This window comes from Bidens hawaiensis, unplaced genomic scaffold (assembly GCF_021521415.1).
Source record: "Bidens hawaiensis isolate Kalapana, Puna unplaced genomic scaffold, B.hawaiensis_p1.1 tig00001265_1, whole genome shotgun sequence".
Lineage (NCBI taxonomy): Eukaryota > Viridiplantae > Streptophyta > Magnoliopsida > Asterales > Asteraceae > Bidens > Bidens hawaiensis.
The window spans coordinates 415,872-487,960 of record NW_027491071.1 but is presented as its reverse complement, the minus strand read 5'-3'; the positions used below and the strand labels follow the sequence as shown (position 1 = coordinate 487,960).

At 35.7% G+C, this 72,089-nt stretch overlaps 1 pseudogene across 1 annotated transcript; it reads left to right on the top strand.

Moving 5' to 3' along the window:
* The first annotated feature begins 38,632 nt into the window (after positions 1 to 38,632).
* Positions 38,633 to 67,949, top strand: LOC143569723 (ATP-dependent DNA helicase Q-like 4A; annotated as a pseudogene). Its single transcript, XR_013141786.1, has 27 exons — positions 38,633 to 38,740; positions 38,859 to 38,959; positions 56,319 to 56,387; positions 56,640 to 56,835; positions 57,191 to 57,248; positions 57,554 to 57,958; positions 58,370 to 58,532; positions 58,616 to 58,739; positions 59,652 to 60,045; positions 60,958 to 61,089; positions 61,189 to 61,275; positions 61,351 to 61,478; positions 61,687 to 61,807; positions 61,905 to 62,056; positions 62,465 to 62,600; positions 62,829 to 62,952; positions 63,847 to 63,917; positions 64,000 to 64,068; positions 64,721 to 64,846; positions 64,932 to 65,090; positions 65,667 to 65,747; positions 65,825 to 65,986; positions 66,068 to 66,123; positions 66,561 to 66,696; positions 66,809 to 66,906; positions 67,180 to 67,257; positions 67,374 to 67,949. The product of XR_013141786.1 is annotated as an ATP-dependent DNA helicase Q-like 4A (transcript).
* Positions 67,950 to 72,089: the final 4,140 nt, after the last annotated feature.

The window sequence follows — 72,089 nt, the reverse complement described above, 5'->3', positions numbered from 1 at the left end:
AGGTTGTTAATGATGTGATTGGTAATGATGATGTTGTTGATGATGTAATCGTTGATGATGATGTTGGTGAAATTGAGATTGTATAATGATGATGTTGTTAATGATGTAATCATTGATGATGATGTTGATGAAATTGAGATTGTTGAGTTTGTTAATGATGTGATTGATAATGATGATGTTGTTAATGATGTAATCGTTGATGATGATGTTGTTGTTAATGTGGAAACCATGACTGATGTTGACATTGATAAAACATTTATGTTAGATGAAAATACTGAAGAAACTGATATCTCTAATCAAATTGTTGTTCTATCTGATAAGACTGAGGAGCTTAATGCTGATTATGATGAAGTTAGTTCCCAGTTGGTAAAAGAAAAGGATGTGATAGATAAGGAGTTGGAGGAGTTATTTAAGGAGATAGATGAGGTGCCACCTACTGTAATCAGAGAGGTTGGACCATCTAGGCTTCTGGATGAGGAGGAAGAAAGGAGAAGAGAGAAAGTTAAAGCGATTGATGAGCATGAAATTCAACTTCAGATGCTTAAAAGAAAGATAGATGAGTCAATTGACCAACTTTTGTTTATTGATGAATCTGCTGAGAAAGGAAAGAAATTACATGATAAAATTGTGAATGAATGGTTTCAAAGATACATTCTACATCACATGCTCACTGAGAAAGAGATAGAAGAGTAGATGATAATTATGGAACAAGTTGAGCTGAAGAAGAAACTAAGTGAAGAAAAGGGGGAGGTAGAACAAGAAGTCATAGATGACTCTTGAAACTACAATAGGCTGAGGATGTTGATAATGCACTAGCCATAGTGGTTTATAAGTTTCAAACATAAAATGTTCAAGAAAATGTACCAACTGCTGAACTCTCTACTGAAAACATTGACAAGCAGTTGGTCATAAATTACGATGCCAAGAGGATTCAAGATGAAATGGTAAGGAAATAAAATGACAAGGCAATTGAAGACCTATTACATGAAATTAAATTAGCTGAAAGAGAATGGCCAGTAAACCTTGTAAAGTTTGTAAGGAAAAGGAAAAGGTTAAGAAGTAACATACCAGAAGAACTTATTCCCAAACAGAATAAGAGAGCTGTGAATGAAAAAGGGCAGGGGGATAAGGAAAAGAATACGGAAAACCCAATAGAAGAATCCATTGATGCTATCCCTCTGCAAACTGTCAAACCATAAGAAAATGAGTAGAATGTGAATATGGAATACAATGAACCACAAATAGGGGCATTGGAGGACATTTCTGACTTGTAGGATGATAAGGAAGGGGAGGAGTTGAAAGAAAAAGAGGATGAACTAGCTTCACCTAAAATTCATTTGTCTGATGTACACGTTGAGATTATTAAAGCAAGGTTAGAGGATTTGAAAGACAAAACCCCAGAGTCATCAGTCTGATGGGTCATGGGTTTAGATTTGGATAAATTGATGAATTATTTGAAAAAGACCTTGACTTTTTGTTTGAAAAGAAGAGGGATGAAGTTAGAAAGAAGAGAGAGCAAAAGAAAATACCACTGAGTCAATATTTAAACTAAAGAAGGAATTAAACTAAAGAACAACTAAGACACATGAGCTATGAAGACATAGAGGATTTGAGCAAAGCTCTTAAAGCCCAAGAAGAAGAAGAAGAAGAAGAAGAAGAATAAGAAGAAGAGAGGAAGAGAATTGAGAACTGAGAAGAGGGCAAAAGATGAACTAAAAAGGAAAGATAGTGTTTCAGAAGGTTTGGAGGCAAGTGTGGATTTCTGCTTGAACATGGTTATGATTTTGAAATAGTTGACTCAATGAGCAAGAAAGAAGTAGAAGAAAAATCCAGAAGATTGTCACAGAAAATCATAGATGAAGGAAAATTTGCTGCTGAAGATATGAAACTAAGAAGATTAAAAGAAATGAAACAAAAAGAAGAGGAGGAAAGGGAGAAAAAGATTAAGGTTGATAGAGCCAGAGCCAGAATTGTTGAGAAGAAAAAGGCCACCCTATCCAAAGATAAGGAAAAACTACTTGAAAGACTGATGGATGCCAGGGGTGTGCTAGGTGATTTGAACAAGATGACTGATACACAAAAGAAAGATTTATATGATTCAGAGCTAGCCAAATACAGGATGGAGTTGAAAGACCATTACAAACATGAAGAACCAACTCAAACTCCTTCCTTAATTACTGAAGTGAAGAAAGAACCGGCTGAATATGAATTGAAAAACTCAGCTGAAGCCATGGGAAGACAAAGAAAAGGTTGATACTCTTAGGCAAGTCATGTTGAAGAAAGGAATGCCACCAGGGGTGTTTGACAATCTGGGACAGTCTCAATTGAAGGAGTTTTTTGATAAAGAAAAGGTATAGTTTGATCAAGTGGAAGATGAGCATAAAAGAATCATGTCTTTACAATCAGGACTCAAAAGGCAGGCTGGTAGAAGACCAAGATCTCCAACTGAAGTATAAATGGACAGAGAGACTATGGAGATGATAAAAATCTTGTCCAAGGAAGGTGTCAACTACCTTTAACTGATTATGATGAAGAAGGATGAGATTGTGAAGATTTTTTATTCTAACAGACATCTAAGAAGGCCTCAACCCCAAAGGCATTATACTTCAAGGGCTTATACATCTTGAGCTCCCATCTCTACCATTAGGTCCAGCCGTCAAAGAGAACAAAGACCACCATCTAATGTGTATCTGCCAAAGAATTTGTACTTTGATTCTAGGACCAAGACACTGAAGGTGATCATGAATAGTGGTGAAATTAAAATGATTATATTCATGGATAACTTTAGGGAGTTTAACAAAGAACAACTGGAAGTGTTAGCAAGTCTGCACTTGTATGATTATCAACAAAGGGAAAGATTTGTTGGTCAGTAGAGAAATGATCTATCTAAGTATTTGAAAGAGCAAGCAAGAAAGGGATTTCCTCTGTTGAATAAGAAGAAAAAACTTGAGTACACTGAAGCTGAAAGGATCAAGAGGCAAAGGAGAATAAGTGACATAAAAATGACTAAACTCTCTTATGGGAAATCCAAGAAGGTCACCAATCCTTATGCTACAATGAAGGAGTGTATAAGCATGAGAAGACAGATGAGAAGGCCCAACTCAGAAGTACAAAGAAATGAAAGAATCTCTCAGATACATTTTGAAAAGAAGAAAAACTCTTTTATCTTGAGAACTCTAAGGGTGTGGCTCTGGGCATATTTGAAGAAGATTTTGACTTGGAATATCTCCACATCGATGACCGTTATGACATAATGAGATGGAACATTCCAGCTCAACATCCATTCCAAAGGGAGATTTCTATTTTCCAGCAGAAAGTTGCTGCTGTCATGCTTGATCGAAGGACTGAAGGAGAAGGAAGCTCAAGAAGATGATTATTTTTTTAATGTATTTTTGAGGTGTAATGTCCTCATAATAGAATTTGAATATGTAATATTTCTTTTAAGTAATGTAATTTATTACTTTTGAGAATTTGATGTGTATTTTTAGACAAGTGTATGTAATTTATAGGTGTTTTGGTGCATCTGAGTTTGTTCCAGTCTAGGGGAGATTGTTAGGATCAAGAATTGATCAAGAAAGATTGGAATCTTCTCAACCTCCTCAAAGAAAATTGATAAGTATGGAATACGAGCAAACTAGGCACTTCGAGCAAGCCTAGAACTTAGTCAAGCAAGGTATCTTACATCGAGCAAGGTTATCTTCTGGAATTCTTCCAAGTGTTTAGTTCGAGCAAACTACACTTTATCAAGCAAGGTTGTTCTTTAGTCGAGCAAGATGTGTTTCAGAGCAAACCCTTGACTTAACCAAGCTTAAACCAAGTAATTTGGTGGGTCGAGCAAGGTTTCAATAAGAGTGATCTCAAGCACACTTGTAGGAAGTTGATGAAATTATACTAAGGAATTCTACGAGCAAGGTTCAACCTCGAGCAAGCTATAGTGCCACCAGCACACTTAGTTTACTAGAATAAGTTATCAACAAAAGGTTGAAGAGATCAATAAGAACAAGTTTGCTCGTAGGATATTATCGATCAAAGTTTGATATTATCAAGAAGATTGAAGTCTGTTTGAAGGAAAATATTCTAAGTAACGCTTGCTCGGAGAAATGTTCCAGCACACTTATGGATTACAAGGTCTGCTCGACAAAGAAAAAAGCTTACTCGAAGACCTTTTACACTTGTAATATTTTGAATACGTTTGAATATGTTATGTAACAATCATTAGGGTTTCTAGAAGGTGTCATGTGTGCATTTTTAAGGAAAGTTTAGGTCACATATATGTAAGGAGTAACACATAGCGAAGAATAAGGTGATTTGACGGTTGGTTAAACTTTATTAGCAAACAGAATATCCTTGTACGGAAAGTAGCATCCACCTGGCATTCCACCTAGAAACCCTAGAGATTATCCTTTTAATTTGCATTAATATCAATGGAAATATTTTGAGTATCTTGTGTGTTTTGTTATCTTTGTGTTCTTTGAGCAACAACCTAAATACTATTGATTCCGTATTTTGTATTCATTGGGTTTTCACATAAGCATATTCATAACCATCTTGTCAACATTTAGTTGTTGGTTACGAGGTTGATAGTGATAAATCGATCCTGAGAAGCTTGTTCATTTCAGTAATCAAATGATTAAACCTAGTTAACATCTCTTCTACAGTTTCACCCTTTAACAAACAAAAGTTTCTGAATTGAAACTTTAACATGACCTTTTTTGCTCTCTTGTGTATTACCCATGTTTCTCATCTTGATGTGTTGCTCAAAGTAGAATATGCTTTAGTTTCAATTTCTAAGGCCTTTTTCTCTTCCTGAGTATAAGCAGAAAAAGTCTTTGGTTTAGAACCAGTAGTTGCATCACCAAGCATTGGAGAGGTATCAACATCATCAAGACATCTCAAACAATCAGGATGTACGGATCCTAAATGTGCTAGGAATCTTGGTTCCCACTTAGCAAAGTCACTGAATTTCATGAGTCGGGGACATTTGGAATGTGAATCGATTTCAGCGTCTAAGTGAAGCATCTGTTGCGTCATCATATTTTGAGATGCCAACGCGTAAAAGTTAGCTATGTCAAAAATATAGGTTAAATGATCAACAAAACCAGTTTAGGTTAAAAATGTCCAAGTGTAACGAATGATGAACAGTAAAACGAATGAGGTTATAAGGGTATGGTAACGAATAAGAACATCTTTGGTAACAAATGGTATAACGAATCACTGTAGCAAATGACACCACTATAGTATCGAATAGCTATAACGAATGATGATTCAGTTATAAAGAATCGGCACACAAGTGATCAAACAAATAGCATAACGACTGGCTTGACGAATAAGGTAACGAATAGGGTAGCGAATCACTCTGTCACGAATGATGTTTCTGTAACGAATAAGTTTATCACGAATGGGATTTTTATGAAGAATGGGCTACAGTATACGAATGAGTATTTGTAAAAACTTGCCATGAGTCAATAAATGGTTATGGTTTGGTAATGAATGGCAGTTACAGTATAACGAATGGATCATTATATGTAACGAATGGAATCTTCATATCTTCAAACACAATTTCTGTATCTTTAACTTTCAGATCTAGACTTGAATCCAAACAATAATTATCAATTACTCGTCCGTATCACCACCAATTTTAACACTTAATAGCTTAAACAATTCGTACAATCCTCGCAAACAAACCCTGATTCGTCCGAACTTCCAATTCTAAACCAAACTTTTCCAAAATCAATCCAAACCACAAACAGACACCTCTACTCCGTAAACTACCAAATCAAACTCAATTCCATCAATTCACCAATAATAACACAATTCAACTAACACGAACCTTGTAAATCAGATTATGAACTTGATTATAATCGTAAATCTCAATAATCGATCACTTAACAATAACTGAATCAATATCAATAAACACATTTTCAGATCACAACCTATTACAATTACTCAATTAATTCTCATTAATTCATCTTAATTAACATCTAAATCACCTTAACAATCGAACGCTAAGCTCTGATACCACTTGAGAGAGCTTAATCAATATATACGAATCAATATCAATTCATACTATTATACGGATCTAGGTCTTGATATGTTAAAGGTGAATCTAAATAGCGAACAAAGTGTGTGTGTGTGTGTGTGTGTTGAGAGGGAAATTCGACAGAGTAACGACACTCGGGAATAATTATAAACACACTTGTTAAATTATGATTCAGGATATAGCTATATATAGAATACGAAGTCCATTCGTTATACAAGTCATAATGAATGGGACTCATTCGTCTTCAATCCCTACATTAACTTAACACCATAGCGAATGACTCATTCGCTATACCTCATTCATTAACATTCCATAACGAATGGTACAATATTATTAACGATTAGGCTCATTCGTTAAACATCCTTAAGGAATGGCCATTAAGCATAATGTAGAGTTCATTCGTTAAACATCCAAACGAATGAACATATATACATAACGTATGGACTGGTGAAATTACCAAAATGCCATTTTACATTAATAAGATAAATTACAATATATACAAAGACCAAAACCGAAAAAACAATGCACTAACAGAAACCTTACAGTGGTATCAAATCCTTGGTTGCAACATACAAGTCGGTACTGGTCGTTTAACCGGAATTAGAATACAAACTTTAACTGGTTTTAAAGTTTCTGATCTAATTGATTTTTAGGGCAACTTAATTTTTTGGTCAAAGTTTTATTTGTTTTTTCTTTTACCAAAAGCTTGCCCTATTTGTTGTGTGAGTGTTTTATAATATGTAAATCTTGCCCGAATGTGTTTTATGGTTATTTGTGATGATTTGGTTTTGATTTTTTGGTTTTGTCCATATTGATAGTTCAAAGTTAAAATAGTTAGGGTTCTTCCTTTATTGTATTTATTTTTGTAAAAAATTGTACTTTATTTATAAATATTGTAATAAAAGAAGACCCTAAGACAATGACCAATGAAACTAAACATGAATCACGAAGTCAGTGGTAGTTGCTTGAGACGAAGATTGGATGCACTCAATTCCATCCTTGTGGTTGTTTGTTTGTTGTGACCCCATTACCCGTTCGGTCTTGTTAATAGGCTCTAGCAAGATGGAAAAATAATTGGTCATATAGATTCACATATTTTTCTTGCTTTTGTGGTTTCTTGTATTTTGTAATCGTTATATCATAACCAACCGCACACCAACATATATTTAAAAAAGGAGTTTTAAAATATTATAACAATCATATTAAATCAAGTTCTAAAAAGGAGTTTTACAACTTAACAAATTTTGTTTTAAAAACAAAGAATAACCAATTATATTTTTGCGAATTAAAATAAATTTGATTTTCAAAACTTATAACTTAATAGATTCTATTAACTTAAAATTGGTTATAAATATCACGGCAAACTTAGTTTTAATAGGTTATTAAAACCAAGTGTCCTAAGAAATGAAAGGTTTCATTATTTTGTCCTTATTAAATATAGTAAAATTGGATTTTGCTCTATTCGGTAAATATGTGACATTCGTGACAAAACGAGGTACACCTTGTTCACTACGTAGCGAGTAAACGATAAATCGGTTAATTTGTAGCGATTAAACAAGTAACCAAACAACACTGGTTATAACCTGTATATATACTGAGGGGTCATATGTGAGTGATATATATATATATATATAATAGTGGCTAACATGTTTATATTAAGACCACAGTACGTATAAAATCATTTAAACGGAAAAGGTTTCGTTTAACTATACGCTATGAACTTAAACGCGATCGTTAATACCAAAACAAGCATTGCATCATCAGTAAAGCCGAAAACGACTTATGGAACACTTATATAAGATGTTTTAAGCAATTTGTGAAAATATATTGGATTTTTACATCGAGTCAGTACGTTTTTCTTATTTTACCAAAATTAACTGAAAAACACTCATTTTCGCGCTATTTCTCGCACCCGAATTATTTTTCACGCGTAAACCAAACTTGAACTGAACTTGAAACCAATATCAGGCTTTCGTCACACAAAACGAGGCATGTGGGCCAAAAAGAGAGGCCCATTGGGCCCCCCTTTGGTACGGCCACAACTAGGGGGTCCCACCCCCCCTAGTATATCCTTGTTGTTTCTTGATTGTTCTCAAACCATTTCACACCTATTTTCATACTAGCTTCTGGCCAGACCTTGTTCCTCATATTCCTACAAAAACCTTAAGGTAAAACTTAAATTTTATGAACTTTTAATCATGTTCTAATCAAGTTATAATCCTATAAACATGTCTTGATTAGTGATAATCATGTTTAACCATACAAAACCTTTAAAAATCACCTAAAATCATGTTTTGATCTTAAACATGATTACAAACCAGGAACATATGGATTTTTGATTGAAAACACATATTAGAACGTTGATATAACATTTTTACGGTTTAAAAGTTCGGTTTGAAACCATAACCGAAACCCTAAATGACAAGGCTTGATGATTTATGCTTGGTCTTGTGTTAAATGATTTGTAGATACTTGTGATAGCTAACCAAGGACCCGAAAACTTGAACAAAAAGCTTAACTGATCAAAAACTGACAAGGTATTACCGGTTTACACGTTTAGGGGCTGTTTAGTATTAGGTTGTGACGTTCTTGTTTTCAGTTTCTAAAAATTTGCAAGAACATTAGGTATAATATAATTGAGTCCCTGTTCAAATTTGATAATATTTCGATAAAAGGAGAATATTTGACGAATTTATTACCGTTTATTGGTGTTTTATTATGAAAAATAGCTAAACTTATTGAAAAACTATGAAATTTGGGTTAGAACTCATAAATGTGATTTTAAGATCACTGATAACATTTGGCATCATTTGAAGATGTTTAAGTACAGTTTGTTCATTTGCGTTTTAATTGGATTTTAACAGCCGAAAATGCGCAAAAAGGTGTTTTGGCAAATAAATTAGGTTCTAGAAATTTTACAGGGGTTATTTTATGGTATTTTTATCACTCAGAAAAATTATCGGATTTTCACTTAAAATGATTTTTATAAATAAATAGCTAAATGTAAAAATTATGAAAATACTTTTATAAAATTTTTGTTTGTACAAAAATTTTCATAATTTATATATAATTACATAAATGGTTATGATAATTTAAAGATTTAGATTATATATGTTTTGACAAAACCGGAAGCATTATGTTTAACGAACTGACTGGTTTGTCAAAAAGTCAAAAGTGGTCAAATATCATAATGTTGAATGATTTTGATAAAAACAAACTTTTTTCAAGATTTCCGGACAGTTCGGGTGGATTGTACATGTTTTGTATAATCAAACTCGTATGAAAACGGAAACGAACCCTGCGACCAATCCATATACCGAAATCTTAAATTTCTTTCATAAATCAAATCATTTTATCAAACAATATGTTTAATTATGTTTGTGTGATCTTACCTATTTCCGAAATGCATAAACGATCAACTTGGCCAGGCATGGAAAATGGTGAAACTGAACCAAATATGGTCTGGAACATTTCATAACGTACAACGTTACAATCTAAGACTAATGACATGTTCTGGGCGTAACAGCCATACCCAGACTAGATATACAGCCCGATTTAATTTAAAGAATGTACTAGTGTTAACCATACTATACCGATTGTAGGATACGAGCTATTATACATACTACACGTGTAACCGATCAATACCACAATAAGGTGAGTTTCACGACCCCACTTTCTAAACTGTTTTACGAACTTTTGGGGTGGAAAGCATGTTTACACATACTTATGTACTTGAAAACTTGTTATGATGTGAATTATCTAAGTACTAACACTTGAAAGTCCCCACAAACACAAGTGATTAACTTCGTGTCCGTGACGTGTGGATAGTACTATACGTTTGACAAACCCAACTGACAGGGTCGGTGGGGTACGCCGGAACATGTTAACCCAGTTGCACATTGTCATTTAAATTTGTTACATTTTGCTATGTGATTTTAGACATAGTACCTGTTTGGGGCAAAGTGGCTGTTAAATGCCAACGGGAGTGCATGTAACACCCCGGCTTAAGCGAAAACGCCCGAGTGTGATGTACAGATTGCCCAAAACACATGTGACACTATTAAGTGACAATATTATCATTAATTCATTCAAATCTCAAGTACACAAGTTGTTCAAATAAACAATTACAAAGGAAAAAAATAAAACGAACATCAACTTTGTTTATTATTTAAGTAACCTAAATTCTAGTGTCTTCATCCATGTCATCCTCTAATAATGGTACCTGTAAATATTTATAAAATAATGTCAACTAATTTAATAGTTGGCGAGTTCACACAGTTTGATATAAATACATAAAAACCATACAATTCCGTGAGACAAGTGTAATAATCGCGCAAGTAAGTTCCTTTCCAGTTGGGGTTGTGCACCAACGTACTCGGATAATGAGGCCCTTTTCCACTCATAATAACATGATCCTGAGTGCAAAGGGGGGCGTATGATCATACTTATTGAGGCTACCATGTGCAAGTAAATTCGAGCAAGTATCAAGTAAACACACAAGTCCATGTAATGAATTGTAGTTTGTAAATGAAATAGTAATTACTTGAGTGTATAAGATACATATGCTACCCCCAAAAATAATAAAAGAGTAAAAAGGGGGTGTGAGAAAATCACCTTTGAAATTGAGAAGTAACTTGGAATGATAAGCGAAGATGCGTTAAAGGAACCGAAGCGGTCGAACCTCACAAACTATATATAAAAGAAAGAAAGTACAAATGTAAACGCTAACTAGCGGGATTATAGAAATTCAATTGATATAGTTTTATGTTAGAGATTACGAATTAACTTGGTATATTTTAAGTTATTTTATAATATAATATAATATCTATTTTACTCTTTAACAAGTTTTAACGAGATAAATATTAAGTTTGAATATTATGATGTTTACGGAATTTCGGTGTTAACAGTATATTTTATATTTGGATGAAACAAATATGTCAGAGAAATATAAAGTTTACAACAAGAATACATATATAAATTTAATTTACGGGTTTTGACGAGCGTTGTCGGGTTTCGGAAGGTTGCTTTTTGAATGAAAAGCTAATAAAATAATTTATAACAACTTCTATTTGATTTATAAAAATTTATAAAAATATATTTAGCTTATTATAATAATAAAAATGGTTTAAAAAGAAACACAAAAATAACATGCAGTGACCTAGGTTCGAACCCGGGTCTCCATGACCACAACACACAACCTTAACCACTAGACCAACTCTAATACTTGTTTTATTACTAAAAATATATATATAAAAACAATTTTAAAACTTCATCTTCTACACTAATAAACCCTAGGATTCAAATTGCTTAATCCGCTCCATGTTTGTTAATTTAAAGTTAGGGGTTTTGATTTGTGGCTTAAAATGATTGAAAACTATATATTATTTACCTCGATTGGCGTCGGAAAAACGGTGAACGGAGCTCGCCGGAGTTCAGACTAACACTAGCCGATAAAAGATTTTAAAGAGTTTAAGAGAGAGGATTGAAGGTTGGTGCAAGTTTAAATGATGTTTAGGGTCCTATTTATAATATCAGTTGGAGCGTAGGACGAGTAATTGGTCGTTTAATGATTTTGAATAATATCCGGCAGTTATACGATTAATCCGGCAATTATTGGTTGTTATTACGTGTTATTATTCTTGATTAGTGATTATAATTAGCGGAGAAACATATTGATATAATTTTCTTGGTCAAAGAACGAGATTTACGGCCTAATTCAGGTCGCTGGAATACTTTTCGCCGGATTCCGGCCGGAGCCGGTAAAGCGTGAGGATGGGGAAAGGGATGGCTGGGTTGGGATTATTATTATTATTATAATATTATATTTTACATAATGGCCCCTAGACTTTATAAATATTTATAGATTAAATTAAAACTTTATTTACACAATGAACCTTGAACTTTCATATGTTATATATTCTAAATAAACTTTTGTATCTTAGGATTATTTGTATATTTTACCCGCATAGTTTGGATAATGATTATTTTATTAACTTTAAATCCTGGAGTTTCGTTATGTGAACCGAATGAATATAAAAATGAACGAATAATAACTATAAATCGTCGTAATTGATATTAAATGATAAACGAAAAATAAGAATACATTGAAACGACACAACGGGTCGGTTTAATGAAACAAATACGAATACGAATAAAAATCAACAATGTCACAGTGCATGGGCAGGGGTGGCCATGTGTTTTTAGCTCGTTTCGGTTTCACTTGTGGCTTAGTATCAAAACATCATACACATACATACATACTTTGAACTTTACGAACACATATACTGGTTTTTGTTCATACTCATGACACTTGAAACTCACCAACTAGACGTAGTTGACCCATTTTAACATGCTTTTCAGGTGAGCCGAAGTTGGAATGATTTGCTTACGTGCTCGGTGTTAATAATGAAATTGAATCGTTGTAGATAGATACAAGTATATAATAAAGAATAAGCAGCCCCGAGAACCAGTTATGTGTTTTTCGCCTAGTTTGTAAACTTAGTACCAACCAATGTAATATGATGTAAATTAGTTGTAAATGTTCTTTATAACAATGTGGTTGATACCAGAGGTGTCTAATACATTCCCGTATTACGCTTCCGCAATTACCTAGTCGGGGTGTGACAAAATATTAAAATTAAATCCCAATTTTTAAAATCAGTAGTCTATGTCATCCTACTATAAGCTATGCTTGGGGCATATTGTGAAACTTCAAGTGTTTGGAGCGACAACACCGCACTTGATTTTTAGCCTATCCCTTTAAAGTTAAAGGGTTTCGTTAACACATCCGGCTCTTTCACAACTAGCTATACTAGGGCGACTTTACTCTTCTAATGCATGAAACAGCCATTTAAAATACTAATACTTTTATCTTTTGCTTATTAAACAGATGTCAACTGATAAGAACTCCTCTTTTGACCATACCTTGAGAATGATAAGGTGAATGGCACCAATTTTCTTTAATGGCACCGCAATCTAGGACTTTGTAGAAGTCGTCGGCATTATGCTAGCCACCATGTCTTCTGAGCTCGCTAAAGTTTGGAAGAGTGGAAGAAGAGTTCACTTTAAGTGTTATACTGACGCAAGCTTCCATATTGGCCGAGACGATTCTCACTCACAATCAGGATTCGTATTCACTCTCAATGGAGGAGCTATTTACTGGAAAAGCTCAAAGTAGAGTGCGGTGGCGGACTCCACCACCGAATCTAAATATATAGTTGCATCAGATGCTGCTAAGGAGGCTCCTTCGATGAGGAAATTCATCACTGAACTCGATGCGGTTTCGAGTTTTCATAAACGAATCAAGGTGTTCTATGATAGCACAGGTGCCATTGCTCAAGCCAAAGAGCCCGATCTCATCACAGAGCCAAGCACATTCTGAGGAAGTTCCACCTCATACTGGAAATATCGGAATGATAAGCCATCATAATAAGCAAAGTAGACACAGATCAAAACTAGCAGACCTGTTCACTAAGCCGATGACTCAGGACAAGCATGATCAACACAGGAATACTATCGGTCTTAGATTAGCTAGTAATTTGTTTTGATTTAGTATTTGAATATACGAACATTTATATAGTAATAATTTTGAGTTCACTTTTGATTTAATGGTAAACGCAAACATTAAATATTATAACTGTGTTCAAATTTTAATATGTTTAATCCATGAATATTGTATTATAAATTATCCATAGTCGGTCAGACTCGTGGGAACGACTCGGAACTAAGACTATTCTGACTTTGGACTCAAGGAACTGACTTCCAAACTCACAGGACTCATTATGAATGATGTTAGATGTAACTCGAATCAAATCATCTTCGTTTATCTTAGTCATAAGATGTTTTAATATTGGTATACTCATTTAGTATCCTTAGACCTGAAATGCATATTAGAACTTTAGTTTACCAAAGACTGTTCTTTGATCAGGGTCAACCGTTGTCGCGTAACTGCCAGTCATAAAGGCATTGGTTGGGAATCATCTAAAATTCAGTGGGAGTTGTATGTAGTCAAGATGGAACTTGGTACTCTTACACGAGATGTAACAGATAGATACCGTTGCTCCCTCGACGAATTAAGCTGGTAAAGTGTGAGACCTCACCTAAACTTACTATGTGTTTAATTTGACCACTTTGATTCTAGATCGAGAACAATAATAATTGAACGCCATATGAGATTGAATCTAATCCATGTTTCATTGTTCAATTAATGTCTTATACAGAAAGAATAGATTATAACGATTACCATTAGCTCATTATCTTACAATAGTGTATTCCAAGATGTTTTGGTTAATGAGTTTAAAGTGTTATAACTTGTTGGGGGCAGGCATGTGTAGCTAGAGCACCGCTGGCTGTCAGCGTTGAGGAACTTTATCAGATTCCGTCTAAGTGGGAGACTGTTGGAATTTGTGGACTGGTTCAGTTAAGTCAATGCGGCTGACCGAGTTATGACCCGAGAGAGTTACACCTTGGGTAACAAGCATAAAACCCGCTTAAACTTGTTAACCGGTAGTGACTATTATTAATGATAATAATGTTTATTTATTTGATAGATGAACATGGATTGGGCTAATGACAAGAGATGGGCTTTTATGGGCTTGGGGCCCGGTTGAACTAACTAGTATATTATTATCTAGTTAGTATAAACCAAAAACTAATCAAGAAAAAAACCTAGCCACCAAAGCACTCCATCTCTTCTCTCCCTCTACCACCGCCGGCCAACCACTACTCGCCGAAGAACCACCGCCGTTGCCACTCGCCATCGCTACTGTCGGCTGCCTCCACGCACCGCCAGAACTGGGTCTCATACAATATAGTCACCTAGCGAAGCCTGTCATCCCTCGGTGTCTCAACCGGTTTTATTCATTAACCGTTGTATGATTTTTTTCTCATCGGTAGATAGTATAATAATTAACTATGCTCGTACTGTTTGTAACCGGATCCTGCCGGGTTTTGTTTTGGTGTTGATTACTTGTTGTTTGTTCCACTATGATTTATATATTAATTAACCAGATTAATTAATTTACCTATTATTATTGAAACCCAACAAAATCTTCTTTGGTTAAAAATTATTCCAACTGAGAGGTAACCTGGGGTCAAATAGTACGACTTCGCCAAGTTACCTTTCAAACTGTTAACCGTAAGCCCTTTCTAGGTCATTAAAACCTGACCTTAACCTGTCACTTTTAGTACCAATGCGTATCTCAACAAATAAACTCAAGATTTGTCTCACCTCTTCCATTTCCTATCATTACGGTTATCTTGACTTATCCTACACACCGCATACCTCCCCAACAACAAATAAACTTTTAATCGATTGGCTATATTGCATAGCTTGAATTTCTTAAAGGCAAATAGTTACATAAGTCTAAAGTAGTGGTTCCCCCAAACCTAACTATCGACCATAAACAAAGATTTCTCCATGTTTCCAATAACACATATTAGGTTCGACCATAAAGTAAAGTAAAGGCCATGGAAATATATGTCAAATCTTCCCAATGCTTCTCTATGGGCTCGTGATAGACATTTTTTCCGGGATAAAACTCCACGATGTGGCTGTATGATGAATCGACCAAAAGACCTTCCACCATGACCCGTTCTTTTCTTCTTTTGTTAGAGCATTATGTCTAATGCTAGGTCTTGCAAATAATATACGAGCTGAACTGTCAAGTATTGTATTGATAAAGGGCTAAATATGTCAACATTAGAAACTGTTAAGGGGGGTATCAGTCAAACCAGAGTATAAGACTTATATGTGGCGTATAAGTCTTATACGACAGGCATGACTTATACGGCTCATAATGGTTTGTATAAATAGGTCTTAAATGTTAGATTTTGGTAATAGTTGTGACAGTTGATCAAATTTTGTAATCACTTGTACTTTCATGTTATATGAATATAGTGAATGTTTATGAGAGTTGATATGTGTTTATCCCTTTGCTACATGTTTCTGCTATTTAGCATCGTATGGTAAACATAACGTTTTCGATCCGTTTTATATCGTTCCGACACGTATATTATGATGTATTATGATCCGGCTCAAGGTCTTTCATCTTTAAACATCCACCGCCATTTGATTCCAAGGTTCACGTCCAGCAAATAACCCAAACTGAGCCCCCTTTCTCAATAGACACGATCAGTTTTTCCAACGTCACCCAATTAATCTTCGTTATATGCATAGTTAAATTGGTTCATGGCTAAATAGAACTTGAATAAAATTTTACAATGATATGAATACTCATCGAGAGTGAATGACTTTGTGGCATAACATTATTGTTTGTGTTTTGTGGAGTCTAATGATTTTATGCTGAACCACAAATATAGAGCCTCGATAGTACCTACAGCCTTGTGATTAATGTTGTTTTTATATTGTCTTATTTATGTTTTGGGGTAAAATTAAAATGGCGTTAGTGTCCTAATATCGGTTTTATAGATGATGTTACCCTTAAATTGGTGTTCAAGACTAATTCAAGACTAATTTGTATTACTCGGCTTTGTATGTTTATTACGATTCTAAACTGGTTAAATGTTACGAATAAAAAAGTTATGAAAAAATAAATAGGAAAAAAAATTAGGTAGAACTGTTATTCCTAGAGGCAGACCCGCTTTATGTGGACTGAGACCCCGGGACCCAAATGTTTTCTAAAATTTAATAATTTTGTAGCGACGATATGTTAAACTTTTTAAGTACTCTATAAGAATATATAGGAGGAACCTATAATATCATAATTATGTTTGGTGTGGTAGTTAATCCCTTATCCAATTTTAAAGTCCCAGGGTCCACCCAGCAAGTGTATTTTTTACATTCTTTTTCTTTCTTTTTACAAACAAAATTAAGTTCCAACTAGTAATCTCTTCTAAAGTCTTTCACTGTTTATATATTCTTTTAAGGTTACAACATATCTCCAATTGATCATGAATATGTAAATTCGTTTAGCTTTCAAAGTTGAATTTAGGGTTAGTTATGTGACTTAGGTTTGTTAAAACTTGAATTTTATGACTAATTATGTAAGGATTGTAAAGAAAGTTTGTGGCCTCATTCTTTTCAGGTAATACTCCTATAAAAACTGATTAAGAAGTGGAATTCTAATTAGTAATGATGATATTTTTTTTTATTATGATACTGGATTTTCTTATCCCAACCTGAACATCGACCAGCGTAGAAGTTCTAATGTTTTGTTGTGAAAATTATGAACACTGGAAAAGCGGAAAAAATTCATGGGCCTGTCACTAGTTGTTTCGTTTAATTTTTATTATTCGGTTTAATTCGGATTATGTAGATTTATACAAATACAATCCGGAGTGAATTCAGATGGATTTGGATCATATAGAAATATCACTAATTCGGATCAAATCAGATTTTGAACAGAGTTCTAAAACTTTTAAATTCGAAAAGTCTTAACGAATTAAACGAATAATCCGTATCCGAACCATATAAACTGAATAATTCCTAATCTGATCCGATGAAAACCCCCCTATCATGATTAACCGGCTATTCTATTACATTTATGGATAAGCAATATTCCATAACCGATCTAAACCAACTTTACACACCCCTAACATCATGTATGCCACATAACTAATAAGCAGGTTATTATAAGTTGTCACAACTTTGTTCAAATTGAAATGCAAATGGACTTTGATTTGTATATAATGTTAAGTGACTTTTGTGGAAGAAAAAAATAACTATGTTGGGTTTTTATAGTACTTACCCTAAGGGAAAAGTTCTCTTTTATTCCCCTTGCACCTGTTTTTATGTCCACTTAATTACCAAATTGCTACAATGTCTATCTACCTCTAGGATGATAATAATGAGCCAATTAATGGGTCATGGCATATTAGGGATTTTAAAGCCTTAGTGTCATCACGTCGTGTTCCAGCATAAGAAGGTCCATCAATAGCTTTATATTAGTTTCATAAATACGTTTACATCACTTGAAAAATGTTTAGTTAAAGTTAACACAGCTAAACTCAATTCACCAGTTTTATAACCAAAGCATACTAATTTAAGTTTTCATTCAACCACACCCTTTATATGCATGTTTTAAGAAATGCTTGACCACAAGCAAAATTCTCAAAGTCTGGTTACCATCACAACCAAAAATTAGGCGAGTCTTGTTAATGAGACTCTTTTTAATTTCTAACGACTAACATAAAAACATAAAACTTTCCATTAAAACGCTAGCAATCGCTAGACACACCAATACAATCACCAAAGCGTATATCAAACGCCACTAAAGAATCCAGAACCAAAAATACAACCCGACCCCCATCCCACAACACCCATCATAACTGAAATCTACACCACCTCTCTTAAGAGAACCCAACTCTCTCCCTGTTTTTAATCCAAAGAAAAGTCAATAACTTGTATTATGTTATGAATTATTGTAACTATGGTGACTCTTCACCATTATTATGTTATGAATTATTGTAATTATGGTGACTCTCCACTATTAAAATGGGTTCAGCGGGTCGTGCACAATAACTCAACGACGCCGAAGAACGATAGTTTTGTTTTCAGTATGATCTGTTTTGTCATTCAAAAGGAGGTGGCGGCACAGCTTGTTGCCCGCTTACCTGCCTCTTTATTGTAATTGGATCATTTTACTTGAAATGAAATTATAGTTATATATTAAATAACAAAAAATACTTATCTTTGTATTTATTATGTAATCATGTAATGAGCCTATAAATAGATTTGTATTTATTATGTAATCACGTAATGAGCCTATAAATAGAGAGTTCATGCTCCATATTGAGATATCAATAAGAATTCATTCTCAATCTTCTCTATATTGCTAATAGGTTTATAACACGTTATCAGCATTGCTCTTGAAGTTACCAAACGGTGAGTTTCTGTTGAATTCATGGTCATTTATCTTTATCAAACTGTTAGTTTGTCTAAAATATTGTACAAAGAATATCATAATCATTTAAGTATTTTATCTACAAACAAGAATAATATATTCTAAACTTTTGTTCTTAACAACATATGTATCCGGTTAATATAAGGGTGAGCATTTTCATTAAGTATGCATTTCAAATACAAATTATCATTGACCCCAAAAGAACTAGTGAATGATCCATTGTTCAGATTTATTTGTTTACTATTTTTAATTATTTATTTGTTTCTATAAAGAAAAATATAGTTATAAAACTTTATTTATTTACTATCTTTTTCCTATGTATCAAACAATCCGCCACTAAACTCAAAACTTATGAAATGGTTTCATTTTTAACATTTAATCAAGTTTGTTGTTATATAATAAACGAAAATATATATGTGATATTTCATGCACCATTCCTTCTGACATAACTTCATACTGATTATTGTCATTGGTTATAAGTATTTGTTATACATTTGTATAGGATATATTCAGTTATTGTGTCATTATTTATTTTAAGAGGTTCATTAAAATTTTACATGGACCCAAAAAGCCATTGTAAATAAATTGTGATGCACGTAAACTTATTATATTAGACAAAACAGCTTATTGAATACTTTATTAAAGTAAGAATTTCATATCTTCATTGTATATAGTTTTTCCCTTCTTTCTTCCAGTCTCTTTGACTATTACGATTATAATCAGTATTGTTGCAGGTTTGATATGAATTGGTGTCTAGCTTGAGTGGCATATATTAATTCATGTGTTTTGATATAATAGTTCAACATGTCAAACCTAGCAAAACTTGAAATTTTAGCTTTGGACATTACTGGAAAAATTTATTTATCATGGGTGTTGGATGCGGAAATACATATAAATGCCAACAATCTCGGTGACACAATTAAAGAAGGTAATACAACATCCACCCAAGACAAGGCAAAGGTGATGATTTTCTTCGCCACCATATCCACGCCGACTTAAAAACCGAGTACTTAACGGTTAAGGATCCACTTGACTTGTGGACCAAACTAAAAGAAAGATATGACCACAAAAAAACAGTAATATTACCAAGAGCTCGTTATGATTGGGTCAACTTAATGTTACAAGACTTTAAATCAATAAGCGATTATAACTCGGCTATGTTTAGAATAACCTCACAATTGATTTTATGTAGGCAAAATATTACTGATGAGGATATAATGGAAAAAACATTCTCCACATTTCACGCATCGAATGTGATATTGAAGCAGCAATATCGTGAAAGGGGTTTTACAAAATATTGTGACCTTATTTCATATTTACTTGTGTCGGAACAAAACAATAAGCTCTTGATGAAAAATCATGAGACCCGACTAGTTGGTACAGCCCCATTCCCTGAAGCGAATGTGGCAGCATATAACGTTCAAAGTGGAAGTCGTGGTCATGGTTACCATCAGGGTCGGGGTCGTGGACGTAGACATAACCAAGGAAGTTATCACGGTGTTGAGTTTAAGAACACAAGATCCCATCATAAAGGGCAAGAAAATGGAAAGAAGCCCAGGTATGAAAGAGATAAAAAGACAAATGTAACCACATAAAATGCATGTCACCGATATGGAAGTAATAAACATTGGCCAAGTACTTGTCGTACACCTAAACACTTGGTGACACTGTACCAACAATCAGTCAATAATAAAGGAAAAGGAATAGAAACAAACTTTGCATATGGCAACATTGATATCCCCGATGGTCACAATGAGCATACTAATACAACTGCTCTTGATGTGGATGATTTCATTATTTTCCGGTGATATCATGGATGATACACCCAAGTTGGATGATTCCAATTCTCATTACATATGAATGATTGGTCTTTAATAAATGTTTTCTTTTATGTTATGTCTGGACATTTGTTTTGAAATTATATTTTCATTTTAAGCATATGGTATATTTTGAACTTGTTATGTTTGAAAAGCGTAAGCCATTTTATTTATGTGATTTTTTTGTTATTGTTTTAAAGTGTATGGAGCATTTAAAGTCCTATTAATGATGAAGATATATGTCTAATCGGTAGTGCAACCACGCATACAATTTTCAAGAAAAGAAATGTTTTCTCTAGTTTAATTATAAAATAGGCAACCGTTGGTACTATATTGGGTAGGTCAAAATTAATTGAAGGCTTTGGAGAAGCAAATGTTGTATTTCCGGGTGGAACGCGTTTCAAATTTAATAATGCATTGTTTGCCCCATTGTCTCAAAGAAATTCAATAAGTTTTAAAGATATTCTTCCAAATGGATATCATCTTGAGACAACATGTGAGGGACATGATGAGTATCTTCAAATCACAAGTACGAATCGGGTGAAAACATGTATTAGAAAAGTTACATGCACTTGCCTTCAGTTTGTACTATACTAAAATTAACATAACTGAATCAAATATGGTCATAAACCAGAAGTTTATGGACTGGGAAAATTTTATTAGTTGGCATGATCGTTTAGGCCATCCCGGATCAATTGTGATGCGAAAAATTATTGAATATACATGTGGGCATCCTTTGAAAATACAAAAGGTTCTTCAGCCTAAGGACATTACATGTCTTGCATGCTCGCAAGGATAATTAATTACTCGTCCATCACAGGCTAAGGTGGGGACCGAATCTCTTAGTTTTTTAGAAAGAATACATGATGATATATGTGGGCCTATAAATCCCCCTAGTGGACCATTTAGATACTTTATGGTCCTAATTGATGAATCAACTAGATGGTCGCACGTGTGCTTATTATCAAGTCGTAATATGGCATTTGATTGACTACTTGCTCAATTAATAAGGTTAAGAGCACATTTCCCAGATTACCCCATTAAGAAAATATGGTTAGACAATGTTGGTGAATTTACATCCCAAACATTTAAAGATTATAGCATGTCTATTGGGATAAGTGTGGAGCATCATATACCTCATGTCCACACACAAAATAGGCTTGCTGAATCGCTTATTAAGCGACTTCAAATGATTGCAAGACCAATGATTATGAAATCAAAATTACCAGTTACTACTTGGAGGCATGCAATTTTACATGCAGCAACACTAATTCGCATTAGACCAACGAGTTACCATAATTCCTCCCCATTGAAAATGGTTTTTGGTCAGGAACCAAATATCTCCTATCTAAGGATATTTGGTTGTGTTGTATATGTTCTAATAGCTCCACCACAACGGACAAAGATGAGACCTCAAAAGAGGTTAGGAATATATGTCGGGTATGAGTCACCATCTATTATTAAGTATTTAGAGCCAACAATAGGAGATTTGTTTACGACTCGTTTTGTTGATTGTCATTTTGATGAATCAGCATTCCCAAAATTGGGGGGGGGGGGGGAGGATGAAAAGCAGCCAAAGGGTGATATATGCTGGAATGAATTATCGTTATCTCATTTGGATCCTCAAACTAAACAGTGTGAACTTGAAGTTCAAAGAATAATTCATTTACAAAGATTAGCAAATCAATTACCAGATGCATCTACTGACCCAAAGAGAGTGACTAAGTCACATATACCGGCTGCTAATGCTCTAATTAAAACTAGTGTCCCATAAGGACCACCACATATTGGTAATGAATCTAATGCACGCCTAAAGCATGGCAGACCAATTGTTTCCGCAGACAAAAATCCTCAAAAGAAAAAAGGAGCAAATAATGAGCATAGTCAAATCGAGATAGCAGTAATGCCATAAAAAGAGTCTCCTAAAGAGACACTAGACATGATGGTTCAAGAAGAACATAAGGTACCTAAAAATGAAGAGATCTCAATAAACTATATCATGTCTAGGAAAGTATGGAACCGAAACCAAGTCAACGTCGATGACACCTTTTCATATAATGTAGCGCTAGAAATAAAGGAAAACAATGAGGATCATGAACCAATATCTGTTGATGAATGTAAACAGAGACATGATTGGCCAAAATGGAAAGACGCAATTGAAACAGAATTAAATTCCCTCACGAAGCGGGAAGTCTTTGGTCCCGTAGTTCAAACACCTGAAGGTGTAAATGTTGTTGGTTATAAATGGGTCTTTGTGCGAAAACATAATGAAAAGAATGAGATTACACGCTGCAAGGCACGATTGGTAGCACAAGGATTTTTGCAAAGACCTGGAATTGATTATGAGGAGACGTATTCTCCCGTGATAGATGCAACGACTTTTCGTTAACTTGTTAGTCTGTTGGTAATACAACAAGGGATTGATATGCGTCTAATGGATGTTGTGACAGCCTACCTTTATGGCTCACTTGATATATATATATACGTGAAACTACCTACAGGATTCAAACTACCAAAATCATGTAAATCAAGTTCTCGAGAATATCTTTCAATTAAACTAAACAAATAATTGTATGGGCTAAAACAATCTGGGCGTATGTGGTATAATCACCTTAGTGAGTATTTGTTGAAAGAAGGTTACAAAAATGATTTTGTTTGTCCATGCACTTTTACAAAAAGATCATAATCTGAATTTGTTATAATTGCCGTATATGTTGATTATTTGAATCTAATTGGACCTCCTGGGGAGCTCCAAAAGGCAATCGAGTATTTGAAAAAGTAGTTTGAAATGAAAGATCTTGGAAAGACAAAGTTTTGTCTTGGGTTACAAATAGAACATCTTAAAGGTGGGATACTTTTGCATCAAGAAACTTACATAGAAAAATTACTCAAAAGGTTTATCCACTTAGCACTCCAATGGTTGTGAGGTCACTTGATGTGGAAAAGGAGCCATTTTGATTACCAGGAGACGAAGAAGAAATTCTTGGTCCATAAGTACCGTATCTAAGTGCAATCGGTGCGTTAATGTTCCTTGCGAGCCATACACGACCAGATATATCATTTTCATTAAATTTGCTGGCAAGGTATAGTTCATTCCTAACAAAGAGACATTAGAATGGGGTAAAAAAAATATTTCGATATCTCCAAGGAACTAAAGATATGGTCTTGTATTTTACTAACCAATCGAAACAAGTTTGGTTGGTTTTGCAGATGCAGGGTATTTGTCTGATCCTCATATTGGCCGATCCCAAACAGAATATTTATTCACACACGGAGGCACTGCAATTTCATGGTGTTCTGTGAAGCAAACAATCACAGCCACTTCATCTAACCATGCAAATTTATTGGCAATCCATGAAGCTAGTCGAGAATGTGTTTGGTTGAGAACTATAATACAACACATTCGTGGATCTTGTGGTATTTCTTTTGCAGACGAGGGACCAACAGTTTTACATGAAGACAGCGCAGCATGTATTGCACAACTTAAGGAAGGATACATCAAAGGAGACAGAACCAAACATATCTCACCAAAATTCTTTTTACACGTGATCTACAAAAGAATGGAGATATTATCGTTCAACAAATTCGCTCTAGCGAAAATTTGGGAGACTTGTTTACTAAATCGCTTCCGACCTCAACATTCAAGAAATTAGTTCACGGGATCGGGATGAGTCGACTCAATGAGATAAAAATCATCAGAGGGAGAATAATATATGTTGCACTCTTTTTCACTTAGCTATGGTTTTGTCCCAGTGGGTTTTCCTAGCAAGGTTTTTAACGAGGCAACATAAACAAGCGTATTTCAGCATGTGGATAGTCAAGGGGAAGTGTTATGAATTACTGTAATTATGGTGACTCTCCACCATTATTATGACTCTCCATGTATTTAACTTATCTTTGTATTTATTATGTAATCAAGTAATGAGCCTAAAAATAGAGGGCTCATGCTCAATATTGAGATATCAATAAGAATTCATTCCCCAATCTTCTCTATATTGCTAATAGGTTTATAACATATTATAAAAAGTGAATATTATAACGATAATTGTGATGGTAATAAACAAACCAAACGTATTGTAGCAAAACGAACTAATTTGAATACTTAAACGAATCGTGAGCCTATCCTAATAACTTTGGTTTTAGATCAAAAAGTCTTTTTGTTCTTTAAATATAATAAACTAATATGATAGAAAAAGTATTAACAAAGCGTAGGATTCATGAAATGAAACATATTAATAGAATCCTAAAAAAGAAAAAGAAGAAGGATGAGAGGCATATGTCACACATCGCCAAACTACACGACATTTTTCATGACATCCGGATCATACTGGAACAAACATGAGCATCCCAGAAGACAACGGAATAACCCGGAACCTTCAAGAACGGCTCAACACTCTTCAAAACAATTCAGAACAGCCCGATACACTCTGGAACAATTCGGAACACCCTGGTACCCTCTGGAATGATCCAGAACAGCCAGTACTCTCCGGAACAGCCCGATACTCTCAGGAACAACCCAACACTCTCTGGAACTCTTTGGAACATGCCGACATGTACTACATTAGCCCGGAAGAACCAAGACACTTCTAAGACAACAAAGAAGATTCAAGAGATGCTGGATATTTTGTATGAAATAACCTAGAAATAGAAATCTCTTGATCTTGTTGAAGTAGTATAAATAGGTGATAAGGGGTCTCATCTAAGATCACCCATGCTCTTGTACTCAAAGCACTTGTAACCTACTTTTCTATCAATATAAACTCTTTCTTGTATACTTGTGTTCAAGTATAACAAACATCACCCTCTTGTTCAAACACAAACACCATTACTTGCAACATTGCAAGGCAACACTACGTTACTAAGAAATCCGTTGCCAAAACACTACAAACCCAACCATCAAGGCTTACTTAGACCAAGTTCTAAGGTCGCACGTGAGTTAAAGAAATAACTCCGTGACAATTGGTATCAGAGTGACGTTGTAACAACTCGGGCTTTCCAAGATTTATTATTTATATTAAAACCCGACCCATTTTGATGCTCGGGAAATTTTATCGCTTTTTTCGAGTTAAATTGATTATTTTATTAATATTTAGTTATTTATAATTATATCTTTTGTGTGTTTACACAATTAACCCAATATATAAACTTTTAACCTGTATTATACCCACTTTCAAACTGCAGGGTCTAAAATGAAACTTTTACATTATAACCCATTTTATACCATTTTATAATCTATGCAGTTAATGCCGAAAAATAGCGGATATCGGTCAATGACCGATATCTGAGATATCGGTTATTGCGGTGGGATAGCGGTATATATATATATATATAGGAAATGGTTCAAATAAAAAACAATTGTTTTGTGAGAAGTATGAGAATAACTTTAAAATAAAAAAAACCACCTAAATATGACATTATACCATGTAAATACCATGTAAATAGGAAACAATACAATTATTTAGAAACTACCAATCTCAACCACTAGATCATAGATCCAAAGGTCTAGATCTATTCTTATTCTTCTCACAAAAATATTGTTTTTTACATTAACCCTACCCTATATATATATAACACCAAAAGTTATCTAATAATAATACTTAAGTCTTAATACAATAATACCAAAATCATAAAAGTCAATAGTTCAAAACACAAAGTAACAATATTTTTAATTTAAGACATGATTTACTAACCTTGGTTGAAAACTTGAGATAGCATCAGCAGCGCTGGAGGTGGAGAAAGAAACAAGATCTGATGTATCGGTCTTTAACGTTCAATAATATACTGATTTAGGTTAAAATAAGATGGAATTGGGCTATGGGTTAACATGGTAAACGATTTGGGCCCAAAAATCTAACAAACTTGGGTCAATTATATTGGGCCGATAAACTCAATGAGTAAACCGATATATCGGTTGTTAAATATCGTCAAATAGCGGTAAATAGCGTCGCAAATAGCGGTTCCGCTATTTTGACCGCTATTATACCACCGGGCCGCTATCCGCTATAGCGCCGCAATTAACTGCATAGTTTATAATCTGGATAATCCTGACCCATACCCTGATCCAATCCCCAATCCAACCCTATTTGAATCCGATTTCAAATTGGAGGGTCTTGGACCACAATTTACGAAGCAAACTTGGAAATTGAATCTTTGGATACGTTATACTTACCATCTGCAGCCTAACCGACAAGCTAATTGTGTTAATTTAATCTCGTTGATTCGTGTAACCTTTTTCGTTTAAGCCGGCCTTAATACGAACTTGTTAACCAAATTATTGTTTATAAAAACTTAATTAACTTTACAGTATTCATCATGAACCTTTAGCCGTCCTTAACCCCTTAATCAATTGAATTTCTCTAACTATTTGTTTGGTTGTTCGTTATCTTTGCCGTCGGCCATTGACTGAGTATTTAACTCGTCCTATCAACGAGATATGAGGTAATTAGTAGGTTCATTCTGTTCGTCAGTAGTCAAAGATTGATAACCCCATACTTAATTGATCAAACTATATCGGGTTTTATCGATAAAATATTGTTAGGGTTTATGGTTTTTAATAGATCTGCTTTTGTTTATTTTTATTTAAGTGTTCCTAAGTTGTTACGCATAAACTGGTTAGCCCAGTTGGTTGGAACCTTGGTTGCGGAGTGGCAGGTCGCGGGTTCGAGTCCATGCCACCCCGTTTCTGATTTATTTTTGGTATTATTCTTTTTAAGCTATTTTTAATAAATAATATATATAATAATAACTAATAAATAGATTATCTTTTTATAAAACCGACAAAGACATATATGTTTTTCCGTATCTTTATTTAAAAGTTTGTTCATGTGTGTATGTATATGTGTATATAATTATATACATATATGTATATATATGTACTAGGTTATTGACCCGTGGGCGCCACAGGTAGAAAAATATAAATTATGTAACGTCCACACGTTTCTAGCATCAACTGATATATAATTTATGTAAAACATAACATTCAACTAAAATAACATCCATTTTACAATTATAAATTAGTAAATAGTTCCTTATAAACCACATTTGTAGTTTTATTTGTAATTATACCTTCCTTGTCTAATATAAGCATTTTAGCATCGTCTCTACTCTTCACTGGTGATAAAGCCACATATAGTTTACCATGTGTAGACACCGGTTCTCGCAGGTATATGCCAACTCTTGCTAGTGATTGGCCTTGACTTTTATTAATGGTCAATGCAAAACAGTCTGCAACAGGAAACTGTCTTCGTTTCAATATGAATGGCAGTTTCTTATCTGAATGAGTTAGACCACTACAAGTAATATAAGTGCGAACTCAATGTTAGTACCTGAAATAACCTTACTTAGATAAAACGCCTCCCCAAGTTAATTACTTGTAATCTGGTTACGTTGCATAAACCGTTCTTCTGATCAATATTCCTTAGTAACATTATTGGCACACCAACCTTTAGAACCAATCTATGATTAGGCATACCAGATATCTTTAAACCATTTAGAAAATCCGGTGAGTGTAATGCTGGATCGAAGCCAGGACCAACACTATCAGACTTGTCTATACTATCAGAACTGAGATATTTAACTTCTTCTCCGGAAAACAAAGACAAAAATTTGTCATTAATATCTTGGACAACCTCATTTAAAGGTGCAAGTATGGCCTTTTCTTGAAAATATGAAATATCATTAAAATTTTCCAATAATTTTGAATATACAAAATCAATCAAATCAGAAATAGGATCGGATTAATCACCAATTAAAAGATCATATGGTATATCTATAATGGCGTTGTTGTATTTATATATAATGAAATGCAAATGTTGTATTTATAAATAAATGATAATTTTAAATGAATTATAAGACATCATAACTTATTTGAATTAAATACAAAAACATACAAAGACTAACAAAGATAAATGAAAAATTAAAATATTTTATAACTTATATCATGAGTACAATAATAAGCAAACAAACAAATTAGTCTCTAAATCAACAAAATAATTTTACAATTTTAATTCAACAAAACTTCTATCTCAATGTTGATTCAAAAGATGAACTTTATCTAAGACATTTGTTACACGTCAATAACTGTAATGTTTATTACTCTAAGATAGTACCCGTGTTTATTTACACATCAATTTAAATATTTGTTGCACATCAATCTTAAAATATTAACAATATCTAAGACATTTCTTTTTATAAGTATATTTTAAATTTATGTTACAAAACAAACTGTTATGACAATCTAAAATCTAAATTTAGTCTTTCATAATACTATAATTAATTGATCTTCAAAATAAATTCTTAGTCAATATTCAATAACATATTAATTTTCATTCAAGTATAGTTGGCATATAGTTAATTCCTAATATATATCATTTCGGAAATTAGGCAAAGCTTTCTCATTCATATGTTTATAACTCCTTTGTGGATAAATATGTTAAATAGTTATTGAATACATATAATAATAATAATAATAATAATAATAATAATAATAATAATAATAATAATAATAATAATAATCTAATATTGTTTTAATAAATTGTGCTCTGTAGCTGTATTGTTGTACCCATTTAGACAAATTGCATCTACTCGGTAGATCAAACTTTTCGTCATATTTCGTACATGCTAATTTGGTGGTGATGAAAATTGAAATTTAATTTTGTTAAAACTTAAACATATGGTCAGTTATATGTTGCTTTATCACGAGTGAAGAGTAGAGACAGTGTTAAAATTCTTATATTAGACAAGGAAGGAAAAATTACAAATAAAACTACAAATGTCAAGGAAATATTTTGTAATTTATGAAATTCTCATTTTAATCTATCTAATGATTGTAAAACGCATGTTATTTTCGTTTGATAGTTATGTTTAGTAAAGTTTTTATTTTGTTACTGACATTATTAACAATTGTATAAAGACAAACTAAATCATGTTGATCATCAATATAAAAAATATGTAAAAACGCAATAAAAATAAATGTTTAATATTAATCAAGGGGAACTTGTGTTCACAACTTACAAATGTAAATTAGAAAAACGAAATGATAATATTGTTTTGAGTTATCCTCATTTCAAGCAAAGGATCATGCTCATGGGATCTTTTACTTCTTTCTTAAAATTAAAAAAAAATAAAAATCCTAAAACTAAAACACAAATCAAAACTATGAATGTACAGATTTAGTTTTACCTTGATCATGACCATAATACCAAAGATACCACTTAACAAACTTCTTCAACCCGGTCGTCAAATTCGTCGTCGGCTTATACCCAAGTTCCCGTCTAGCCAAACTTATATTCGCGCGTGTAAATGGAACATAAATATAACAATCAACGACCTATTCGGAACAATAACACTTTTAACCAAAAAAACTAAAAACATAATGAATTATATAAGCACGACAAAAAATACAAACCTTACAAACAAGCAAATTCGTTTTTGCTAAATATAGCGTGATAGTGTAAGAATTCTTGTGTCAAAGTCATAGTATTTATACATATGTTATCACGGATTGAATTTTTGGATTGTTGAATAAAGAAGGAAGGTATAAATGTAATTAACTAAAAACATTAAATTATGGATTTTGAATTAGCATAAATTATGTACGAAAATTAGGAGATCTTAATTAGGGGATTTTAAAATTTTGAAATACTTAAATGTAGTGTTTTTAAATTATATTATAAATACAAAATAATTAAATTTGATATCTTTAAATCTACACCATAATTTCAACCTACAACATTAAATTATTAACGTAGAAAAATAACTTAATATAGTTTCAGTTGAATCAAAATACAAAAATACAACCCAATGATTTAAGTGACCGGTGGTAACGTTGATGGATTGTGAACACAGTCATGGGTAGGTCGATATGATGTAGACTAAACGCCTGGCTGGTGAAAAGCTTCATTGATGGTGGACGGTGAATTTTCCGGATAAATGAATTGAATGTTGAGATCGGTGGAAGATGATGGAGGCGTGAAAGATGTAAGGCCCCGATCCCGGTGCTCTTTTTTGGACGTTGGATTTTCTCATAAACACAGTTCTATTATCAGAGTTAATTAAAACTTTACAAGGAATATAAAACTTCAACCATGACATATTACATAACTTTCAAATATTGTCTTAACGAGCATTCAAACCGTTTAAACATAAAGCATAGTCTCAAAACATCATAACATTTCCTTGAGATGCCAGTATCTTCAATTCCATGCCACGTGTTTCCCCTCAAGTGAGCTGCCTCATTCTACTCACCTGCGTGCATACTAAAAGTCAGCTACGCTGAGTGAGATTTAGTTAATCAAACAACATACCATTAGTTCACATACTCGCACACATGCCCGAAGGTGGGTACATCATTCACACTTTACTTTACATCCATAACTATCCATACTTAATGTCACACCCCAAAACACGGCCTAGGAGTGTGACGGCTATGTTGGTACCACAAGTGTAACTAAATCAGAGTTACGGTTAGTTAGCGGAAGAATTGTAAAACTTGTGGATTAAAGTTACAAATATTTACATATACAAAAGGTCGGGATTTTAAAAGGTTCCCGATTTAGTTTTAAAGGATTAATTGTTTTACAAAAACCGCCATTTAATATGTTAAGTTATTACAAAACAAATCCGAGCCATCGGATATTCATAGCACTTCGTCACTCCAAGCGCTATTCTTGTTCACCTGCAAAATGTAATAAAATACGTCAGCAACGAATGCTGGTGAACACGCTGACGCAAAAATGTTTTTCTTTTACTTTATTACCCCTCGAGACTACGCCCGCCTTGGCCCAATGTGGCTTAGGAATAACAAAGTTAAAACAACACATTATAAATTCAAGCCTCTACTCTAGGTCACCTCAGCAAACACCGCAGCGTTCGACTTAGTTAAGTACCCGTCAATATACACAAGGGTCGTACTCCCTGCAGGAGAGCGTCCTACGACCAAGGGTGGTGCGGGGTGCCCACCGCGTAGTACCACCTATGTAAGGATCCAAACACACGTATACCACAGCCTGAGGGCTAGGTTTATACTCTCATTTATAAAGGTTTTTAGGAACACATAGTTCCTTGTAAACAATTTTCATATAACATGTTTGACTCATTTTAAAATAAGTTTAAAAGTTTGGGGCGTATTCGCCTTATCTCTTTGGGATTGGCTTCAACACCGTCCGAGGGTCTTTCCCTTGCTATCTCGCACCTATAGTACGAGTATAACCATTTGTTAGTCGGATATACAATCCGGCTTAAGACCTTTAGTCTTATTTTATATCTCTACCTCGATGAACCTTTAGTTCATATATTTCTTTTACTTGAAAACCTTTAGTTTAAAAGTAATTATAAACCTTTAGTTTATATAAAAAACCCGACGTTTCTTCTTCTCCAAGAAACGTAATATTTTCTTTTTATTATTTAAGAATACTCTTTATTACTTAAATAATAATTTCATAACAAAGAATATAATCATATATACTTACACACATATATATTTGTCAATTCATATTCTTATTTCTTTTCTTTGTTATGTTCGTATTTCTTTTCTTTTATCGAGGTATCGAGTATAACCTCGACTTAAGGCTTAAGCCTGTAATATAATATTATATTATATTCATTCGTCGTTATGCCTAACCTTGGTTGGCGTTTAGAAACCCTAGGGACTTGAGCAGTACTCCAATACCGCTTTACTTTTCTTGATCAACTTTGGCGCGCCAACGATCACCAATCTTTAACAATGGCCGACACGCCTTTAGAGAACAAACACCCTCTTCGTTGTATGTGGGTGGAGGGTGGCACGTATTTCGAGAAAACTTCGATACGGAAATCAAGGATCGGAATATGCTTATCGAGGGATTATGGCACGTTTATCGAGGTGGACCGAGGGTACGAATATCGAGGTGTAGAGAGATGATAGAGAGAGTTATGTGTGTGATTTTGTGTCAAATGTGAAGACCCCGAACCTGCTATTTATAGACAAAAATCTGGATCACATCGCGGTACGCAACCGCCTTCAAGGCACCCGTCGCGTACCACGACGTAGCCTTGGTGACGCACACAGTATGCCTGCCACGTGTCGCCACGTGGCAGACGGTGTGCCACGTGTTGACACGTGGCGGATGATGTGCCACGTGTGGACACGTGGTGAAAATGTGTCAGACGTGTCAGGCCACGTCATCGCGGTACGCGATAATGTAGGCTCAACAGCGATCGCGTATCGCTTTGACCTCTTCCAGAAACTTTGACCAAGCCCCATCGCGATATGCGATGGGCTTGTCTTTTACCCCGTCGCGTAGAGTGATAGGACAATAAACCAGAATTTTCATTTTAAACCCTTAACTTTGGAATTTGGCATATTTAGTCCTTATACTTTGGAAAGTTTACATTTTGAACTCAAAATTTTCACGATGTTACATCCTCTCCACCTTGAAACAAATCTCGTCCTCGAGATTGCTTTACAAGAACAATTGAGGGTATTTCTTTCTCATTTCCGATTCGAGTACCCATGTATATCCGGGCCCTCTACGCGAGTCCCATTTTACTTTCACAATTTTCAATGTTCTTCTTTTTAATTTCTTTGTTTTCGAATCTTCAATTTGAATTGGACGTTCTACGAATTTTAAGTTCTCATTTATTTCAACATCTTTTAATGGCATAGCTAACGATTCATCGGTTAAACACTTACGCAGATTCGAAATATGGAATACATCATGTATCCCTTGCATTTCCTCAGGCAGTCGCAAACGGTATGCAACAGTGCCGATTCGTTCGAGTACCTCAAATGGTCCAACTAATCGAGGACTCAATTTTCCTTTCTTACCGAAGTGAACAACGCCTCTCCAAGGCGAGACTTTCAATAACACTTTGTCACCAACATTAAACTCTAACGGCTTACAACGGACATCGGCGTAGCTCTTTTGGCGATCACTTGCCGTCTTAAGTCGTTCTCGGATTTGGAGAATTTTGTCGGTTGTTTCTTGGACTATCTTGGGTCCAAATAATTGATTGTCTACGGTTTCAGACCAACACATGGGTGTTCTACACTTTCGTCCATATAATGCCTCGAATGGTGCAGCTTGAAGACTTGTGTGATAGTTATTATTATATGAAAATTCCATTAGGGGTAAGTGGTCATCCCAACTTCCACCTAAGTCAATCACACAAGCTCGGAGCATGTCTTCCAATGTTTGAATCGTTCTTTCGCTTTGCCCATCGGTTTGAGGATGATAGGCAGTGCTAAGGTTTAACTTTGTACCAAGCACTTATTGGAAGCTTTTCCAAAAATGAGACGTAAAACGACTGTCTCGATCAGAAATTATAGATAGTGGCACTCCATCCAAAGCAACGATGTTGTTTACATAAATACGCGCTAATCTATCCATTGAGTATGACTCATTGATAGGTATGAAGTGTGCGGACTTTGTTAATCGATCCACAATCACCCATATAGCATTATGTTGTCGAGTCGTCTTTGGGAGTTTGGTTATAAAAACCATAGTGATTAACTCCCACTTCCATACGAAAAGTTCGGGTTGCTGAAGCAAACCGGAAGGCTTTTGGTGTTCAGCCTTGACTTTCAGACATGATAAACATTTCGCCACGTGCGAGGCGACATCCCTTTTCATCCCATTCCACCAATAGTTTGCTTTGAGGTTATGGAACATTTTGTCGCTTCCAGGATGCATCATGTATTTTGACTTATGGGCTTCGTTCAAGATTTTCTCACGCAAGCCTCCAATGATTGGTACCCAAATCCTATTACCGAGTCTAAGGATACCATCGTCACCTTTGACTAGCAAGTCAATGGTGCCGTTCGCTTGAGTTTGCGCAGATTTGATTTGCTCGAAGAGATCGATTTGGAGTTCTAGGCGTAACGCTCGAACTCTTTTGGTCTTCTCATGTTCCTTGTGACTTAAAGCATCAGCCACGACGTTGGCTTTGCCTTCATGGTAAACAATCTCACAATCGTAGTCATTGAGTGTCTCCATCCATCGCCGTTGGCGCATGTTGAGCTATTTTTGATCGAAAATGTGTTTTAGGCTCTTATGATCAGTGTACACGGTAAATCTTACTCCATAGAGATAGTGTCTCCATATCTTAAGTGCAAAGATTATGGCGCCTAACTCTAGATCGTGAGTCGTGTAGTTCTTTTCGTGTACCTTTAGTTGACGAGAGGCGTAAGCGATAACTTTTTTGCGTTGCATTAGTACACATCCCAAACCATAATGGGATGCGTCACTAAAGACCACAAAATCCTAAGTACCTTCTGGCAAGGCCAATATCGGTGCTTGAGTAAGCTTTTGTTTAAGTATATCGAACGCCTCTTGTTACTTTGTTCCCCATTCATACTTGATGTTCTTACGAGTTAAAGAGGTTAGGGGAACAGCGATTTGGGAAAAGTTTTCAATGAATCTTCGGTAATAAACCAGCCAAACCTAAGAAACTTCGGATCTCGGTTGGTGATTTTGGAATCTCCCACTTAGAGATCGCTTCAATCTTAGCGGGATCAACTTGAATTCCATCGACGTTGATGATGTGTCCAAGAAATTGTACCTCGTGCAACCAGAACTCGCATTTTGAGAACTTGGCATACAACTTCTCGGTTCTAAGAATTTCAAGCAATGTTCAGAGATGGACTTCATGATCGGCCTTGGACTTCGTCGACGAATACGATAACAAATTTATCCAAGTAAGGCTTGCAGATACGATTCATCATATCCATGAACACGGCTCGCGCATTAGTAAGTCCAAACGGCATGACCGTGAACTCATAATGTCCATACCTTGTTCGAAAAGCGGTTTTCGGGATATCTTCGGATTGAACTTTGAGTTGGTGATAGCCGGAACGAAGATCGATTTTTGAAAAGAAGCTAGCACCTTGAAGTTGGTCGAACAGATCATCGATACGAGGGAGTGGATAATGATTCTTGATTGTGACTTTGTTGAGAGCTCTGTAGTCGATGCACATGCGCATGGATCCATCCTTCTTCTTGATGAACAGTATCGGAGCTCCCCACGGTGATGAACTTGGTCGTATAAATCCTTTCTCGAGAAGCTCGACAAGTTGTTTCTTCAGTTCTTTCATCTCGGTTGGCGCGAGGCGATACAGAGCTTTAGCGATCAGAGCAGTACCAGGAATAAGATCGATCCTAAATTCTACTTCATGATCGGGAGGAATGTCGGGAAGTTCATCAGGAAAGACATCGGCATAATCGGAAACAACAGGAACGTTTTTTATTTCTTTGGGTTTTGATTCCTCGGTGACGTAGGCCATGAATGCTAAGCATCCTTGATATAAACATTTGTTAGCCCTTATCATGGAGATTAAGCTAACTTGGCCAGCGTCTTTATCCCCTTCAATTCGAATAGTTCGTTTATCCGGGGATTGGAGTTCAACAGTCTTGCTAATGCAAAGGATACGGGCATGGTTGTCAGATAACCAATCCATACCCAATACAACATCAAAACCAGCAAGAGTCATGGGTAGCAATCGAATAGGTAAAACGTAACCAGCTAATAAGATTTTTCCGTTTTCTAGTGCTTCGGAGATTTTAATGATTTCGCCATTAGCGGTTTCGACGCTTAGAGTTTTATTAAGTTTGATTAAAGGTTCGTTTAATAGACTACAAAATTTATAATCTTTGAAACTTAAATTGGCTCATGAATCAAACAAGACTCTAGCATAGGAATTGTTATCAAGGAACGTACTGGTAATGGTTTCCGGCATGTCGGCCGCTTTCTTAGTATCCAAGACGAAGACTCTTGCATTGCCCTTCTTGGGCTCGCTCTTTTGACCGCTACCACCCGCTCCACCAGTCTCGGGCTTATTCTTGGGGCATTTAAAGCTAAGATGTCCCATCTCCTTACAATTGTAGCAGGACATCTTCTTCTTCCAACAATCGGCCGTGGCGTGGCCGGGTTTGTGACATGATTCACAAAGTCGTGGAGTTAGGTGACATCGACCCCTATGGTACTTCTTACAAACTTTGCATTGTGGGATGCCGGGGTTGAAGCCAGACCTTCGTTGGTCAACTCCTTTACCCTTGAAACGGGTATTTCCTTCCTTCTTCGGGTCTTGTGTTGTCACGACCCTCTTGTCCTCTTCTTTGTTGCGGATCATTCCGTCCATCAAATACCCAGCCAACTCCATCGCGGAGTCAGCGGTTTGTGGCAAGTGTGACCTCACCATGTCACGAATCTCTCGTGGTAGTCCCCATATATAGCGTGTAACTTTGCTGGATTCCGGGGTAACCATCTGGGGAACTAAGCGACAATATTCGTGGAATTTTGTATTATACTCACGAAGGTTTGTTCCAACAACCTTGTGAGCCAAGAATTTGGTTTGAATTTGGTCTGTTTCATGCATCAGACAGAATTTTGACATCAGTAACTCCTTGAACTCTCTCCAAGTCATGTTGTACATCATCTCCCTTCCTCTACTCAAAATTAATGTGTTCCACCATTCTAAAGCCTCGCCTTTAAACATCAAGGCAGAATATTGAATCTTTTCTTCCTCGGAACATCTGCTCGTAATCACAATCATCTCCATCTCTTCAAGCCACCTTACGGTCGTGATGGCTCCTTTATCCCCATGGAATTCTTTTGGCCCATAGCACTTAAAGTCTTTGAATGAACACCAGCCTATTTTGAGTTTCTTGAATTCTTGACGAACCCCACCGTCAGCGTTTGATTCATGTACACTTTCTTCCATATGCGAGGGTCTAGAACGAGGTTTGGAAATAGATTTTCGGGAAGGATTCACGGAATGAGAATGTTTAGTTTGCCTAGATTGAGATCTAGCCATGGATTCTTCCCTAACTACATCCTTAATCATCTTTTGAATTTGATCCATAAACTTCTCGGGAATTGGATCTTCTAGATTATTCATGGGGTCTTTCCCCTTTTCTTTTCTTATTTCTTTTTCTTTTTGAGCATTATTGTTGTTGTTACTTTGTTCAGACATTGTTTTCTTTTTTCTTTTCAATTTATATCTGAAATTTCAACAGCGTTTCTTTTATTAAAACACAAGTTTTATTAACCATACACACATATATATCATAACATGATATATATATTATTTTACAAAATTCTCTATATATCGTTCATACGATATATAAACTCCTATCCTTATTACATTACATTTCACACATAACATCCAAACTAGTTTAAACACATAAACTTCATCCCTTGAAACATGCCATCATCACCATCTTCTCAGTCCTTCATAAACTTCTTAACAACCCTTGTCAATTTGTTGCATTTGTGAAGAAGCTTCTCTCCCGTCTTTTTCTTTTTCTTTCCTTCCTCAACCACCTTCTTTCTCCAATCATCAGTCTCGTGCAGAGCGCGATCCAGGTGTTCTTCATATGACTGCGGGACAGCGTCGGGGTATCCATATTGTGAGGTGGGTCTCGGTAACCCAATTTCACCATCTCGTAATGATTCCTCGGTTCAGGATACGGGACCTCAGTCATATCGGATGCAAGGTAGAAGAAAGTCTTAACAGCTTTGTTTTGCTCACGAATCTCATCGGCTTGTTCTTATTCAGTTGGAATTACACCTTGGAACGGTGGGAAGCTTGACGAAGCTTGGTTCTTGATCTTCTCAAGATACTGAACATACGGATCGACGGAACCGTAGCTTAGGTTGTGGGAAGTGAGTGATCCATTCATTGATATATCATTAGGATTGTCGGGATGCTCTTCTTCCGGTTCGGAATCTTCCACGGGATCCTCCTCTTCTTCGGGGTCCTCCTCCTCTTCCTCCATAGGTTCTTCTTCCTCTTACATATACTGGGTGGTCTCGTTGATCATTGAGGGCATTTTGAAACTTTCGTAAGGCATCATCACCCTCATTCTTGGTTTATGGGATGAACCTTCGCCCTTGTTGGGTTGCGAGTTGACTTCGAGAGCGGTGGAGCTTCCAGTATGCCACCTTCGTTGATCGGTGGCATTGCATCTAGTCGGAGGATAGGGATCTTGGTTCTTCCTTTATTGGTCGGTTTGAGAGGAAGGTATCGGACGGGTGTGGATTTGGTAAGTATCCTGTGGGAAAGTATTGCGGGATCTCCGATGGTTGGTAAGTGGGGTCTCTGATGGGTGATACGTCGGTACTTCAAATGGATGATATATAGGCATTGTTGGTTGATGATAGCTCGAGTTTCTTGGTGGTTCGATTATTTTGGGTGGGCTATCGGGTAACTTAATTGGATATTTATCAGTTCCAGGGAAGTATATTGGTTTGGGTCGTTCAATGTATTGATCTCGGCTGAAGAAAGCCTCAAAGTAATCTTCACTCATGACGTCTTTTGGGAATTTGTAGTATTTTCTCGCCCTTCTTGCTTCACGATCATAATAATCCATTAATTTCTCATAAGACATCTTTGATGGGTGGTTTAGAATGTAGAGAGGGAAAGAAAGGCTTACTAGCCAATCTTATCCCTATTCAAATAAACAAGTAAACTATTTTCCTATGCTTGGATCGAAGCTTGGGTATTGTTTTATGATACCCAATTCGCTAAGATCGATGGCTCTGATACCAACGCTTGTCACACCCAAAAACACGGCCTAGGAGTGTGACGGCTATATTGGTACCACAAGTGTAAATAAATCAGAGTTACGGTTAGTTAGCGGAAGACTTGTAAAACTTGTGGATTAAAGTTATAAGTATTTACATATACAAAAGGTCGGGATTTTAAAAGGTTCCCGATTTAGTTTTAAAGGATTAATTGTTTTACAAAAACCACCATTTAATATGTTAAGTTATTACAAAACAAATCCGAGCCATCGGATATTCATAGCACTTCGTCACTCCAAGCGCTATTCTTGTTCACCTGCAAAATGTAATAAAATACGTCAGCAACGAATGCTGGTGAACACGCTGACGCAAAAATGTTTTTCTTTTACTTTATTACCCCTCGAGACTACGCCCGCCTTGGCCCAATGTGGCTTAGGAATAACAAAGTTAAAACAACACATTATAAATTCAAGCCTCTACTCTAGGTCACCTCAGCAAACACCGCAGCGTTCGACTTAGTTAAGTACCCGTCAATATACACAAGGGTCGTACTCCCTGCAGGAGAGCGTCCTACGACCAAGGGTGGTGCGGGGTGCCCACCGCGTAGTACCACCTATGTAAGGATCCAAACACACGTATACCACAGCCTGAGGGCTAGGTTTATACTCTCATTTATAAAGGTTTTTAGGAAGACATAGTTCCTTGTAAACAATTTTCATATAACATGTTTGACTCATTTTAAAATAAGTTTAAAAGTTTGGGGCGTATTCGCCTTATCTCTTTGGGATTGGCTTCAACACCGTCCGAGGGTCTTTCCCTTGCTATCTCGCACCTATAGTACGAGTATAACCATTTGTTAGTCGGATATACAATCCGGCTTAAGACCTTTAGTCTTATTTTATATCTCTACCTCGATGAACCTTTAGTTCATATATTTCTTTTACTTGAAAACCTTTAGTTTAAAAGTAATTATAAACCTTTAGTTTATATAAAAACCCGACATTTCTTCTTCTCCAAGAAACGTAATATTTTCTTTTTATTATTTAAGAATACTCTTTATTACTTAAATAATAATTTCATAACAAAGAATATAATCATATATACTTACACACATATATATTTGTCAATTCATATTCTTATTTCTTTTCTTTTATCGAGGTATCGAGTATAACCTCGACTTAAGACTTAAGCCTTTAATATAATATTATATTATATTCATTCGTCATTATGCCTAACCTTGGTTGGCGTTTAGAAACCCTAGGGACTTGAGCAGTACTCCAATACCGCTTCACTTTTCTTGATCAACTTTGGCACGCAACCGATCACCAATCTTTAACAATGGCCGACACGCCTTTCGAGAAAAAACACCCTCTTGGTCGTATGTGGGTGGAGGGTGGCACATATTTCGAGGAAATGTCGATACGGAAATCGAGGATCGGAATATGCTTATCGAGGGATTATGGCACGTTTATCGAGGTGGATCGAGGGTACGAATATCGAGGTGTAGAGAGATGATAGAGAGAGAGTTATGTGTGTGATTTTGGTGTGAAATGTGAAGACCCTGAACCTGCTATTTATAGACAAAAATCCGGATCCCATCGCGGTACGCGACTGCCTTCAAGGCACCCGTCGCGTACCGTGACGTAGCCTGCCACGTGTGTGACGCACACAGTAGGCCTGCCACGTGGCAAACGGTGTGCCACGTGTTGACACGTGGCGAACGATGTGCCACGTGTTGCCACATGGCGACCGGTGTGCCACGTGTGGACAAGTGGTGAAAATGTGTCAGACGTGCCAGGCCACGTCATCGCGGTACGCGATGACGTAGGCTCAACAGCGATCGCGTATCGCTGTTGACCTCTTCCAGAAACTTTGACCAAGCCCCATCGCGATACGCGATGGGCTTGTCTTTTACCTCGTCGCGTAGCGCGATTGGACAATAAACCAGAATTTTCATTTTAAAACCTCAACTTTGGAATTTGTCATATTTAGTCCCTATACTTTGTAAAGTTTGCATTTTGAACTCGAAATTTTCACGATGTTACACCTAAAGAGCCTTCCGCCCTATAACCTCACAGATATTATAAGGGTCTGGTCCCCAACATCACAGATATTAGGTCTGGTCCCCAACATCACAGATATTATTAGGGTCTGGTCTCTATCCTCAGATATATTATTAGGGTCTGGTCCCTATCCTCACAGATATTATTAGGGTCTGGTCCCTTTGTTTCGTGTAACTGTAACATACCTGTCTTTACATACCTTCCTTAAAAATACGTGCAATATCCGAAGATCGTTCACGTACTATCAACATAACATTACATAACATACATACATCATTCATACATCATATATATATATATATATATATATATCATATCTTTAACTACTACCTGACGGTACATGCAATATCCGAAGATCGTTCACAGCGCCGTCAAGCAATCATCATACATAAATCATACCAAGCATACACTTACCACTTAAGGTAAGTGTATTAACTATCACATCGAGTATGCACACAGCCCCGAAAACATAACAAGGAAGTGAGGCTAGAAACTCACCTGAACTCAGTTACGCTCACCGTTTATAGTTATTCCTTTCTTGAGTTGTGCACGACTAACTGTATAACAATTACACGTATCAATTTAACTATCACTTCCCATATCGTTTTTCTAGTTTAATTATTACCCTCAACGAACGGGGGACCGGTGGCAGCGCCCCTGGCAGCGGGGTTCTAGGGGCGGCAGCCCCTAGCTGGGTCCAAGGGGCAGAGCCCCTGGCTTGGGTTAAGCTGCCAAGTCAGCTTGGAAAAATTTTATTTTCATTAACAGTCTTGACACATTTTCCATTAGGATTTCATAATATTTTATTGTTAAACTCTTAATCCCTTTAAGGTATCTTCCATAAATTAATAAAGTCCAAGGGCTATTTTGTAATTAAATCATTCTTTTTCTAAGTCCAGGGACCGATCTGCCATTTATCAAACTTCTAGTTCGTTACTTAACTCTTAGCGAATTGGGTTCATAACGAATGACCCATTCGTTACGTTATAACGAATGGACTGTTATAACGAACTGATCCTTGTAACGAATTGGACCTTATAATGAACTGGTCGTTTGACGAATTGAACTTCATAGCGAATGACCCCTCTGTAACAAATTGAACCTTCTATTTTGTTATCTCCTTTTAATGAATGACTATAACGAATTGGGGTTAATTCATTTTCTTTTTCCTTAACGAATTTAGATACGAACTAATGCTAGTTCGTTAAGCTTCCTTTAAAGAATCATCTGACGAATTGCCTCTAGTTCGTTAACTCTCCGTTAATGAATTAGGGTTAGGTCAGAGAATGTCAAAAACATTCTCTGACGCCTTAACCTTGTACCTGCCTTTTCCGGCGCCGCCATTGCCGAAAAACCGGGATCTCGCCGAAAAAGCGAGATCTTGCTTATTTCACCACTGTTTTCGCTATTTTTCGTCCCGTTCGATCCAGATCTGAGCTAGGGTGACCCCTAAGCTCATCTTAGGTTCGGTTTATACCCAATTCTACCCGGATCTCATGACTTTAACGGTTTAAAGGTGTCGGCTCGTCGTTTCGTGACTAAATCTAACGGTTTTGAGTTCATACAATATCATACTATCATTACCTCGGATCGGGATCAGTTTTCCTTCTTGGTTCGGCTAGAGAAAGGAGAGAAACTAGAGAGAGCTTAAGTGCGTATTTTGGGTGGTGTATGGAATATGTGTAAATTAATTAATTAAATGGGTAATTAAGGTTTATATAATTATGGATCATAGGCTTAAGCCCATGGTCTTTCCTTATTTCCTTCTCAATTCAAGTCCATAACCCATGTCCATTTAACCCAACACTAGCCTGACTCATAATAACTCATGTTTTTATTTTATTAATATTAACCGAAACGAGAAAACGGGATGCTACAAAAGATGAGATAACTGATTAGGGTTTTTAGGTTAAATTATGTTACAATGAGAAATGAATACATAATAATAGAAATAATATAAATAATAGAAATTCATAATTAATAATTATAACTATTAATCATTAAAGAGAATTGATTGTCGATTATTTTTATTTAATTTTGATTTATTTTATTCAAATGAAAATTAGAGAGGTGGTAGATATAGATGGAAAGTTTAGGAACCAACCAATAGGAATAGGCCAAGTTGACTTAAAGTCTATTGGTTTAATAGTATAGTTAGATACTTAATACCATTTGTTTAATATATTAGGTTAATCATATTTATAAAGGGTAAATTTATTTTATACTTTATATTTTAATGAATTAATTAATTTTTAAAAGATGTGTTTTACTTTTATAAAAATACTAATATATAATAAAATACAATATTTATTAAGATTAAAAATGTTTCACACACTAAGTAAGTTTATATAATATCAACTTAATAATCTTTATAAATATCGAGCTTTCGTAATCAATCTAGTTCATTAACTTAGCGTACCCACATTCTATTTTCCTTATTAGGCACTATCGTCAACGCACGTGATCCGCTTTCGTCATTCTTATTGTTATCTTTCACTTTTGTTCGTCTATCTAGGTGAGTACCACATTCCCCTCTTTTTACTCGTTTTCCACGTTTTGGGGACATATGCGTAAATTATATTTATTATATATACTTATACTCAAAACTGCAACTATTGTCTTATGTGTTAACAACTTATATATTACTTTTTTATGTGCTTACTTGCTTTATATGCTTCCGCATTCAGAGAGGTCCATCATAATCTCATAATAGTATGATCATACGCCAGTCGTTAATTCGTTATAGCCTTTGTGCTTCTCGACATCTCAGTTATACTTTCTCATTTGGTTAATTTGTTATTCTCATACGACTTGTTGCAATTACTTATTTTTATATATACTATATGTACATTTAAACTGGTGTGTTGCTCACTCAACATGTGTTGTTGACAAAATTCTATTTATACGCATATGCATGATATCGTAGAAATTTAATGTAGATTGGTGTGGACTCAGTGAAGAATTTAAGTTAGAAAATAATTAATCAAGATCATTTGTGATATAAGTTGTATTGTTGTATGCGTACGGATTTTGTATTTGTTTGTATTTGATTTATTTGAAAACCTAATTTAATGAATAGATATTGTCATTTAAATAATGTTGCATGATAGTAACCTTTGAAAAGCTGTGAGCAATCAGTTCGCGCCACGGCATTTCCGCCGTAGGTTGGGGTGTGACAGAGGTTTTATTCATCCGGACGACATCTTCTCAAGGTGGAAGAAATGATCCTTACCACAAGAGCATAAACCCTAAAGGGCAAAAATTCTAAGGAGTTGATTGCTGGCATAGAAAAACGAGTCATGGATATCAAGATTAATGTCGATGCACTAAAGACAAAATTTGACACCTATAGGGAACACGTGGATGAGTCTATACAAAGAATAATTCATATGGAAAACTGTGACAACCGAGCTTTTTAAAACTAATCATGTGCTAATGTAATCCGTGTTTATCGTGTAATCTCATATTATGGAAAATAAAATAATAATATTTTAGTCTAAAGACTCTAAGAATATGAATATTATATTTTATTGTGTTCAAAAAGTTAAGTTTTGGCGCGTATCGAATACTTCTCAAAACTGACATTGACAGTGACCCAGGTAAGTTTAAAAGTCCAAATAAATTCCTAAACATTGGGAATGATCTAAAATAATATAAATTCATTAAATATATTAATATAAAGTTATAAACATAATTTTAGAATGTTCGATTCGTGAAATTTAGAAAATAAGCGAGTAGAAGCCAATACCGCTCACCGTAAGGACCCGAAACCAACTAACTCCAAAAATTTACATCTTTATATGGTTTTGAAGCTAATTTTATAAGGGATTCAGATATGTGATTGGTTTTACACAAAAGTAATCCTAACTAGTTGTATTTTATAAAATATGATCAAATGGGTAAATAAAATACATGTTATTTATTAAATTATATATATATATATATATATATATATATAACCACCCCACTACTCCTTAGAGCCGTCCACCTTCACCAACACCCTAAACCCTAAATGTAGCTTGGTTGTGTTGTAAGACTCTTGCTTTTCCAAGTATACACATCATGTACATGCATCAAGACACTTGTCCTTGAAAATCTTAATATAAACCACTTCACCTCCCAACACAAACCACCACTCACTCTCTCCCTCCCTTCCTCCTGCCGAACCCCACCCCTACCCCTTCCTCTCTCATCCATTTTCATATTAACATACAAATCATAATCAAAACCCTAGCATCAAATCAATAAAGATGAGAGTTAGAAGCAAGGTTAGGAAGATTCAAGCTTAAGCATACACCAAGAGACCATCCATCTTATTTCCTTGTACCTCTCTCTAAAACTCTAAGGTAAATCTGGACCCCTAGTTTCATTCTTTAAGTTTTGGATGCAAAATACTTGTTCTTGCATCTTAAAAGGGTTCACACAAGTAACCAAACCCTTAAACTTAAGTGAAAATGGAAGAAGGCAAAGTGTATGTGTGTGCATATATGACCCGTGGGTTGTGTGTGTGTGTATGTGGAACCCGAATCCACATATACATATATACACACATGCATATCACTTCCATATTCATATTGTTAAGCTTAGTTTGGTGATTTTAAGATCTAAAAGATTAAAAATGAGATTAAAAGATGTGAATACAAAAAGATATATATAGAGAGAGAGCCGTGAGTTAGAGAAAGTATGAATATGTATGATTTCAAATGGTTAATGTACATACATGTGAGTATTTTGATGATTTATGCTTAAATATTGATATGCATGTTAAAGTTGATAATACATATATGATTCTTGACAAAAATGAGAATGATATGATAATAATACAAGATTGGTAATAATATTAACTTAGATATATGTTCTTGTTAATAGAAGCACATAAACAATACATGCATGTAATCTATTTAAGATTGTTATGTTTAAATTTGAATTGTTACTAGTAAACTTGTTATTATTATTTTGAAAATAGTTGACATGGATTAATAAAATAATATTGACAAGTTGAAAGACAAGAAAGTAAAAGGTATACAAAAAGTTGTCATAAAAAGCTATGATAAATCTTGGAAAAGTAATACTTTAACTTATATAATAAAAATAATAAATAGGCTACAAAATGAATGGAATAAAATCTGATTTCATAAGTGTATTAAATGTTATAAATCATTAGAATTTAATATCATAAGTATGGTTAATAATGTGTGACATAATAAACTTATGATATGAAATTAATACATGTTTTTAGCTAATAAAATATGATATATATGACATAATATTAATTCTGGAAATTTATATATTTTTGAATGTTTATAATAATTAGATTTTATGTGTTATATGCTATACATGCTTTAGTTGCTTTAAAATGAGTGTCGATTACTTAACTAGTCAAAAAATCGTCTTTTTAAAGCTAACCGACAAAGATCTTAGGAGCTGAAATATAACATCCCCTAAAACTTAAAAACTCATATACATTACACCATATAATGTGTGTAAAGTGGTCAAGATGATAAAACTTGAAAATAAACGAGTCACGTCGCGAAAGACAACGCGAAAATGTTAAAAATGACCATTCTTACTAAATTTAAACTAAACCGACAACAAATATATTTTTACAAACTAAATTATAAAAACACATTTACTTCAGCTATAAAAACTATATTTTTACTTAAAAATATTAATTTACAATAAAAACATTAAGCAATTCACCGTTAAACGTTAAACCGACAAAACCGGTAAAATATCATAAATTAACATAAGTATTGTAAATTTTTGAATGACTTAAATAATTCAGCAAATAAAAAGAGGTTTTACTATAATTACAATTAAATATTTAATTAATAAATAATAAACAATTTTAAGAAATTACCTAAGTGTTTTGTTTGCATAATTAATGATAATATGTATATAAATATATATGTTAATAATATATAAGTAAATATATATTATACATGTTTATGAATATATATATACACACACACACATATATATATATATGCTTATGATATTGTGTTGTGTGCTTGAATAAATATATAATATGGACTTAACCAAACCAAAGCCGTCAGCGGGTCGTTGAACACTAAAACTGATAAACAAGTTAAACATTTTTGGAAAGACTAAAATAGTGGTGTGAACGCTTTAAGTTGAAAGAACAACTTAATATTATTGTGGGAATAAATAATTAAAAACGTGTACTAAATGAATAGGACACGAGACGTGAACGAAAACCGACAGTAACAGTCAAGGTGAGTTTCTCAGAAATCCCCACCATTTTAAATGTTTTAAATGATTTATAACTGTTTTTGGGGAGGAAACACGTTTGTGTCAAAACACATTTTATTATCTTAATAATTGTGATATTGTAAGGGCTTTAAATTTGACCGACGTTGATTAACGTGGTCGGGCTGACTAGAATAAATGTTGTGAGAATTGTGATTACCGCAGTCTTATAATCATTAACTGTAAAAAGACATATAAATATTGATAGATCTGTCGGGTGACGCCCTGCCTACCGACCAGTCGCGCTGGTTAAATGTTGGGGGCAAATATTTAGAATTATTGTACGCTTTGATTATAGGTTTAGTAGCATTACATTTGTTATACTCCTTGCTAGTTTATAACTATCACAAATGTTGAAGAATAAAATGTTACATTTCGAGAACTACCGTTGTAAGATGAAAGGTGTCCATTTGGTTTGTCGTTGAGGCGACTATATGATTTTTAAACAACTTTCGTGTAAGTTGGCCTTGGTCCCGTGGGGTCAAGGTAAAACATAAATTTTGATTTTGTGTGGACAAAATAGTTTCAAATTGGAGAAAGTGAAATTTAATAAAAAGGATATTTTATATTAGTGAGAACTCACCAACCTTTGTGTTGACGTATATTTTTATTTTTTTTTATTCGAATCTTTTATATTTCATAGAAACATCCAAACAATTTACAATGAAGTGGCAGGTAAGCGGGCAACAAGCTGCGCCGCAACCCCCCTTTTGGATAGCAAACCCAATCCGACTAAAAACACGTATATTTTAAACGTGTTTTTCAGGTAAAGGAAAACTTGGCGCTTCGTGAAGAAAACGTGGGAAAATGCGGGATTTTAGATCCCGACAGTTGGACATAATGTTTTAAAATAATATGTACTCTGATGACTTGGAACTTGTGTTTTCAATAATAAATGTCTAACTTGTACATTAATGGTGTGTGTTTAAATATTGTATGGTAATCGGCGTCTGTCACCACTCGAACATCTTAATTAAGACTTCCGCTGCTAAGTTAAGTTTTCGGGGTGTGACAAAAACAACGTTGGAGAGCTATGAGAAAACCTCAAACTTTCACTCGTAGTGATAAAAGGTGAAATAAGAATTACGCATGAAGGAGCTGGGCAGATTCAAGAGAAAATGGAACACAAACTCACGGCTTGTAAAGAAAGTTTCAAGGAACTTCAGACTGAAGTTAAACCTCTGTAACACCCCCGGCTAAAGCGAAATATGCCCGAGTGTGACGTACAAATTTCTTTTAAAACCATCAACTTGATCATCTTTTTATTTCTTATGATTACATGTGTTTGGATGCTCAATCCCACAATCTACGAAGTTTAATATACGAAGTTGTTAGAAGTTTGAACAATTTTATACATACATAATAAAAAAATAAGAAATAAAAATATTTGGGATTGTGGGATTGAGTATCCATACACATTTAATCATAAGAAATAAAAAGATGATCAAGTTGATGATTTTAAAAGAAATTGTGTGTCTTGTCATAAAAGAAAATATGGAAACCTTTTGTACATAAATATTATTTTTTAAATCAGTAAAATAATGAAATACATGAGATTTGGTTATAGAAAATTGTTCCTTGATGATTAAAGATCATAGGGATATAACAATCATGATTTTTGTGACTTTTGGTTTGAATCTTATTGTTGACAGATTCTGTGTTTTAGATTGTAGATAGTATAACTTGATGATACGTTGGTGATTCTGATTGATTTGTGATACTATGATTAAGTACTTTAAATATAGTTTTCAAAAAGTCAAGAATCATAATTTTTGGACTTTGTTTGACTAGTTTTTATTAATTTACAAAATCGGGTTGCAAGCCTGATTAAAAGAGAAATTTTCTGAGTTGTGTTGTAAATTGTATAACTTGAGATTGAAAATAGATATGGGTGTTATTACACTTCTATAATGTTATAAATTGAAGTAAGAATCTAATCCAATTGGTCTTGCATCAATTGGAAAATATAGAATTTTTGGCAAATATTTGTGTACTGTTGTGTTAAAATAGAGACTGAAATTAGGTTGTTGTAGAGTGTGAATATTTTTATATTTGTGTGAATTGGAAAAATATATGTTATACATAATATTTGAAAGAATATGTGTGAATTATTTGGTAATTTAATCACAAGTTTTGGTTGGTTGGAAAAATCAGTTTTGATGATTGAAAACTTGTTAAGGATGATCAACATATTGGTTAGTGAAAATAATTGTAATTTGTAATACACTGATTGTGGTAAATTGAATTTTGACTTTATGGGTCAACTTTGAACTATTTGACTAAGTGGTTAGTCTTACTTATGAGAATGAAATTGGTAAAAGTGTGACTTAGCCATAGGGTTGCATGAAAAAAATGATTAACTGCAAGTTTCATGATTGATTATTAGGTTGCGACTATGACTATTTTAAGTCTAGATAATTGGTCAAAAGTCACCAACGGGTCGTTAGTCAACATTTAGGGTCAACGGTCAATATTTTGGTCAACATTCAGTATTTTTAGTCAACGGTCAACAACTTGGACCTTTTGGTCAAAGTCAACGGAAAGTCAAACTTTGGTCAAACTTTTAATAATCCGTGGGATTGTTTGGATACTAAGGATTCTAGGAAGAAAATACTTATAGTGCTTGTATGAATATCTACTTTTTATAAGTCGTCAGTTAATATTAATTTTTATGCTTTTAATTCTAGTTCGTGACGTTCAATTGCTTCGATTTCATTTACATACTTTCAGTTTTATTTCAAGTTTGTCTTCAACATCAAGGTGAGTTTCTCACACCCCCTTTTTAACGCTTTTACATTTTTGGGGATAGCATATATATCCTATCAACAGTACAATTTCGTTTATTTATTATTTACAAACTACAATTCGTTACATGGACTTGTGTGTGTATTTTCTTACTTGCTCAAAGATTACTTGCTCATGGTTTCCTCAATAAGTATGATCATACGCCCCCTATGCACACAATACCTCGATGTTATGAGTGGAATAGGGACCCCCGATCCGAGTACATTGGTTGTTACCAATTGGAAAAGACATTACTTGCGCTTATCTGAGTACATTGGTGCACAATCCCAACTGGAAAGGACCTTACTTGTTCATTTTACACTTATTCATGGAATTGTATGATTTTTCTGTACTTATATCAAACTATAGAAGCTCACCAACTATTCATATAGTTGACTTTTATTTTATATATATGCTACATGTACCTTACGTAGAGGTATGCTGCCGTGAAGAAGACACTAGAACTTAGGTTATATTAATAAATGGATAAGTTGTTAATTGTTCTTGTATTTCCCTTTTATTTCTTGTTACAAACTTGTGTACCTGATGTTTAAATTAATTAATGATAATATTGTCACTTAATAGTGTCACATGTGTTTTGAGCAATTTGTACGTCACACTCGGGCATATTCCGCTTTAGCCGGGGTGTTACAACCTCAAACAAGCCTTTGCAAATGGAGGCGATGTTGGAGGAACCACCAAGGTGGATCACCCAAAACCAATACCATTTGTTGGAAAAAGAGAAGCCCAAGCCGTGGACGACTACCTTTGGGAAGTTAAACAATACTTCAAAGACATGGAAATTAAAGACGACGCCAAGAAAATCAATATTGTGGCACTCTACCTAAATGACACCGCTGCACAATGGTGGCGACACAAAACATGGAGATTGAACAAGGTAAGAAGACCATAACCGCTATAAGACTCATCCACTCAAGCCGAAGGACAAAGACTCGCACCGAGGACGTTGCGAAATCAATTGAGGGAGGATGCCATGCACCGCCACATTACACGACATCTGGAACATACCAAAACAAACAAGAGCAGTCCGGAAGACTTCTGAATAAGCCGGACCCTTCAAGAACGACCCGATACACTCCGAAACAATCAGGAACAACGTGGCACCCTCTGGAACGATCCGGAACAGCCCGGTACTCTCTGGAACAGCCTACACTCTCTGGAACTCTACGGAACAGCTCGACACGTACTACATTAGCCCAGAAGAAGCAAAACACTTATATGACAAGAAAGAAGCTTCAAGAGACGCTAGATATTTTGCTTGGAATAACCTAGAAATATAAATCTCTAGATCTTGTTGTATTAGTATAAATAGGTGATAAGGGGTCTCATTTGAAATCACCCATGCTCTTGTACTCAAAGCACTTATGACATACCACCTTTCTAGCAATATAAACTGTTTCTTGTATACTTGTGTTCAAGTATAACAAGCATCACCCTCTTGTTCAAACACATGCACCATTGCTTGCAACTTTGCAAGGCAACACTACGATACTAAGACTTCCGCTGCCAAAACACTACAAACTCAACTATCAAGGCTTACTTAGACCAAGTTCTAAGGCCACACGTGAGTCAAAGAAATAACTCTTTGACACTTAGCTTTAAACAGATTAAACAAAAAGAAAAGGAAAAAAATGTGTAATTCAAGTGTCATTAAACTGAAAAAAAGGAAAAAAAGTGTAATTATGGTGTGTGTCGAACTGAACTGAGTGTGTAATTCAAGTGTCATTAAACAAAAAAAAGGCAAAAAAAAGTGCAATCCAAATGAGTGTCGAATCTGAGTAAAGCTATATTTCTTAGTGAATCGTTAATGGGGAAGGTTCAACCAATTGAACTACCAAAATTTTAGTAATTTATGTGGGATTATATATTATATGGTAAATATAAAAAAATTTCTAGGCCTAAAAAAATGTTGGGCATTGGGCCGTCGCCCTCCTTGTCCCCCTCTATGGGCCGGGCTGCCAGTAAGTCCCAATCGAACAAATAGCTTGAACTACCTTTGTTTTCTCCGTCGAAAGCAACGATAACTTATATAAATCCAACACATAACGAAAGCTGAAAATGACTATTAAAGCTGGTAACTTACACACAATTAAGTGATCACACTCTACATCGATCAAATAGTTAATCCTAGTATTTTATCTTTGCTAAACTTCATAACTATAATATAACTTTTGTAACTAAAAAGTGACATTAATTAAACCTATATGGAAACATGGACACATTGTAGTGAAAATGAAAACAAAACGTTGAAAATTCAAATGATTTTAACCTACACTAACAAAGCTTACACAATACAAATTCGTAAAAATCGCGCTTAATATCCCGCCATTCAACACCAATCTTCCATTTCAAACACACACACACATTCACACTCACACCACCACCGCCACCGCCACCGTTATCGTTGTCTTACCGGCCGAATTGATCTTACAGCCGTTAATTTCTTCTCTCTAATCCTAGTTATGTTATTAGGTCATATTGTAGAAATGATTATTGTTTGTGCATTCTAGTTGTTGTTACTGTAGGGGTATGGTACTAAACCCGGCTTACGACCTTAATTTATTATGTCTGGCTTATTTTATTATATGGACTAATACAATATTATTGGGCTGAGGGGGTTTTGTGGCGGTAACCCTAACTGGGCTAGGCCCATTAGGGTACCATGATGGTGGCCATGAGGCTCCCTATATAAGGAGGTCTCCACCTCCTTATTAAGGGTTGGTTGTTCTCAATAAGAGCCACCACCATAACCATTTTTGTGTCTGTAAACAAGAGATCCTTGAGATTTCTTAGCAGTCACCTCCACACCCCCAAAAACCATTGCAGATCTTAAGCTACCGGAGAAGAAGATCGAGTCGTGGTTCGTTCATCTCGAAGACCGGGGAACATCGTCATGGATCAGGTCAGATTCATTTCATGTTTCTACATTGGCGCCATCCGTGGGACCGGCAACGAACCACGTCTTGTTTTTCGTCTCGGTCCTCCGATCTGTTCATCAAATACTCTAGGTTCTACGATTTCTTCTTTCAGATCTGTTCTATGGAAGTCTAAAAATCCGTAGATCTGAAAATATTTCTAGATCCGGAAATATACAAGAAGAAATACCACCAAACTTTGGGGAAAACCCTTAGATCTGTGTGTTTTATAAGTGAAATATACCAGATCTAGTTATGATTTTTTCAGATCTAGGTTCGTTTGAGCAATAATCACCTTTCATATTCATAGATCTATAAATCCTTTCAGATCTGTTGGTTTTTACATAAAACCTACCTAATGTGGATATTCAGATCTGTTCCATGCGCGCTCAACCCCGCCATGCATGCGCGCTCAACCCCGCCATGCATGCGCGCTCAACTCCCGCCATGCATGCGCGCTCAACCCCGCCATGCATGCGCGCTCAACTCCCCGCCATGCATGCGCGCTCAACTCCCGCCATGCATGCGCGCTCAACCCCGCCATGCATGCGCGCTCAACTCCCGCCATGCATGCGCGCTCATCTCCCCGCCATGCATGCGCGCTCAACCCCGCCATGCATGCGCGCTCAACTCCCCGCCATGCATGCGCGCTCAACCCCCGCCATGCATGCGCGCTCAACTCCCCGCCATGCATGCGCGCTCAACTCCCCTCCATGCATGCGCGCTCAACCCCGCCATGCATGCGCGCTCAACCCCGCCATGCATGCGCGCTCAACTCCCCGCCATGCATGCGCGCTCAACTCCCCGCCATGCATGCGCGCTCAACCCCGCCATGCATGCGCGCTCAACCCCGCCATGCATGCGCGCTCAACTCCCCGCCATGCATGCGCGCTCAACCCCGCCATGCATGCGCGCTCAACTCCCCGCCATGCATGCGCGCTCAACCCCGCCATGCATGCGCGCTCAACCCCGCCATGCATGCGCGCTCAACTCCCGCCATGCATGCGTGCTCAACCCTCCGCCATGCATGCGCGCTCAACTCCCGCCATGCATGCGCGCTCAACACTCCGCCATGCATGCGTGCTCAACCCCGCCATGCATGCGCGCTCAATCCTTCGCCATGCATGCGCGCTCAACTCCGCCATGCATGCGTGCTCAACCCCCGCCATGCATGCGTGCTCAACCCCCGCCATGCGTGCGCGCTCAACGCCCCGCCATGCATGCGCGCTCAACCCTCCGCCATGAATGCGCGCTCAACCCTTTACCATACATGCACCAAAAGCTCTCGCATAACGTATGTTAGCCTAATAATATCCCAAACGGCCACGCGCCAAACATAAAGGTCGGGAGCCTAATAATATCCCAAACGGCCACGCGCCAAACATAAAGGTCGGGAGCCTAATAATATCCCAAACGGCCACGCGCCAAACATAAAGGTCGGGAGCCTAATAATATCCCAAACGGCCACGCGCCAAACATATAGGTCGGGAGCCTAATAATATCCCAAACGGCCACGCGCCAAACATAAAGGTCGGGAGCCTAATAATATCCCAAACGGCCACGCGCCAAACATAAAGGTCGGGAGCCCGATAATATCCCAAACGGCCACGCGCCAAACATAAAGGTCGGGAGCCCGATAATATCCCAAACGGCCACGCGCCAAACATAAAGGTCGGGAGCCCGATAATATCCCACATGGCCACGCGCCAAACATAATGGTCGGGAGCCCGATAATATCCCACATGGCCACGCGCCAAACATAAAGGTCGGGAGCCTAATAATATCCCACATGGCCACGGGCCAAACATATAGGTCGGGAGCCTAATAATATCCCACATGGCCACGCGCCAAACATAAATGTCAGGAGCCTAATAATATCCCAAACGGCCACGCGCCAACGTAGGTTGGGCACACCTCATAATTTGCCCGAGGATGGGAACCTTGTAATACATCCACTTTTAGTTGATATGTTTTTGCAGGTTCGGCTACGAGTCGCACAAGCACATATGACATTATTATTATTATCTGGCCGTTTGTGCCTCCATTATTATTTTGAAGACAAGCCGGGATAGTCATCCTGCGTAGAAGAGGCCCTTGTGGGCCAGTCATTATCATCATATTATAGCTCATAAGCCGCAACTCGCGCATGCTTCGTTATTTTATAGCTCGCCCCGCGCCACTACTGTTATGATGCGTGTTATATCTTATTCATGCCAGTGCACCATTATTATCATAAGGATCACAACATGTCACCATCATGGAGGAAACCTCTCAAAACTCAAAGACAATAAAGACAAGGCCGAAGAAAGAGGAAAAAACCGCCTCATATCATAACACACCTTATGAAGTCCAACGCTCCACCTAAACGCTTGCACGCCTAGGAGCAACACTGGACTTGGGGGGCTTGTAGGGGTATGGTACTAAACCCGGCTTACGACCTTAATTTATAATGTCTGGCTTATTTTATTATATGGACTAATACAATATTATTGGGCTGGGGGGGTTTTGTGGAGGTACCCCTAACTGAGCTAGGCCCATTAGGGTACCATGATGGTGGCCATGAGGCTCCCTATATAAGGAGGTCTCCACCTCCATATTAAGGGTTGGTTGTTCTCAATAAGAGCCACCACCATAACCATTTTTGTGTCTGTAAACAAGAGATCCTTGAGATTTCTTAGCAGTCACCTCCACATCCCCAAAAACCATTGCAGATCTTAAGCTACCGGAGAAGAAGATCGAGTCGTGGTTCGTTCATCTCAAAGACCGCGGAACATCGTCGTAGATCAGGTCAGATTCATTTCTTGTTTCTACAGTTACCTTTAGGTTTTGAAGTTACTTATTGAGGATGATTGATGGAGGCCATTAATTAGGGCTTTAATAGGTGACCAAATAAATAAATTATTAGGATTTTAAATGATGTTATTGAAAGGCTTAATTTGCTTTCAACATCATTACAATACAATACAATACAATACAATACAATACTTGTTAGAGCATCACCAGCGCACTGTTTACTTTATTTAATATGCATCTTGTACTTACAGGCAGGCATTCTTCCTTCGCAATTGGCATCAAAGGTTGTCTATTGTTGAGATGCTGGAACTTACTTTTCAGTAGATGAACATGTTAGCAATTGACAGAGGCAAACCACATGAGGCAAGAATTCTTGTTGCTTTCATATTTGTAACTCTCTTTGTTTTTTCTCTTCTTAATCACTTGTTCAATTTTATTAGACAGTGATTATAGATTATAGTTCTATATATGTTAATGATTGTAAATTATCTCTTACTATTATTAGCTTGATATGGCTCTACATATAGAGTCCCCCTGTACAGAGATTAACATCATCAAAATATAATATACAGCTTTCATACCAAGATTAGTAACAATTTTGGTGGTGGTTCTAAACATGTGGACAAGTTGAAGAGGGATAATTGGGTCTCAACATGCCAAAACACATGATAATTTTTCAAACCAAGATAAATTCTTCAACTCCAGTTTTGTTTTCTCCCTGCCAACACAAAAACCTTGTGTTGAAGGAGCAATGGCAGCATCTTTAAGGTATGTTTTTTGTTATTTACTCAAGTTAATTTTGTTGCATATGTTAGGTTTTGTTGGGACCTCTGGACTCAGTTTTACAAACTGCATATATAATTTATTTGCAGAAACATGTCTTGCTTAATTTTGTATTGTGCACTTTCATCCTATTGGTTGTACTTTGGTTTTTTCACACCCAATTTTTTAATTTACTACATTTTATAATCTGTACAATATCTTGATGATATTATCCATCTGTTACACATATTTGTTAAGTTTATGAGCTATTTACAGGCATAGACTCATCATCTCTTTTGAAAGTTGAGCATGTTATTTATTTTAGAATGGAGTGTTTTACTTTTTGTTTCCTTTGTTGCAGATCGTTGTCTTGCCAGTTTCAAAATGTTACAAGCTCACAAAGTCCACTTGCTGACAAGGTAAAACATGTTTCCAAAACGCACATCCTCCAGCACTCATTCTTTGATGCCTTTATGTTTTCTTTTCACTATGAAGTCCCGTAGATAAGTAATTCATACTCAACTTCAAAGATATTTTTATTGTTGCGTTTCTGTTCATGTTATTCTTAAGAAAAATTGATTGCCATGTTAAGAAGAATTATGTTTTTTACGATTTGGTTTCATTTACTCTTCTGCTCTTTAATAGTTGGAAATTGTTCTCACTGTATCTATAGATTAACTTATGATATGGAGCTGGGGCATTCTAATATATAAGCTTTTGACAGGCTTGGCAAGCTTTTTCTAACCTCAAACTATCTTCAAGAAACTATATCAAACCTGGTAAAAGCCGACCAGTAGCTAATAATAATGGTGGTACTGCTGTTTTTCAAGATGGTAGAAGACCTACTCAACAGTTCTCCTCTGTAATTAACAAAAATTTGGGGCGAAATCAAGCAGACCATTCTAATGAGATCAATATTCCGCACAGTGAGCCAAGGCCTATGCCCAGTCGGTTTGCACCAGCTGCCAATTATGCATCAAGTTCCACGGGTGCTGGTTATAGAAATATGAACAGCTCATGCAACAATGCCATCAATTCAGGCCACAGTTACACCACAAATGCAAGCCACTTTAAAGGGTTTGAGGAGACTCATTTTATTGGTATTGATGATGATGATGATATTCTCCAGGTAATTTGTGTTACTAGATTAATAATTCTTGAATTGGACACTTTTGCACTCGGAAGTAGAGATGGGAAAACGGAGGGCTGGGTTGAACTGCAAAAAGTCTTTTGGTCCAAATTTGTCTTATTTGTAAATAATTTGGCGTTAATTATGATTCGTGAAAACAATTTAGTTACAATAATAATCTAAACTTTGAATAGACCGACACATGAGGTTGTATCCATTAAATACAGACATATGGAGACTCTTAGGCAATGTGATTCGTTCTATTTTAGCTATTTGTTATATTTGATCTGTTAACTGTTTGAGGTAAAACACAACTCAAATGGGCCCATTCATAATCTGTATAAGTGCTTGTTTACATTTGAAGTATCTAATAATAGCTTTCTTTCATCATGAATTAACTTCAAATTTCAGAATATCGATTTGGATCAAATAGTTTCCCAACACTACCAATCAGTTGGCACACCGCATTCATCAATTTCTGTCACTCCAGCTGTAAACAATAACAATGCGAGACATGATGGCACAAGTTTGCCTTCAGAACTGTGTGTGGAATGCACTCATGGTTTTAAGGCAAGTCAATACTTACTACTTACTCTAGCCATTAAATGTTAATTTTGTGGCATAACTTTTGAATAACTTCTAAATTGGTTCAGTTAGGACTTTGTCCTGAAGCTTCAGACCATTTGCAAATAATTAAGGACATGCTCATTTCCATATCAAATGATTTGCTTGACAATGCTGACCTGGACTCTGGTAAATTAGAAAAGCTTCGTCAAGATAGGTATCTTTCCTTCACTAGTCTATCTATTAAAAAGGAAGATAAAGTCTTATATTCAGTTTTATATTCCTGATCAATGAGAAATCGGGTATGTTTAGCACCATTATATGAATAATTAATAGGCAGCAGGTTTTTGATAGAATTAAAGGTGGCAATTTTGACCCGTTTACCTATGAATTGGTTGATTTGGTTGTGTTTTATCTTAAATGGGCTGAAAGTCACCTTAAGTCAGTTTTCAATGGTTACAGCTTTCTAGATTGTTTTATACAAGATTTAGTTAATACCTATAACTTGGTTTTAAAAAGCGCATACGATCCGATGTGTTTTGATCCCAAAAGCCAATGCACGAACACATGCAAGGAGTTCGTAATTAAAAAAATACTAAAGTTTTATATAGGTAACATTTGAACATGTTAAATTTAAACACTAAAAACTTAAAATATCCTCATCATCTTTGGTCATATTTGTTCAATAAATTGTCTAAGTTGTTCAGATGCTAAAACTTATTGCACAGTTGATGGTCAGATTTGTTCAATCAGATTGAAAAACTCAAACTCACGGAAATTGACGGTCCAATTTATTTGAATACTGGTCAACTGCAAAAGCTACTGTATCACGCATAAGATCGCATCAGACTATATCATGTGCGGTGCGCATTATGCGCTCCTGATGTGCACCTTTTTATACGAATGGCTGTAATAATATTTGTAATCATATTTAACGCGAAAAGTGGTAGTGGGAATTGGGAAATTGACCCTTTTATATTGGAGTCATAAAATGACAACATGAGGCCCACATAGTTTGCATTCAGTTTTTACTTTTCCTCTCTGTATTTGCTTAAATTGTTAGTTGCATCTGAGTTGACAAGATTACAAGACATGCTATCTGATAATTGTTTGATTGCTTTAATTATAGGTTAATGTTAAATAAACAAATTCAACAGCTTGAGAAATATCTTCAATCTGGTTCAGTTACAGAGAAAGGATCCAAATCAAGCTTAACTTCTGCTCACACTACCGCCACAAGAGCATTTCAGTATGAAAGTCCTCCTACACTCGCTTCTAGGGTTGATCCCATCAGACTTGATAATCAGTTTTACATGAATAACGACGCAGACGGGCGTAATAGATGGAATTCACCATCGGTATCATATTCCTCAGCTGGTAACAATAATATTAATATTAATATATCTTCAGCTCCTGTGGAGAGAGAACCATACATCCCAAAGTATGTGGAAGTCAATTACATTGAAGGTTCAGATAACAAAAACTGGAGCAAGCGGGATTTTCCATGGACAATAGAGTTGGAGGTATGTGGTACTAGACTGGAACTGGAATTTGAGAATAGAGCAAGTTACACTTTTTGTCTTATTAGGTATATAACAAGTTTCAGGTCTCGTCCTTAAACTAAGGATATGACAGAAATTGTTCTTTGTGTTCAAATTTGTTTACACTGTCTTTTTCAATAATGGGTGTTCATTTTTTCCGTTAAGTCTAGTCATGTGCCTTGCACATGAGGGCATTTTGGTCATGTGCTTTAGAAAGACAAATTTTAGTTTTTGTAAACTTTACTTTAGTTTCACTTTTTTAAATTTGTTTTTGAAAGACAAATTGCTCGTTAAACCAATCTGAACTGTTTGGTAGGAAATTTGTTTACGTTCGTGTTAAATGAACGAACATGAACAAAGGTCTAGTTCGTTTGAATGTTTTCAGAACGTTCGGTAATTTGGTCATTTGTTTACATTCATATGTGTATGTTTGTTCTTTAAGCTCATTCATGTTCGTATGTTTTTATAAGTTTTTTTTATATCTTTAAATTTTTATTTCAGTATTCTTCACATTTAAATTTTTATGTTTTCTATTTTTTTAATTTCTAGTTTATTAGTATAACATTTAAACAGTAAACCCTAGAACTCACATTAACTCCCTGGATGCTTCCTCCTTTTCATTTACATGCGTTTGCGTTTGTTAACGTTCATTTGTTATTTATAAAGTTGATGAACACACACAAACAAATTTATTTTCTTAACAAACATGAACGCGAAATTATATGTTTGTGAACTGTTTCTTTATCCAATGAAAGATAAACGAATGAACACAAACAAGGTCTCATTTGGTTTGGTACTTCGGTCTGTTCACAGCCCTAGACACTTCTATCTAAACATATAGGTATAGTTATATTTTTGTGTGATAAACTGATAATCATCCCTTGGTTACCTCAGGTTAACAACAAGAAGGTGTTTGGTAATCACTCATTTAGACCTAACCAAAGAGAGATTATTAATGCAACAATGAGTGGGCATGATGTTTTTGTTTTAATGCCAACTGGTGGTGGAAAAAGTTTGACCTATCAGGTAGTTTTTGCTAATTAGTTTCTTATAATGATTAATCATTTTGTTTCTGGAGTTTGTAACTTTGTTTTGAACATTTGAAAAATGTTGGTTTTATTTCAGCTCCCTGCTCTTATCCATCCTGGTATAACATTGGTAATCTCACCACTCGTTTCACTCATCCAAGATCAAATAATGCATCTCTTGCAGGTACGCGTTTAATTTTTTCTGTAAGCATTTTTTTAATATTTATCTCTTGGGTATTAAATGTAAAAGATAATTCAGGCAAACATTCCTGCTGCTTATTTAAGTGCAAATATGGAGTGGACTGAGCAACAAGAGATTCTAAGAGAGCTTGCTTCAGAATACTGTAATTACAGGCTGCTATATGTCACTCCAGAGAAAATTGCAAAGTGAGTTCTTGTTTGCAATAAATTGTTAATGAAATTTCACTCATTAAGTCTGTTATACTATGCAAATTTTACTAAATTCATAATTATATACCTTTTTACAACTGTATGCAAGTCTATTATTAAAAAAAGATAAGCGAAAACATAGATATAATTTAAAAGATTTTTTTTTATGTTTCTAACTATAAAATTAAACCGTACGTGAGTGCAGAAGTGATTTTTTGCTGCGACAATTGGAAAACTTGCACGCACGAGAATTGCTAAATAGAATTGTCATTGATGAAGCACATTGTGTGAGCCAATGGGGGCATGATTTCAGGCCAGATTATCAGGTGACGCCTTTTGGCTGCTCTATATTATTTACAATCCACCAAACTTTGAAGTCTTTATAAGTTTTTAAACAATATTACCAGTTTTGGCTATTTACAGGGTCTTGGTATTTTGAAGCAAAAGTTTTCAAAAGTACCAGTTTTGGCTTTAACTGCAACTGCTACAGCCAGTGTTAAGGAAGATGTTGTGCAGGCTCTTGGTCTGGTTGACTGTATTATTTTTAGGCAAAGTTTCAACCGTCCAAATTTAAGGTATGATTTAAGTCTAGATAATGTATTATTATTAAGTTGGTAATCGGTGTCAAGGTGGTACTTCAACCCATTTACAAATGGGCTGATTTTGGTTATGTTGTATTTCTAACGGTTCAAAGGAGTTAAACTAAAAGATTTAACCAAAAGGCGTAAGCCGGTCAAACAAGTCATCCACAATTTATTAAAGTTCACATAACCTTCTAAAATGTTTTATTAAAAGAACGTGGGTATTTTTTTCTATAGTAATATATATATATATATATATATATATTGTAAGATTTTTTATGTTAATGCTTTAGTAATTTATAAATATAAAAGTGTTTGTGGGTCGGCCCAATGGCCCAATCTGACACATCCATTTTGCCAGTTTTTGTACGTGTTAACTTTCTAATTATGCTAATGTTGCAGGTTTTTGGTTTTCGTGAAGTCGAAAAAATGTCTGGAGGATATTGATGGTTATATCAAGAAATTCCATTTTGATCAATGTGGAATCATCTATTGTCTTTCGAGGATGGACTGTGAAAAAGTGGCTGAGCGGTTGCAGGTTACGTGTTTTACATTATTTTGATTATTTATAGATTTAACATTATTTTGCCAATAAAGTTTATATTTGAGGTGACAGTCTCTACATGTTTACCTTCAAATGGATTGATATGGGCTATGCTTTTTAACAGGTCAAACTGTTTAAGCTAAAAGATACCATAAAAAGAAAATGGGTATAAATGTGAACTGATTCGATCTGGATTTTATATTTAGAGATACATTTTTGCAGGAGTGTGGGCATAAAGCGGCATTTTACCATGCTTCTATGGACCCTGAGGAACGTGCATGGGTTCAAAAGCAGTGGAGTAAAGATGAGATCAATATAATATGTGCTACTGTGGCATTTGGAATGGGTATGATGCAAGTTTTTATTTACTAGTTAGATGCGTAATAGAAAAATGAGCCGGCTGGGTAATCGGTCAAAACTGGCAATTCTTTTGTACAAGTAGGGCGTGCAAACAAACATGAACGGGTGCATGTTTATGTTTATTCAACTTTGTAATCGGTCAAAACTGGCAATTCTTTTGTACAAGTAGGGCGTGCAAACAAACATGAACGGGTGCATGTTTATGTTTATTCAACTTTAACTGAACACGAATACTCGAACATAATTTTTTTTTGTCCATGTTCGTTCGTTAAAAATCTAAACGAACAGTTCACGGATGTAAACGAAAACAAAGGAACACAAGCGGACATAATTGAACAAACATAAAGGCTTTTAATTTGAAGTCAAATTTAATAATTAAAAACATAACATATATAGGGTTTGGATCAAATACAAATGAAATTAACGTGCTAAACGTGAGAATCAAGTAGAGTAATTATATATATAAGTAGAGTAATTATCATAGAGTAATTACATAATTACTCTATGATAATTACTCTACTTGATTCTCACGTTTAGCACGTTAATTTCATTTGTACGTTAACCTTCCCCTATGTATATATATATGAAAATTTCTATTAATATGTAGACGATCATAAACAAACATAAATCTTGTTTGTTCTTTTAATAAAATGAAAAAAATATATTTTGTTCATGTATGTTCATTAATCAAAGAAACAAACATGAACTAATTTCCTGCCAAATGGTTTTCGAATAGTTCAGTGACTGCTCAGTTTGTTTACAGGCCTAGGTACATGTAAAAACAGGTTGGGTCCGCTAGGAAACATTTTTTTCAAAATTATATATTTTATAAATTAATGTTACAAATTTGCTATGTTGGCTCATTCATAAATTATTTCAGGAATCAACAAACCGGATGTTCGATTTGTCATTCATCATTCTCTTCCTAAATCAATCGAGGGCTACCATCAGGTATTCTTTATAATTTTTTTTAATATACTGGAGTAATGTGTTAATTTAACAATGAGCTATATACTCTTTAATTGTATTGTAGGAGTGTGGGCGTGCAGGTAGGGATGGTCAAATTGCTTCATGTGTGTTGTATTACAGTTATAGCGATTATGTAAGTTATATATAAAAATATTATTTTCCTGTTAGTTTTTTATATAGTCCAGAGTTTAAAGTCAGCTGTCAGGTATTTGGTAATACAAATAGGCTTATAAGTGAACCAAACGAACACGAATGGAGCATGTTCATGTTCCTTATCAAACAGGTTTTTTAGTTCGTGTTTGTCTGTTAAGAAATGAATATGTTTTTGTTCGTTTTTGTTCCGTTGTTAATTGTATAAACAAAGGGTTCACGAACATACATAAGTGAACATAGATAAATGAACATATGTGAGTTAAAATCAACTAAAAGTAAATGTGAACAACAATGCGTTGGGGCTAAAATGTTTTTAAAACTATATTAAGCTGTAATGGGCCAAGAAATTTAAATTATTATATTAACGAATTTAAACAAGCGTAAATTAAATGAACGTAAACAAACAAGCATAAACGAGTTTAAATGAATGAACAAGACAATGTGTTCATGTTTAGTTGTTTATTGACTAAATGAAAATAAAGAAATTTTTCGCCTAACACTTCACGACTAGTTCAATGAACATTCAGTTTGTTTATAGACCTAAATGCAAATACATATGTTATATAGTTAATGTACATATAAATTTTAATATGTACTATTAATGACGGGCAACTTTTTTTTTTGTATTGAAGATTCGGGTCAAGTATATGCTTAGTAATGGGGTTGGAGAGCAAAGTTACTTTACATATGGACAACCTCGTACGGGTTCTTCAAATTCAGGAAGGGTAGAAACAAATTCTGAAAACCTTTTAAGAATGGTACTAAGTTATTGTCATTGTAACATATATTAATAAATGGTATTTGTATTATTTGCTTATGGATAATTAACACTTTTTTTTACAGGTCAGTTACAGTGAAAATGATGTTGACTGCAGACGATTTTTACAACTAATTCATTTTGGGGAAAAGTTCGATTCCTCCAACTGTAAAAAAACATGTGACAATTGTATGAACGCTCGGACTCTTGTGGATAAGGATGTTACTCTGATAGCAAAACAATTGGTTAGGATCATATGTTGTTTTATCTTTAACTTTATTTTGCAACATTAGAAACTTGGTGGGCCATGCGGGTAGGGGTGTAAACAAGCGTAGCCAAGCCCCGAGCTTGGCTCGTTTAACTTACTAGAGCTCGAGCCTGGCTCATTTCAAGCTCTATTTCTAAAGGCCGAGCTTGACTCGTGAGTAGTACTTCAAGCTCAGGCTTAGGTCTTGCTCGACATAATTTGTTATTTATGGAATCACGAGCTATTCAGAGCTCAATAAGTGTAGCTTGAGCTTGTGCTCGTTCGTTAAACAATCTTATTTTTAAGCTCAAGCCTGGGGCTCGTTTAAGCTTGGCTCAATTTGTGCGTTTAGCAAGCCGATTTTGAGCAGCTTACGAGCGGCTTGGCTTGTTTACATCTGTTCATGCGGGCTGGGTAATTGGGCGAATCCAACGACATTTTCTTCTCAATTTTTGTAATTGGGTTGCATCAAAGTACACTTTGACTACTTTTGACCCATTTGACCTTTTTTCTTTGAAGCCACTGCTTGATGCGTTGAGTTTTAAATAACTTTAATCAACCTATTCATATGCAGGTTGAATTAGTGAAATCAGTCAAACAGCAATTCTCATCATCTCACATTTTGGATGTCTACAGAGGCTCCATGAGCCAAATTGTAATCCTCACTTGTTATTATACTTCAATTTCATGTGCTTAAATCATCTTGTCAACTAAATACTTATGAAAATGCAGGTTAAAAGAAACACACACAATTTATTAAGTTTACACAGTGCTGGGAAACATATAGCTAAAGGGGAAGCATCACGTGTTCTTCGTCATCTTGTTATTGAAGAGATCCTTGTGGAGGATGTAAAGAAAAGTGATCTTTATGGATCCACATCATCGGTTTTGAAAGTAAGGTTTGTTTATTAAAATAGTAATCAATTGTTTTAATATGGTTCAATTCAGATGCAATTTGTTCCGCGTTGTCTGTAGGTAAATGAAAGAAAGGCTGGTAATTTACTTGCGGGTCGGCAGACCATAACTTTAAGGTTCATTTCTTTCATTCACACTCTTGTCATTGTTTTTAAACAAGTTTTTTGTTCTAGTAGTTTTTGTTTGAAAGCCTACCAACTCGATTAACATGTTTACAACTTGGTTATCATCCATCAACCCGTTTAGATAAATGGGTTACACAGGTCGTGTTCGAGTTACATGGTCTTAAGTGAGTACGAGTTCAAGTGGGTGCTTTTGACACAAATTAAAACATGGATCGTGTTGGGGTTGAACAGTTCAGCCCGCCAACATGCAATTGACACCCCTTAAAACCTCACTTTGAGTGATTTTTGAGCCATTTTATTTTACTCATTTAACCCGTTGGAGATTCATGGGTTAAAACTGCAACCTCTAATAGTGTTATAACTTATAACAAGAAAAATCAGTCATAGAGTCAACCATTTCTCATGTTTGTGGCTCTGTTAACTTGTAGAGTCCCTTCTGCTGTTAAAGCATCCAAGACTCATACAAATGATGCAGCCCCATCAAAAGGCCCGCTTACATCATCAAAGAAAACTCCTATACAAGTAGATACTCCTCCTGCTCAACCTCAACCAACAGTAGACTCGGTAGGTTAATTTTGGTGCCAAAGTTTCCCTTTTTTAGTTTTTTTTTATCTATTTGTATATTTCTTAAAATAAAAATGCAGTCTAACTACTTTATCTGCTTCATTTTTTACAGGATCTTGCAGCCAAGTTATTTCCAGCTTTGCGAGTTATGCGAACAAATCTTGTTAAGATAGCAGAAATCAACGGGGTCTGCGCGTACCACATATTTGCATAAGTTAACATTCCATACTCGACTAAACCTACATCGGTTCGGTTTGAAGGTTTTTTCTGCCGAAACCGAAAAGTGAACCGGACACAGTTTAGGTAATTCAAAATCAAATAATTTAACACCCTTTGCTTGTACACATGAAGTGATTAGAACTTTAAAATTTTCCAAAAAAATGCAACTGTTAGATTTTAACGTAAGCGGATCGTGATTTAGTACTAGTAAAGTACCTTTGATAACTAAGAAACTATCTTTATAGTCAAATGCTCTTGATTTAGGGACACAACACTGCACAATATCTGCAAAAGGATCCCCAGAACGAATGAAGAGCTTCTAGAAGTCAACGGCATTGGCAAGTAAGTTTCTTTAAAGATCTAGATTATTAAGTTATTGTATTTGTAATCTTATTTTAAACAAATTTATTATAGAAATAACAAAAAAATTTGCAAATCCTAATCACAAACTTAAACAGGGCGAAAGTAATGAAGTATGGTGATAAAGTTTTGGAAACCATTGAGGCTACCATAAAAGAACACTATGGTGGGACCGCGCATTCGTTGTCAGGTGGCACGGGCAGCAGTGCCACTAGTTCCGGTTCTTTTAAGAGAAAAAGAAACACGGTTATAGGTACTTATGACTCTTCAAGAGACGACGACAACGATGATGATGATTTTGTTGCGAGTACTGCACGATCAAAGAAGCGGGTGTTGGTGAAACCAAAACCGAGCGTTGACCCGGTTGACATTTTTGATGATGACATACCTGATGAGGTTCTTGAGTTTTGTGATTCGTTTGATAATGTCAGGTCAAATGTTTCATGTCAAAAGGGTGAGCAGAATGTTGGGGGAAGAGTACTGCCTTCTTGGTGAAATGTGAAATGTTCGTGTGCTGATATTATTTAGTTTCGGGCCAAATGTTGACCGAATGGTGATAGATGGGTATGTGAATCTGCTGCTTTTAAGTTGCGAGGAAAGTTTTGTTGGGTTTGTTTAGGGGTTTTGTACAGTTGATCAAGGCGTTCTATTTAGAATGTGTTTTCTTTGTAGTGGGTGGGTCGGTTCGGGTACATGAAGTTATATTTATGTTGTATATTGAGTGGTAATCAAGTCAGTGATTACCGTTTTCTAGTTGAGGAAAACAGCATGACACTGATGAAAATTGAAAATGGGACCTGAGTCCTGTGAAAACAGTATAAAAAGGGGACACAAGAAAAAAATGCAACCGGACGATGGTATACGATTGTTGGTGTATAGGGCAGTGAATAGTGAAGGGCGGAAGGCAATGGATCGGGTTCGGGCATTGTTTCTCAGGACCTGAGTCCTGAGAAAACAGTATAAAAAGGGGACACGAAAAAAAAAATCCCATATCCGTTTGTAAAACCAAGTCCCATACTGCCATCGTGCTTGACCGGTTTCAGATATATCTGTCACATGTTTTGGGTTTCGGGGCTTTTTTGCCATCCTTAATAGTGAATAAGATGATGTATGTCCATATAGAGGTGCACAAATCGGGCTTTTTATATACATGGGTTCGGTTATGACTGGGTATTGGTAATAATCGGTTCGGGTATTGTCTCTAAAAACCATGCCTTATTCATCGGGTTCGGTTCGGGTATAGGACCAGGTATTCTAAAACTGGGTATATGAATACCCTATTGTCGGGTATTGAAAAAACCCTATTTACGGGTTTTTTTCGGGTATGTTTCGGGTATAGATTGGATTTTTTTAAAAGTTTGCACTTTTTAGGGGTATTTCGGGTATTTTTCGGGTATACATGGGTATTTGAAATACCCGGTTCGGGTTTTTGGGTATTACCGGGTACAAATCGGGTCCGGTTCGGGTTCGGGTTTTAGTGTCAAAATGCATACCCTATCCGTACCCTACGGGTAGGGTCGGGTACAGGTTCGGGTATTAAAAAAACCAGTTCTGGGTTTTTATTTCGGGTCCGGTTCCGGGGTTGGGTTTTTTGTGCACCTATGTCCATATATCATATGTTGATTTGTCTGATGGTGTGATATTTACTTACGTTCTTATAAAAGTGGTCTTAAATTGTAAGTTTTTTGGTAACTCAGGTACTTGACCTTTGTCGACTAAGTCGGATTCAAAACAAGGGATGACACCGGGTAGAAAATGACACCGGTTCCAGTCAGGAACTGGTTCGGTTCCCGACCCGAATCGATGCCCAGAAATGCAAACTTTTAGGAACCAGGTAGGGTTGGAACCGGGACCGGTTATTACGTAAAAACCGGTTCCACCGGTTTTTTTTGAAATTCAAACATTATAGCCGTTAGAAACCGGTTCCAACGGCTATATAGCCGTTTTTGACCGTTGATACCGGTTTTATTACTATATTTAGCTAATTTTCATTCTATAAATATCAATGTATGAGTGTGTACTTGTTAAACCACTTCCAAAACTATAAAACACACTCCAAAACACAATTAAGCTTAAATCGACAACAAATGGCAACTAATGACGATGTTATGGTGATCGAAACAACAAGATGCCCCGATGTTTGGGTTCATTACGATTTGTGTCTGATGACCGACTCGCATGAGATGGCACGTCGCAAATATTGCTCGAAGTTTCTTAAAGCAGGGTCCAACTCGATATTACGAAAACATACGAATAAGTATTGTCGAGAGAAAAGAAGTTTGGATGCTAAAAAAGCGGAAGTGGGAGAATCGTCCGGCTCTACAACCCAAAAATAAGTATTCCCGAATTAAAACGACGGATTTTGTTTTTTAAGTTTTAGTTGTTATGTATCGTTTATGTTTTAATAATGTTTGTAATAGTTATTGTTTAAATAAATAAAATGTTCGTCGTTATTAAAAAAGTAACAAAAAATTAATCATGAGTAACAAAAGTTATTATAATTAAACAAATCAAAACTAAATATTAGTTGAACAAGTTACAAATAAATTTACTAAAACAAATAAAAAACACAAATTACAACTCTTCTTCGTCTTCATTCTCGTCTTCACCCTCGTCTTCGTTATCGGAAGAAACCCCGTCCTCCGCCTCCTCATCATGAATATGACGCTCTATTGGTATTTCGTCTTCAAAATTCGCCTTGTGTTGTACACGATCCACCGCATCCAAATGGTCCTTTAGGCAAATGCAAACCTCTAGAGACTCGGGAGTTAATTTTGTTCTTCGCATAGATAACACCCTCCCACTAAGAGAAAAAATCGATTCGGAAGCAACCGTTGAGGCTTGTACGGCAAGCAAATCACGAGCCATGGCGGATAGAATGGGAAATTCGTTTTGTTTACCTTACCACCAAGCCAACAAATCAATATTGCGAATTTCGTCGACCGTTGCGCCCTCAACATAGTTTCTCCACTATATCGACCAAGTTCGCTAGTTGGTGTGTTTCCTCTTTGCCTCTTAGATGCCGATTCACGAATCCCATTCATCAAGTTTATAAGTGGGTTATTGCACGGCCTACTAGTTGTGGTTTTTTCACAAAAGACGATCTCGTGCTTGGATCATATATTTGAAAATAATGGTCATAAAGGTCTTGAAGGTTTTTGTTGAACTTTTCCTTCGCTTCCGTCGACAACTTCGGGTCGATCTCGTGCATACCTAAGTTGTCGAATATTTTCTCAATCGTTGTCTCAACCCCATTAACATTCCAATAGGGGTTTAATGCGGCGGCACAAGTAAAGACCGGCGGTATGTTTTCAAAATATTTTATGAACTTTTCCTTCATCACCACAACAATATTCTTGAAGAGTTTGTTCTTCTCCGCAAAACTTTTAAAAACACAAGACATATAGTACAATTCTTGCAAAACCCAACAACTAGTAGGGTAATAGACTCCCGATAGTTTTGTTGTTGACTTTTTGAACATGTCAAGATACTCCAACAAATAACCGACTTGGACCCAAACACTTTCCGGAAACATATTGGCCTCGCGTTCTTCAACAAGATTGTTATGAAAAGCTTGTAAAGTTTGGCGTTGGGCAAAAGCACACTTTAGCATATGACAAGTTGAGTTCCAACGGGTTGGAACGTCCCAATTCGGCCCCAAATACTTTTTTTCAACCGACTTGCAATAGTTCTTATATTCAAGATGTCTTATTTTACCACTTTTGAAGACATCTTGTAACATAAGTCTAAAGAATTTTAAATCGTCACAAATGTTTTCATTGTCAAGACCTTTTTGAACAACCAAGTTAATGATATGTGCAACACATCGAACATGAAAAAAATCCCCGAAACAAGGTGGTGAATATTTAATGATAAATTTTTCGGCCGCCTTAGTATTGTTTGAAGCGTTGTCAAACGAAATCGAAAATATTTTATTTCTCAAGTTGTAAGTCGTTATAACTTCGTCAAGTAATTCAAACAATTTTTCGGCGGTATGTGGGAACGGGAAGTTTTCAAAAGCGATGGTGCGTTTCATCAATTGCCATGTCACCGGATCAACCCAATGAGCGGTGACACATATGTATGATTCGGGCAACCCGTGTGGTGCCGACCAAACATCGGTAGTTAAACTAACCATGGCTTCTAAAGAATCAAAAGACTCGATTAACTCTTTTTTAGCACACTCCCACAATCTTATACAATGACGTCTTAAGGTAGTACGACTTACATGTGTGTATCGCGGTTGTAGAGTTTCTCGAATCAACGACGTCAAATCCGGGTCATCAAAGTGGTTAAACGGCAAACCTCGTTGAATAACGAACTTTGCCATTCTATTTTGAACTTGAGTCGTGCTGTAACGAAATAGTGTACCATCTTTACCCAAGTCAATTTGATCGGTCGCGCCAATCCCTTTCAACGCCTTGCAATATGGCTTCTCGATATGCTTTCTCAAAGTAGAGTTGGAATCGTGCTTTAATAGTGAACCACATAGTTTGCAACGAGCCTGTTGATAACCTTCGTCATCCACAATCAAATCCCAATTCTTCCATATGTCTTCGTTGCGGTTATGGTTGACTACCGTAACAACCCTTGGGTCCTCCGTAGCAGGAACGGGGGCAACAAAAACACTCTTCTTAGCCTTCTTGTTAGTTTTTTTGATGGGTGCCATAATAATATTTAGTTGGATGGTCGGGTAACGGAACGGGTTTGCGAAAGGAGTAGTATTTTAGTTTGTTTTTGAGTTTGGTGGTGAAACAAGTAATGGAAAACAACTTATATATAGTTTTTGGGCTACAAGAACCGGTTCCAACGGC